This window comes from Canis lupus, chromosome 3, assembly GCF_011100685.1.
Source record: "Canis lupus familiaris isolate Mischka breed German Shepherd chromosome 3, alternate assembly UU_Cfam_GSD_1.0, whole genome shotgun sequence".
Taxonomy (NCBI): Eukaryota; Metazoa; Chordata; class Mammalia; order Carnivora; family Canidae; genus Canis; species Canis lupus.
Window position 1 is genome coordinate 31,624,373 of NC_049224.1, and position 72,089 is coordinate 31,696,461.

The window sequence follows — 72,089 nt, forward strand, 5'->3', positions numbered from 1 at the left end:
AAAAGGAGAGATCACAGTCAAGGAAATACAACCGATTTTAAAAACTTATTTTGAGCAGCTACACATTAATCACATAGGCAGTCTAGAAGAAATGGACACATTTCTGGAAAACCACAACCTAGCAAACGGGAACAGGAAGAAATAGAAAACCTGAACAGGCCAATAAGCAGGGTGGATATTGAAGCAGTCATCAAAAAGCTTCCGTGATATAAATTCCAGGGCCAGATGGCTCTCCAGGGAAATTCTATCAAACTTGTAAAGAAGAAACAACACCTATTCTACTAAATCTGTTCAGAAAGATAGAAAGAGACGGAGTACTTCAAAACCCGTTCTACAAGGGCAGAATCACCTTAATTCCAAAACCAGACAAAGACCCCACCAAATAGGAGAATTATAGAACAATATCCCCGATGAACATGGATGCAAAAAATCTCCACAAGATACTAGCCAATAGTATATAACAATATATTAAGAAGATTATTGACCATGACCAATTGGGATTTATCCCAGGGATGCAAGGCTGGTTCAACACTCGTAAAGCAATCAATATGATAGATCGTATCAACAAGAGAAAAAACAAGACCTGTATGATCCTCTCCATAGATGCAGAGAAAGCATTAGACAAAATACAGCATCCATTCCTGAATAAAACTCTTCAGAGTGTAGGGATAGAGGGAACATTCCTCAGCATCTGTAAAGCCATCTATGAAAAGCCCTCCTCAAATATCATCCTCACTGGGGAAACACTGGGAGCCTTTTCCCTAAGATCAGGAAAAAGACAGGGATGTCCACTCTCACCACTGCTATTCAACATAGTACTAGAAGTCCTAGCCTCAGCAATCAGACAACAAAAAGAAATAAAAGGCATTCAAACTGGCAAAGAAGTCAAACTCTCCCTCTTCGCAGATGACAGGATACCATACCTAGAAAACCCAAATGACTCCACCTCAAGATTACTATAACCCATACAGAAATTCGACAGTGTGGCAGGATAAAAAATCAATGCCCAGAAATCAGTGGCATTTCTGTACACTAATAATGAGACTGAAGAAATAGAATTTAAGGAGTCAATCTCATTTACAACTGCACCCAAAAGCATAAGACACCCAGGAATAAACCTAACCAAAGAGGTAAAGGATCTATACCCTCAAAACTATAGAACACTTCTGAAAGAAATTGAGGAAGACACAAAGAGATGGAAAAATATTCCGTGCTCATGGATTGGAAGAATTAATATTGTGAAAATGTCAATGCTACCCAGGGCAATTTACACATTTAACAGAATCCCTATCAAAATACCGTGGACCTTCTTCAGTGAGTTGGAAAATATCATCTTAGGATTTGTGTGGAATCATAAAAGAATGTGTATAGCCAGGGGAATAGTAAAAATGAAAACCATAGCTGGGGACATCACAATGCCAGATTTCGGGTTGTACTACAAAGCTGTAGTTATCAAGACAGTGTGCTACTGGCACAAAGCAGACACATAGATCAATGATACGAAATAGAGAATCCAGAATGGGCCCCCAACTCTATGGTCCAGTAATATTCGACAAAGCAGGAAAGACTCTCCACTGGAAAAAGCACAGTCTCTTCACTAAATGGTGCAGGGAAGATTGGACAGCCACGTGCAGACGAAGGAAGCTAGACCATTCTCTTATTCCAAACATAAAGATAAACCCAAATTGGATGAAAGATCTAAATGTGAGACAAGATTCCATCAAAATCCTAGAGGAGAACACAGGCAACACCCTTTCTGAACTTGACCACAGCAACTTCTTGCAAGATACATCCATGAAGACAAGGGAAACAAAAGCAAAAATTAACTATTAGGATTTACTAAAGATAAAAAGCTTCTTCACAGCAAAAGAAACAGTCAACATAACTAAAAGGCAACCTACAGAATGGGAGAAGATATTTGCAAATGACCTATCAGATAAAGGGCTAGTATCCAAGATCTATAAGGAACTCATGAAAACTAACAGGAAAGAAACAAACAATCCAATCATCAAATGGGCAAAAGACATGAACAGAAATCTCACAGAGGAAGAGATAGTCGTGGCCAACAAGCACATGAGAAAATGCACACCATCACTGGCCATCAGGGAAATGAAAATCAAAACCACAATGAAATACCTCCTGACACCAGTGAAAATGGGGAAAATTAACAAGAAAGGAAACAAAAAATGTTGGAGAGGATGTGGAGAAAGGGGAACCCTCTTGGACTGTTGGTCAGAATGTTGAACTCCTGCAGTCACTCTGGAAAACTGTGTGGAGGTTCCTCAAAGAGTTAAAAATATAACTGCCCTTCGACCCAGCAATTGCACTTCTGGGCATTGACCCCAAAGATACAGATGCAGTGAAACGCCGGAACACCTGCACCCCAATGTTTATAGCAGCAATGTCCACAATAGCCGAACTGTGGAAGGAGCCTTGGTGTCCATCGAATGATGAATGGATAAAGAAGATATGGTATATACCCAGAGGCAAGGAGCTATGTCTTATTGACCTTTTTTCCTGGTACCTTACCTAGTGACTGATACAAATCGAGGTGTTCAATACATGTATGAGCGAATCAATGTGAAAATACCCAGCACGCATTAGAAATAAGAGTCAACAATGACTAATATGTATACAATGGAATATTACTCAGCCATTAGAAATGACAAATACCCACCATTTGCTTCGACGTGGAGGGACCTGCAGAGTATTATGCTGAGTGAAGTAAGTCAATCAAAAATAGACAAACCTTATATGGTCTCATTCATTTGAAGAACATAAAAAATAGTGAAAGGGAAAAAGGGGGAAAGGAAAGAAAATGAGTGAAAATATCAGTGAGGGTGACAGAACATGAGAGACTCCTAACTCTGGGAAACGAACAAGGGGTATTGTAAAGGGAGGTGGGAGGGGGTTTGTGTGATTGGGTGATGGGCACTGAGGGGGGCACTTGGTGGGATGAGCAGTGGGTGTTATGTATGCTATGTGTTGGCAAGTGGAACTCCAATAAAAAAGAGAGAGAGAGAGAATTCATTCTCAAAGAGGAGTTTTTGGCTGGGGTCAAGATATTCAGAAACCTTTCCATAGTCTCAGGTTGAAAGTAAGTCCCTTTGTGTAAAAAAAAACACGTGAGAGGGAAGCAGCAGAGAAACTAAACCATCTTTTGTGTAAAGGAGACTGAACAGGACTGTGCTCACTAGCGGCACTCTGGCTCCGGGCTGTGTGGGTTGGAAGGAGAATTGAACACGGACTCTGGCTCAGGCTTGAGTCCTGTCTCGGCCGGACATTGCGGTCCTGAAGGTGAGGACCCTGAAGGGGACAGGCCCTGGAAGACCATGGTTCTATGAGACATCTCTGTGTAGTTGCCTGGAAAGTTTCTACAAACAGGGACTTTAGAGAAAGTATCAGGTACTAACTAAGCAGGTTTTCCAACCACACCAACAAGGCTGGTAACTCCAAAATTGTCAGAGAAGGGTCCTGTAGTAAAAGACAGTAACCTGGTAAAACATTCTTTAAAATTTGAGAAAAACTGTTAACTGGGATCCTTTTCCCCACACAAAGTTGAGGGGCCCCATGGTTTATGGCGCTTACCTTTAGGAGTCCGGTGTGCACAGAGTTCTCATCCATAACATATCCACATCGCACAGTGAGGAGCCCAGGTGCCTCCTGGACACTCACCCCACCACACACACAGGGACACACACTCCAGAGCTACTGCAGTCAGAACAGGTACTCCTGACTCCGCCGACACACCTCATCTTCCCTCCTTCCTTCCTCAAGAATGAGGCTGCTCTAGGGGTGATTCACCCTCACCCTGAGGCCTAGGGTTCCTCTCCTGCAGCCTCACAAGGTCTGAGTGATGACATCCATGGGTTCACAGAGACTAAAGCTTCTCTTCAAAAGGGGAAGCCTTGGGATTCCTGGGTGGCCCAGCAGTTTTGTGCCTGCTTTTGGCCCAGGGTGCGATCCTGGAGACCCGGGATCGAATCCCACGTCGGGCTCCTGATGCATGGAGCCTGCTTCTTCCTCTGTGTCTCTGCCTCTCTCTCTCTCTTTCTCTATCATAAATAAATAAAAATTTAAAAAAAGGGGTAGCCTTTCCCAGAACTAGTCCTGTACCCTACCTCAGTCACCAAATGGATGTAGGACTATCCTGGCCACTGTAGGATGCTCCAGCTATCCACAGGACTGGCGCCTGCTGGCACCTCCCTCATTTCATTTTCAACCCTGATAGCCCAGCCCCTTCCTGCACTGCCTCCATCCTGGCCCAAATGAGGCCAATCTTGATGTGCACCTGGCAGGTTCATAGGTGCTCTGAGTTTCAGTGGGATGGGAGTGGGTGCTTCCACCTGCTGTCTTGTCCCACCTTAACCCATCAACCAATCCTCAGATTAACCTGCCAGGTGACTTTAGCAAATGAGGTGCCCTTGGAACTGAAACTTGGGCCCTTACCCCTTAATAGTTTAACCAATTCCCTGCTGTTGCCAATACAACTAAATTGTAATTAATGTGATTATCCTTGGATCCAAACCTAGGTTCCTCCCATCATCATCTCCTTGGCCAAGATCACTATAAATGGATATCCAGTGATATGTAAGCTATAAGTATTAGGAGTCATTTTTTATTTATTTTTATTTTTTTATTTATTTTATTTTTTAGTCACTTAACCATTTTAAATAATAAATTTATTTTTTATTGGTGTTCAATTTATCAACATATAGAATAACACCCAGTGCTCATCCCTTCAAGTGCCCACCTCAGTGCCCATCACCCAGTCACCCCCACCCCCCGCCTGCCTCCCCTTCCACCACCCCTAGTTTGTTTCCCAGGGTTAGGAGTCTTTCATGTTCTGTCTCCCTTTCTGATATTTCCCACTCATTTTTTCTCCTTTCCCCTTTATTCCCTTTCACTATTTTTAGATGAATGGAAAAAGAAGATGTGGTTTATGTATACAAAGGAGTCATTTTTTAAAAATGATATTTATTGTCTGTATTTTCTGTTGATCGCTTCCAAGTTTCTGTCATTCTTTGAAATTTTTTAAATCATCAATTCGTTAGTTTTTATAATTGCATTTTGTGTATTTATATCTTTGATGCACACACTGGATACGCATTTCATTTTTAATTTTTTTTATTTTAATTCCAGTTAGTTAGCATACAGTGTTATAGTAGATTTCACTGGACACTCATTTTAATTAAGAAAGCTTTTCTTGAATAATCCTAAGCTTGCCTGCTGCTTTGAAGTCCTATCATAATTCTACAGAAAACTGTGTGCTCCCTTAGCCATAATTCCAAACTCAATTCTTCATTGTCTAGTGTGCCAACAACACAATGTTTTGTTTGCTCTATCTGGAAAATATTCTAAAGACTAGAAAAGCCAAATGAAAAAGCATGTGAAAATCCATGGCTATTTATTCAAGTGAATTTTAGAGTTATTGCATTAAGATCCACAATATAATAGATCCTATTGACCTGTTACTTTGAGGTTGGATTGAATTTAGACAATAATTTACTTCTTCTGAGTTGCAGAGCCCTCACTAAGATTTTCTTGTAAAACCCTTGTGCTCATAAGTGCTTCCAAGGATGATGTTTGTGTGTGTCCAGGTTGCTGTATAGATATCACAGTAGAAAATGGCCAAGGTGCCTGCTGGATAGTGGCCATAACTAGTGAGTATTCTGGTTTGTTTAAGATTTTGGTTTCCCTGGACACCTGGGTGGCTCAGCAGTTGAGTGCCAACCTTCTGCCCGGGGCGTGATTCTGGAGTCCTGGGATCAAGTCCCTCATCAGGGTCCCTGCATAGATTGTGTCAGGCTTAATCTGTTTGATAGTGAAATAAAATAGAGAGGCCAGGCAAAAGTTGGTCTAAACAGGCTTTTAATGGAATGCACTGTTTGTCAAGGTTCCATAACCTGCAAGGGAGGGAGAGAGCATGGACATCGCGGTCAGGGGACTGCAAGCGGGCTTTTTAAGAGAGGAGGGGGAAGGGGTTGTCTGTCTGTAGGGGATGATAGATATTAGTGTCTGTTACGGGTGGAATCAGTATCCTTATGCTTTTTTAAGGGGTCTGGGTAAGGTACAGTTTCGGTTGCTTGCATAGGTCCTGTCTCCCACTGATGACCTGTCCTCAGGTGATCTGCTGGTGATTGGAGAGTTCTGAGGTGGGGGCATCAAGGTCAGGAATCCAATGCCATTTTTCTGGTGGCTCCCAATCCCCCTTGATCCTGCCGGCCCAACAGATCCTGCTTCTCTCTCTGCCTGTATCTCTACCTCTTTCTGTGTGTTTCTCTCATGGATGGATAGATAAAGTCTTTAAGAAACAAGATTTAGGTTTGCTTGTTGGAGGGCAACCCAGATGAAAGGATGTAGGGAGAAGAGTAGGAGGTCAGAGGAGAAAATTCTGGAATACTAAATCAGATGAGTTGCTCCAAGAGATCACTTGTGAGCTTGTTGAATGTCCTGCCCTGAGGCTAACCCAGTATTCAGATATAGAAGGCTCTTCGTAAAGATTTCCTGAAGATGCATTAAGCAGACCTGGAATACATCTTTGGTAAGTACCTACCCCTTCATGGCACTTGGAACTCTTTCTGGTAGGTCTTTCATGTGTTGAAAAAAGTTGTACCACTTCCTGCTCACTGGTGTTCCAGGACACGCAATGGATTTGTTCCTGAGCAACATAAAGTCTACATCACTGTTTATGGTTGTTCTTCACCAGCAGAATGTAAGAGCTTAAGGAAAGGGACTTAGGTCTATTCTTTCCCTGATCCTTCTCCAGAAGATACGATAGTGTCTGGCCAAAACTATTGCTCAATTCACATGTCAAAAGAGAATAGATGGATGCAATGAATGGTTCAATTTGATGATGAATCCAATGGGAAATATGACTGATTTATAACTCTTATAAACACCCCAAAATGCCAGAGTGGATATGATTATCATGAGGTTCCTGATGACTAGCAGGAATATCCCAGTGTTCTCTCTGGGAAAAAAAAGGAAGGGGAGGCGCACCTACCTGGCTCAGTTGGTCAAACATTGGACTCTTGGTTTGGGAATTGGGACGGAGCTGTGCATCAGACTCTGAGCTCAGCATGGACTCCTTTGAGATTCCGTCTCCCTCTCACTTATCTTTTCGTTTGCCCCTCCCCCTGCACTCACTATTTCTCTCTCTCTCTCTCTCTCTCTCTCTCTCTCTCTCTCTTTAAAATAAATATATAGGGCACCCTGGGTGGCTCAGGTGCTTTAGCGCCGCCTTTAGCCCAGGGTGTGATCTTGGAGATTTCAGGCTACCTGCATTGAGCTTGCTTCTCACTCTGCCTGTGTCTCTGCCTCTCTCTCTCTGTCTCTCTCTCTCTCTCTGTCTTTCTCTCTGTGTGTGTGTCTCTCTTGTGAATAAATAAATGAAATGTTTTTTAAAAAGATAAATATTAAAAAAAAACGGAGGGGAGGACAGTGGGAGAGAAGGTGGTAACTTTTAGCTGTAAAATTGGGGATACACAGGCAAAACGCGGAGGATAACTAAATGTAATTTGGAAAATATTTTGTAAATATCTTGGATCTACACACACATTTATATGAATTTACGTATGTATGTATTTACACTTGCTTTGAGAAAACACAATCACGCGATAAATAAACCTAATGAAAGCCAGACGATGAAAGAGATCAATGAATCTGGAGGTGAAAAAAATACAGACTAAAAAAAGAGGTTTTTATTTTTTAAGAAAGCAAGGTACTTGTTTTCTTGCCAAACCACACTGCATCGTAATTAAGACAAAAGGAAAGTGCAGAGAACCTTTGAGAGAATGAAAAAATGATCAAAGAGAGGGAAAAGGGATGATGAGAACATAATTAGCATGCGTCTGCATATTAATGGCGAAACTTGGGTAAAAGGAATGGTATTCTACATCACCTTGCATAAAATCACCTTGACAACTAACTTTTTTTATTATAAATTTATTTTTAATGGTATTCACTTTGCCAACATATACAATAACACCCAGGGCTCATCTGCTCAAGTGCCCAACTCAGTGCCCATCACCCAGTCACCCCCACCCACTGCCCCTTCCACCACCCCTACTTCGTTTCCCAGAGATAGAAGTCTCTCATGTTCTGTATCCCTTTCTGATATTTCCCACTCATTTTTTCACCTTTCCCCTTTATTTCCTTTCACAATTTTTTATATTCCCCAAATGAATGAGATCATATAATGTTTGTCCTACTCCGATTAACTTATTTTATTCAGCAAAATACCTTACAATTCCATCCACGTAGAAGGAAATGGTGGGTATTTATCGTTTCTAATGGCTGAGTAATATTCCATTGTATACATAAACCACATCTTCTTCCAGTCATCATTCGATGGACACCGAGGCTCCTTCCACAGTTTGGCGATTGTGGACATTGCTGCTATGAACATCGGGGTGCAGGTGTCCCGACGTTTCATTACGTCTGTATCTTTGGAGTCAATCCCCAGCAGTGCAATTGCTGGCTCAGAGGGCAGATCTACTTTTAACTCTTTGAGGAACCTCCACACAGTTTTCCGGAGTGGCTACACCAGTTCACATTCCCACCAACAGTGCAAGACAGTTCCCCTTCCTGCATATCCTCTCCAACAGTTGTGGTTTCCTGCCTTGTTAATTTTTCCCATTCTCATTGGTTTGAGGTGGGATCTCATTGTGGTTTTGATTTGTATTTCCCTGATGGAAAGTGATGCAGAGCATTTTATCATGTGCTTGTTGACCACATCTATGTATTCCTCTGTGAGATTTCTGTTCATGTCATTTGCCCATTTCATGATTGGATTGTATGTTTCTTTCCTGTTGAGTTTCATGAGTTCCTTATAGATCTTGGATACTAGCCCTTTATCTCATAGGTCATTTGCAAATATCTTCTCCCATTCTGTAGGTTGCCTTTAGTTCTCTTGACTGTATCCTTTGCTGTGCAAAAGCTTCTTATCTTGATGAAGTCCCAATAGTTCATTTTTGCTTTTGTTTCTCTTGCCTTCATGGATGTATCTTGCAAGAAGTTACAGTGCCAAATTAAAAAAGGGTGTTGCCTGTGTTCTTCTCTAGGATTTTGATGGAATCTTGTCTCACATTTAGATCCTTCATCCAACTTGGGTTTATCTTTATGTTTGGTGTAAGAGAATGATCCAGCTTCCTTCTTCTACACGTGGCTGATCAATCTTCCCTGCACCATTTAGTGAAGAGACTGTGCTTTTTCCAGTGGAGAGTCTTTCCTGCTTTGTTGAATATTACTGGACCATAGAGTTGAGGGCCCATTTCTGGATTCTCTATTTCGTTTCATTGATCTATGTGTCTGTTTTGTGCCAGTAGCACACTGTCTTGATAAATACAGCTTTGCAGTACAGCCCGAAATCTGGCATTGTGATGCCCCCAGCTATGGTTTTCATTTTTACTATTCCCCTGGCTATACACATTGTTTTATGATTCCACACAAATCCTAAGATGAAATTTTCCAACTGACTGAAGAAGGTCCAGTGTACATTGATAGGGATTGCATTAAATGTGTAAATTGCCCTGGGTAGAATTGAAATTTTCACAATATTAATTCTTCCAATCCATGAGCACTGAATATTTTTCCATCTCTTTGTGTCTTCCTCAATTTCTTTCAGAAGTGTTCTATAGTTTTTAGGGTATAGATCCTTTACCTCTTTGGTTAGGTTTATTCCTAGGTATCTTATGCTTTTGGGTGCAGTTGTAAATGGGATTCACTCCTTAAATTCTATTTCTTCAGTCTCCTTATTGGTGTACAGAAATGCCACTGATTTCTGGGCATTGATTTTGTATTCTGCCACACTGTCGAATTTCTGTATGGGTTATAGTAATCTTGAGGTGGAGTCAAGGTTTTGGGTTTTCTAGGTATGGTATCCTGTCATCTGCGAAGAGGGAGAGTTTGACTTCTTCTTTGCCAGTTTGAATGCCTTTTATTTCTTTTTGTTGTCTGATTGCTGAGGCTAGGACTTCTAGTACTATGTTGAATAGCAGTGGTGAGAGTGGACATCCCTGTCTTGTTCCTGATCTTAGGGAAAGGCTCCCAGTGTTTCCCCAATGGGAATGATATTTGAGGAGGGTTTTTCATAGATGGCTTTACAGATGCTGAGAAATGCTCCCTCTATCACTACGCTCTGAAGAGTTTTACTCCGGAATGGATGCTGTATTTTGTCTAATGCTTTCTCTGCACCTATGGAGAGGATCATACAGGTCTTGTTTTTTCTCTTGTTGAAATGATCTATCATATTGATTGCTTCACGAGTGTAGAACCAGCCTTGCATCCTGGGGCTAAATCCCAACTCATCATGGTGAATAATCTTCTTAATATATGGTTATATACTATTGGCTAGTATGTTGAGAATTTTGCATCCATGTTCATCAGGAATATTATTCTATAATTCTGCTATTAGGTGGGGTCTTTGTCTGGTTTTAGAATTAATGTGATTCTGCCCTCATAGAACGACTTTTTTTATAATAAATTTATTTTTTATTGGTGTTCAATTTAACAACATACAGAATAACCCCCAGTGCTCATCTGGTCAAGTGCCCCTCAGTACCTGTCACCCATTCACCCCCACACCCCGCCCTCCTCACCTTCCACCACCCCTAGTTCATTTCCCAGAGTTAGGAGTCTTTATGTTCTGTCTCCCTTTCTAATATTTCCCACACATTTCTTCTCCCTTCCCTTATATTCCCTTTCACTATTATTTATATTCCCCAAATGAATGAGAACATACACTGTCCTTCTCCGATTGACTTACTTCACTCAGCATAATACCCTCCAGTTCCATCCACGTTGAAGTAAATGGTGGGTATTTGTCGTTTCTAATGGCTGAGTAATATTCCATTGTATACATAGACCACATCTTCTTTATCCATTCATCTTTCAATGCACACCGAGGCTCCTTCCACAGTTTGGCTATTGTGGACATCGCTGCTAGAAACATCGGGGTGCAGGAGTCCCGGCATTTCATTGCATCTGTATGTTTGGGGTAAATCCCCAACAGTGCAATTGCTGGGTCAACGGGCAAGTCTATTTTTAACTCTTTGAGGAACCTCCACACAGTTTTCCAGAGTGGCTGCACCAGTTCACATTCCCACCAACAGTGTAAGAGGGTTCCCTTTTCTCCGAATACTCTCCAACATTTCTGGTTTCCTCCTTGTTAATTTTCCCCAATCTCACTGGTGTGAGGTGGTATCTCATATGGTTTTGATTTGTATTTCCCTGATGGCCAGTGATGCGGAGCATTTTCTCATGTGCATGTTGGCCATGTCTATGTCTTTCTCTGTGAGATTTCTGTTCATGTCATTTGCCCATTTGATGATTGGATTTTTTGTTTCTTTGGTGTTGAGTTTAATAAGTTCTTTATAGATCTTGGAAACTAGCACTTTATCTGATACATAATTTGCAAATATCTTCTCCCATTCTGTAGGTTGTCTTTGAGTTTTGTTGACTGTATCCTTTGCTGTGCAAAAGCTTCTTATCTTGATGAAGTCCCAATAGTTCATTTTTGCTTTTGTTTCTTTTGCCTTCGTGGATGTATCTTGCAAGAAGTTACTATGGCCGAGTTCAAAGAGGGTGTTGCCTGTGTTCTCCTCTAGGATTTTGATGGAATCTTGTCTCACATTTAGATCTTTCATCCATTTTGAGTTTATCTTTGTGTATGGTGCAAGAGAGTGGTCTAGTTTCATTCTTCTGCATGTGGATGTCCAATTTTCCCAGCACCATCTATTGAAGAGACTGTCTTTCTTCCAATGGATAGTCTTTCCACCTTTATCGAATATTAGTTGACCATAAAGATCAGGGTCCACTTCTGGGTTCTATATTCTGTTCCATTGATCTATGTGTCTGTTTCTGTGCCAGTACCACACTGTCTGGATGACCACAGCTTTGTAGTACAACCAGAAATCTGGCATTGTGATGCCCCCAGATATGGTTTTCTTTTTTAAAATTCCCCTGGCTATTCAGGGTCTTTTTTTAATTTATTTTTTATTGGTGTTCAATTTACCAACATACAGAATAACCCCCAGTGCCCGTCACCCATTCACTCCCACCTCCTGCCCTCCTCCCCTTCTACCACCCCTAGTTCGTTTCCCTGAGTTAGCAGTCTTTACGTTCTGTCTCCTTTTCTGATATTTCCCACACATTTCTTCTCCCTTCCCTTATATTCCCTTTCACTATTATTTATATTCCCCATATGAATGAGAACATATAATGTTTGTCCTTCTCCGACTTACTGACTTCACTCAGCATAATACCCGGTGTCCATCAGGGTGTTTTCTGATTCCACACAAATCTTAAAATAATTTGTTCTAACTCCCTTAAGAAATTCTGTGGTATTTTGATAGGGATTGCATTAAACGTGTAAATTGCCCTGTGAAACATTGACATTTTCACAATATTAATTCTGTCAATCCATGAGCATGGAATATTTTTCCATCTCTTTGTGTCTTCCCCAATTTCTTTCAGAAGTCTTCTATAGTTTTTAGGGTATAGATCCTTTAGCTCTTTGGTGAGGTTTATTCCTAGGTATCTTTTGCTTTTGGGTGCAATTGTCAATGGGATTGACTCCTTAATTTCTCTTTCTTCAGTCTCATTGTTAGTGTATAGAAATGCCATTGATTTCTGGGCATCGATTTTGTATCCTGCCACACTACCAAATTGCTGTATGAGTTCTAGCAATCTTGGGGTGGAGGCTTTTGGGTTTTCTACGTAGAGTATCATGTCATCAGCGAAGAGGGAGAGTATGACTTCTTCTTTGCCAATTTGAATGCCTTTAATGTCTCTTTGTTGTCTGATTGCTGAGGCTAGGACTTCCAGTACTATGCTGAATTACAGTGGTAAGAGTAGACATCCCTGTCTTGTTCCTGATCTTAGGGGAAAGGCTCCCAGTGCTTCCCCATTGAGAATGATATTTGCTGTGGGCTTTTCGTAGATGGCTTTTAAGATGTTGAGGAATGTTCCCTCTATCCCTACACTCTGAAGAGTTTTGATCAGGAATGGATGCTGAATTTTGTCAAATGCTTTCTCTGCATCTAATGAGAGGATCATATGGTTCTTGGTTTTTCTCTTGCTGATATGATGAATCACATTGATTGTTTTACGAGTGTTGAACCAGCCTTGTGTCCCGGGAATAAATCCTACTTGGTCATGGTGAATAATTTTCTTAATGTGTTGTTGGATCCTATTGGCTAGTATCTTGTTGAGAATTTTTGCATCCATATTCATCAGGGATATTGGTCTGTAATTCTCCTTTTTGGTGAGGCATTTGTCTGGTTTTGGAATTAAAGTGATGCTGGCCTCATAGAACGAATTTGGAAGTGCTCCATCTCTTCCTATCTTTCCAAACAGCTTTAGTAGTATAGGTATGATTTCTTCTTTAAACGTTTGATAGAATTCCCTGTGAAGCCATCTGGCCCTGGACTCTTGTGTCTTGGGAGGTTTTTGATGACTGCTTCAATTTCCTCCCTGGTTATTGGCCTGTTCAGGTTTTCTATTTCTTCCTGTTCCAGTTTTGGTAGTTTGTGGCTTTCCAGCAATGCGTCCATTTCTTCTAGATTGCCTAATTTATTGGCGTATAGCTGTTCATAATATGTGTTTAAAATCGTTTGTATTTCCTTGGTGTTGGTAGTGATCTCTCCTTTCTCATTCATGATTTTATTAATTCGAGTCTCCTCTCTCTTCTTTTTAATAAGGTTGGCTAAGGTTTATTTATCTCATTAATTCTTTCAAAGAACCAACTCCTGGTTCTGTTGATCTGTTCCACAGTTCTTCTGGTCTCGATTTCGTTGAGTTCTGCTCGAATTTTAATTAACTCTCTTCTTCTGCTGGGCGTGGGGTCCATCTACTGTTTTTTCTCTAGCTACTTTATGTGTAGGGTTAGCTTTTGTATCTGAGTTCTTTCCAGTTTTTGAATGGATGATTGTATTGTGATGTATTTCCCCCTCAGGACTGCTTTTGCTGCATCCCAAAGATTTTGAACGGTTGTGTCTTCATTCTCATTAGTTTCCATGAATCTTTTTAATTTTTCCTTAATTTCCTGGTTGACCCTGTCATCTTTTATCAGGATGATCCTTAACCTCCACGTGTTTGAGGTCCTTCCAAACTTCTTGTTGTGATTTAGTTCTAATTTAAAGGCATTATGGTCTGAGAATATGCAGGGGACGATCCCAATCTTTTGGTAACTGTTCAGACCCGATTTGTGACCCAGTATGTGGTCTATTCTGGAGAAAGTTCCATGTGAACTTGAGAAGAATGTGTATTCAGTTGAGTCAGGATGAAAAGTTCTGTAGATATCTGTGAAATCCGTCTGGTCCAGTGCATCATGTAAAGCTCCTGTTTCTTTGGAGATGTTGTGCTATGAAGACCTATCGAGGGTAGAAAGAGCTAGATTGAAGTCACCAAGTATATGTGTAATATTATCTAAGTATTTCTTCACTTTGGTTATTAATTGGTTTAAATATTTGTCAGCTCCCACAGTCAAGGCATATATATTGAGGATTGTTAATCCTCTTGTTGGATAGATCCTTTAAGTATGAGATAGTGTCCCTCTTCATCTCTCACTACAGTCTTCGGGGTAAATTTTAGTTTATCTGATATAAGGATGGCTACCCCTGCTTTCTTTTGAGGACCATTTGAATGGTAAATTGTTCTCCAACCTTTTATTTTCAGGCTGTAGGTGTCCTTCTGTGTTAAATGAGTCTCTTGTAGACAGCAAATAGATGGGTCCTGCTTTTTTATCCAGTCTGAAACCCTGCACCTTTTGATGGGGTCATTAAGCCCATTCACGTTCAGAGTTACTATCGAAAGATATGAGTTTAGTGTCATCATGATATCTATTCAGTCCTTGTTTTTGTGGATTGTTGCACTGAACTTCTTCTTAAAGGGGAATTTTAAGAATCTCCCTTAAAATTTCTTGCAGATCTGGTTTGGTTGTCACATATTGTTTCAGTTCCTGCCTATCTTGGAAGCTCTTTTTCTCTCCTTCTATTCTGAATGAGAGCCTTGCTGGATAAAGAATTCTTGGCTGCATGTTCTTCTCATTTAGGATCCTGAATCTATCCTGCCAGCCCTTTCTGGCCTGCCAGGTCTCTGTGGAGGGGTCTGCTGTGAATCTAATAGTTCTCCCCATAAACGTTAGAGGTTTCTTGTCTCTGCTGCTTTAAGGACCTTCTCTTTATCTTTGGAATTTGCAACCTTCACTATTAAATATCGAGATGTTGAGCGGTTTTTATTGATTTTAGGTGGGGGGGATCTCTCTATTTCCTGGATCTGAATTCCTGGTTCCCTCTCCAGATTAGGAAAGTTTTCAGCTATGATTTGTTCAAATACATATTCTGGACCTCTGTCCCTTTCGGCGCCCTTGGGAACCCCAATGAAACGTAAATTTTTCTTTCTGAGGCTGTCATTAATTCCCTTAATCTATCCTCATGATGTTTTGTCTTTTTTTTCCTCAGTTTCCCTCTTTGCCATCAACTTGTCTCGTATGTCACTTAGTCATTCTTCCACCTTGTTAACCCTTGTCTTTAGGACGTCTAGTTTGGATTGCATTTCATTTAATTGATTTTTAATTTCTTCCTGGTTAGATTAAATTCTGCAGTCATGAAGTCTCTTGAGTCCTTTATGCTTTTTTCCAGAGCCACCAGTAGCTTTATAATATTGCTTCTGAATTGGCTTTCTGACCTTGACCTGTAATCCAAATTTTGTAACTCTGTGGGAGAGAGGACTGTCTCTGATTCTTTCTTTTGAGGTGAAGTTTTCCTTCTAGTCATTTTGCTCAGTGCACAGTGGCCAAAAACAAGTTGTATTCGGAAAAGAGAAAAAGAGAGAAAAGAAAGAAGAAAGGAACGTAAAAGAAAAGAAAAAAAAAAGAAGGAAAAAATGGTAGAAGAGAAGAAAAACTGGTGGGGGAAGCCAACAGAAATAATAAAAAAAAAAACAAGGGGAAGTATCCTCTGTATCTGTATACTATAAATCCCTCAACTACCCCTGGAACTTTCCAGTGCTTCTTGGTCAGTAATTTGTTTTTCCACTGTCTGTCTAGCTGGTCTTCTAGGGGAGGGGCTTGCTGTGCTGATTTTCAGGTGTTAGCACTTGGGGGAGCTGCTCAGCCCCCTGCTTGGTGTAGGGCCCAGTGAAAGTTGTTTTACCCTGTTTATCCTTTGAGGCCCCAGGAGGTACAGCAACAGTGGTAGCGGCCAGCTCTCCAGCCCTGAATTCAGGTCCCGCAGTAACTACCACAGCTTCCATTCTGCAGGGGCCTGGATGCTCCAGGGATGGGTGCCGCTGATCTGCTCAGCTTGGGGCCGCCTGGCGGCAGGAGTGTCCTTGCTTTCCTGTGCCCTCCTGGCTTCTGCCTGTCCCGGGGGGACTCCGGATCCTGGGCTGTGTCCCCGGCGCCCTGGGCTCCGGGGCTTGTGCTGTTGGATTTGCGCTCCCGGCTGCGCAGCCCCCTCTGCGCGGAGCTTCTGCAGGAGCCGCCCACGAGCTGCTCCCGGGCCGTCGTGTGTGCTGCAGCCCTTTAGGGAGCTCGGCCGCGGGGTGTGGCGCTCTCCCCCGCGGCGCAGGTGTCTGTTAGTGTCCCAGGGAGCCTGAGGGCATCCCTGCCCTGCTGGGGTCCTGCTCTAACTCCCTGCGAGTGCCTTTCTACCCGGGAAGATTGGTGAAGCTCCTGCTTCTCCAGGACGAGGCTTTCCTTTCCTGTGGACACTCGCCCCAGTTTTAGCCCAGCTCCTCGCGGGGCCCCTCTCCCTTGGATGCCTTTTGTTTCTTTATTTCTCCCCCCCATCCCCATCTTCCTACCTTGATAGAAGTGCGAACTCTTCTCTCTGTAGCATTCCCACTGTTCTTTATTTCTCAAGCCGAATTCTTAGGTTTTCAGGATGATTTGAAAGTTATCTAGGTAACTTGGTGGGGACAGGTGACTTGGGGACCCTGCTCTTCTGCCATCTTGCCCCGCCTCTAATTGGAAGATCTTCTTGACAATTAATGTCCTGCAAGCACATCTGTATAGAAGCTTTTAAGGCTCCAGATAGAAGGCAAAGGACCAGTAATATGACCAGTAATATGACTACTACTACTATGAAAGCAAACAAACAAACAAAGAAAGAACAAGTTAAGATTCCAGAAAAACTCCTCAAACTGAGGAACCCCATTTGTCCAACCCAGACCAAGAGAACAAATCTTGGAAGCCATGAGAATCAACCTGAAAGCCAGACAGGTTCTCCTCATGACACCTCACTTCCTGTTCTGCCCTATGTTTTTATTGGTCCAAGCATATAAGGTGCTAGCAATGACACACATGACACTACTCCCACCCGTTAAGAAATCTAGGGCAATGTGACTGTCCGTCACTTTTCATGCCAATAGGATTTGACAGAATTTTTATTCCATATAAGACATACATTGTATCATCAGTAACATGCGACCAGGTACCAAAATTGGAGATCTCTGTTATACAGGCTTTCTGATTTGTGCAATCTCCACCCATGGGAACATTTTTCTAAACTTTGGCATAATGAGTAATTCCTCTGAGTACCATGCCTGAACTAACAAAAGTGTTCCTATTTGGGAACTCACATAGGTTGGAAATTCCAGCCTTGGTGATTCACTTCATTGGATGAAATCCACATTTCCCCGAGGGATTTACCAGGAGCTTCAGTGATGGATGGCATATCCAGCAGTCAGAGAGATAGGGAGTCATGGCACCTGTTTGGCTATGTTCTGACCTAAGAATGATTATAATTTGTATAAAAAGTGTAATAAGAAGAAAAGGGGTGAAAGGGGTCATTCTGGATGAAGGGCCACAAGGGGTCTGTGGAAAGTGAGAAGAATTATTTTTACTGAGAGGATAGAAAATGAGAAAGATTCAGATGAGAATCTTGGCCCATTATCTTTGGTGGAAGTTGCCCACTATCTATCATTATTTGTCTGTTTTAAAAGTCTTGGATCAACTGCCTTTTCCTAAGACTAGCTGCTTCCAAAAGATCTCTGAGGAGGCTATTTGAGAACCTTCTTATTTTGTCCAATTATGAATTAAAAAATAACTTAAGGTTTAACTTCCTAGAGTTTCTTTTCTTTGCTTTTGTATCAGTCTTTTAAAGCTCTTTATTATTTCATATTTCTATTTCTTTATATTTTTATTGGAGTTTGGTTTGCCAACATATAGCATCACACCTAGTGCTCATCCCTCAAATGCTCCCCTCAGCGCCCATCACTCAGTCACCCCAACCCCTGCCCATCTCCCTTTCCACCACCCCTTGTTCGTTTACCAGAGTTAGGAGTCTCTCATGTTCTGTCATCCTCACTGATATTTCCCACTCATTTCTCTCCTTTCCCCTTTATTACGACCCAGCAATTGCACTCCAAAGATACAGTTGCATTCCTTTGTTTTTAAAAATACCCAATAAGTTCCCTTTCAGTGATGTGTCAGGGCAGTTTTTCACATTTGTCTCTTCCTTCAGAAACATCTCCTGTTGAAGAGCAGGAAGAAGCAGCCAGGACTATTTGTAGAACATTTGCCTTAATTTCTTGGTGAAAACATGGGTAATACCCTAAGAGTTCTTTAAGATGTTACCATCTGGGCAGCCCGGGTGGCTTAGTGGGTTAGCGCCACCTGCAGCCCAGGGCGTTATCCTGGAGACCCGGGATCGAGTCCCCTGTCAGGCTCCCTGCATGGAGCCTGCTTCTCCCTCTGCCTGTGTCTCTGCCTCTCTCTCTCTCTCTCTCTCTCTCTCTCTCTCTCTCTCTCTCTCTCTCCGTGTCTTTCATGAATAAATAAATTAAAAAATTAAAAGAAAAAGATGTTACTATCTCTGCATGTAGTAAGGTAGTGCCCTGTAGTCTGGGTGATGAAAGTCCTAGACTTACGGATCTTCCAGCTCCTAATTTACAGTGAAAGAACCAGCATGTACCAAAGGGAATGGACTGGATATTGATCCTTGCTAGTGTCTATTTGCACCAAGGGAACTCACAGGATTCTGAAAGTTTTACCTATTTTAATGGATGGATGAAAATAATTTCCCCTCTTTAAATAGGTTATATGGTAAATGATGAAATTACTTAGGAAAACAGTAATTTTCTTTGAATCTATATATTTATTTCTTCAATGTTTGGAAGCAAGTACTTGGATCCTTATTTACTTTTTTTTAATGTGGAAGAATTGGAAGATCGTGCACTTATTGTAAACAGAGGATTAACAGGGACACCTCGGTGGCTCAGTGGTTGAGCATCTGCCTTTGGCTCAGTTCACGATCATGGTGTCCCACATCAGGCTCCTTACAGGGACCCGGCACCCCTCCTTTGCCTATGTCTCTGCGTCTCTCTCTCTCTCACATATACATAAATAAAATCTTAAAAAATGAAAAGAACTGAATTACAAGGTAACTTTAAATTAAGTCTTGATTAGGCACAGAGGAAAACCAAAGTGGCCTTGGGTGAACTCCTAGGCAATGATCGCCCTGGAATACCATTGTACTGTCCTGGAGAGAGGGAAATGGATTAACCCTCTGATCTCGGCACACTGAGAAAGGAGACCAAAAATCCAGTATAGTACAGCAAGTACCTTTGGAAGAATTGATAACATTTCAGCATTTGGGCGAAGTCCTACCAGGAAGAAGAAAAAATAATTTTGTTGATGACCCTGAGGTCTTGAACAAATCAATATTTTCCTTTATTTGGTGACTTTTCTGGCAGTACAGGGATACTACTAGCACTAGTGGAGGGTATATGAAGTCATTTGAATAAAAGGCTTTTATTTATAAGTATGACCCTTTTTCCCACCTCAAAAGATATTGGGGAAGCTTAGGTAATTGTCTTGTTGGCTCCCACTTATCATTACTAGTTTGTGCTTTGTGCTCTGATTCTTTTACCTATGTCAATAGGATTTGTTGCCTGGGAATGTCAAGTGCACAATCAAAATCCTTGTGGAAGGTATGTGTTCCCTCCAATGGAGGAGGCAAAAATCATATCCAGAGCAGATATATCTGTTATGAATAGACACATGGGACCTCAAGGCATTGTCCTTGTGGTGTACATTCAATATTACAATTAAATTTGCAAAGTCTCTCCCAAGTAAAACTGCTAGGCTGGAATCACATAGAAGCAAAATAGTGTTTTCAGTTAAGGGGTCACAGGTTGAGGTTAAGGGTGGGGACTCATGGAAAATCTGTAGGCTATTTGATACCTACAGCACATAGGATATGTCTCCTCCAAGGATGAGCAGGAGCAACACGGATAGCATTTCAGTAACAACTAGGACCACCAGGTTGTACCAGGAATTGATGATAATGACCATGTCTAATTCATGATAATTCATCTTAAATCCATGATCCTACAGAGGAATCTTAGTGCTTCCTATTTCCTTGCAACACCTTCATTTCTTTAAACTGGAGGATTTTTCTAGGTCTTGATATTCTTTTGCCAAAAAGATTTACCTTTTCTGCAGTGTTGATTCTGTTTACACTGTTTACAGATGTCCTGGGTGCTTCAATTAGGGGGTGGTCCACCAAGGTGTGACACCTGCTGGCCCTCCCACTGCTCCTTTTGTCTCCTTTTAGTATTAAAGCCCTTTGCAGGGCATCCCAGCTGGCTCAGCGGTTTAGAACTGCCTCAGTCCAGGGCGTGATCCTGGGGACCCAGGATTGAGTCCCACGTCGGGCTCCCTGCATGGAGCCTGCTTCTCCCTTTGCTTCTATCTCTTCCTCTCTCTCTGTGTGTCTCATGAGTGAATAAATAAATAAATAATTTTTTTAAAAAGCCCTTTGGAAAAGATCTACCAGTTTGTTATGTTCCACGTAAGAGCTTCATTTCCATTTTTATATATGTTTATGAGTGAAGTCTCCAGTTTTGGGTTCAGCTTGGTTGACTGCAGGAGATGAAAGAATTACTATTCCAACAGCACTTCTTTCAACCTATGAATGAAATGGAAAGTCATATCCTAGTCTGCCTGGATCTTTTAATTGCCTGATTATTTAATTAGTTTGCTTTGTATTTATTTCTTTTTAATGACTGTATGATGGTACTGCCTTTCTTTACGGTAGTGCATTTTCAGGATATCTCCATGTGGAAATAAAAAAAGGTAGTTTTATATTCTAATGGTGGAGTTTATAACCCATTCTTACCCCTTCCTCTATGTCGTCTTCTTCCTTTATATAAGATTCTAATTTTGTTTTAGGAAAGCAATGTGGTCACCTAAAATACCGACCAACACATGAGTACATTTACTAAGTGCTGGGGTTAATTTAGTCTTTAGATGATGGCAAGAGTGAATAATTTGCTTGGATTTTCCCTCTGCTTAAAGATGTCCCAATATGAGTGGGCACATCTATTCCTAATTGTGTGTGGTTCCAATTCAGGACTGGATCCCAGAACCTGAGTTGACGTACTGAGATAGAGTCATATGCTTAATTTCCTGAGACACCCAAGCCTCCAGGAAGGGTCCTAAGCAAAGTAATTGGACTTAGTATCCTGCCACAGTAGGGTCTACAGAAGGATGAGAAGACTGTAGCGACTGGATCTGGGGGAGCAAGGATGGAGCAGGAAAGGGCCCACTCAGATCTAGTGCAGCCCATACTCACAGCCTGGCAGGCCTTATCCCCAGCTGCTCACACAGTCACTGAGACCCAGTCAGTGGAACCTTGTGTGGCTTAGATTTCATCCATTAAGCCACCCAATATATAGCCCAAGTGAGCACTTTTCTAGTTAATTCACAGTAAGTGCTCATCAAGAGTTGGTCAATTGAAGGAAATCAAACTGCAGGTAGAGCTGCCATTTGACAGTTGCTTTGGAATGTCATGGATTCTGAGTCAGGCTGGGAGATGGGCAGACCACTCACTGGTCACTGAGGGTGGTCAGCTGTTCCCTGGGAGAACTCTAAGTGAAACAGCTGGTAGTGTGAATCCTGGGTTAGAAGGCCACAGTTGGGCTTCTCAGGCTGTTCTAAGAGGCTTTACTTGGGGAAGTGCATTGTGGCTGGGTTCAGGGTGGGAGGTGGGAGGCTGAGTTAGGATTTTCACTTTTCTCCTTTGGCAGGGACCTCTTCGAGGGTATGGAATATCCCCTGTAGTGAACCTAGTGCAGGAGGATTTGAGGAAGATACTGACAGAGCTCCAGGTTCAGGTGTATTTGTCCTGAACTCGGGTGCCTTAGGGACATCTCAGATGTTATGAGAACCTTCTCCAAACCGAAACAACTCCATTCTTATTCTGGACCCAACACACTCATCAGTTTGGTAACTCTTGATAAGTCATCAACATCATGCTGTCAATGAATGTTTTGTTCCATCATTCTCTGTTGTGTCACATAAAGAAGGATTTGAGAGCTCGTCATCTTCATGACTTTAGGCCCCGTCTTTGGAAATATAATCCCAGTGACATTCAGAAATATAATACAACTTGTTTAATCAAGGGCTCTATTTTGTCAAAAGGACTTCCAGAGCACATTTAATGTCCTATCACCAACATTTCCTCATCTGTCCTTTCCCCTAGAGACTGTTTGGCATTTTCCTTCATTGTCTTTGGCTATTTAGGTTTCAAATGTACGTTTCATCATGCAGTATTTGTCTTACAGCTCCTAGCTCATTTTGCTTAACACAATGACTTGCAGGGCCATCCATGTTTTCAACAATGTTACCATTTCCTTCCTCTGAAGGTGAGAGAATATGCCATTTCCTGGGTAGACTCAATTTTCTTTATCCATCTGATCAGAGTAGACATGAATTTTTTTCTATAAACTTGCCTGTTGTGATTAGTGCAGAACATGCATAGATATCTCTCTGAAGTTCAGATTTCAATCTTTGAGATATGTTTCCCAAGGTAATGCTGCTGTATATTGTATTTTTAAAAATTTTTTGAGAGACTTCCGTATTGTTTGTTATACTGACTGCATCATTTTACATTCTCTCTTGAATCTTTTAAGTATACAGCAATTCCATGTCCTATTTAAAGTTCCAGTGAATCAGAACCCCTGAATCAGGTTGCTCTTCTAGACAAACGATTAGGAATGGAATCAAAATTTTGAACTCCGAAAAAGTTATCAGTCACTCTGTATGGTCTTCCGAGAGTAGGATATTAACATATCAGTGTATTTCATTGCATTTCGCAGTCTATGTTCAAGAGCCTCTAAGACTAATACATAGCAAGGGTTGTAAATCTGTGAGCCTCCTGAAGTGAGCCAGAAATTTCCATCTAGTGAAGGAAAAAATGACATCATATAAATGGCTCAATTGAAGGTACCATGGAAATTCATTCATGGATTTAAATATAACTATTCTAGGGACTCCTGGTTGACTCAGTCATGTAAGTATCAACTTATTTTTTTCTTGGAGTTCAATTTGGCAACATATAGCATAACACCAATTTCTCATCCCATCAGGTGCCTCCCTCAGTGCCCGTCACCCAGTCACGGCCCCGCCCACCTCCATTTCCACCACCCATTGTTCGTTTCCCCAAGTTAGGAGTCTCTCATGTTCTGTCTCTCTTTCTGATGTTTCCCACTCATTTTTCTCCTTTCCCCTTTATTCCCTTTCACTATTTTTTATATTCCCCAAATGAATGAGACCATATAATGTTTGTGCTTCTCTGATTGACTTGTTTCACTCAGCATATATACAGTATCATGTCATCTGCGAGGAGGGAGAATTTAACTTCTTCTTTGACAATTTGAATGCCTTTTATTTTGTTATGTTGTCTGATTGCTGAGGCTAGGACTTCTACTACTATATTGGACAGCACTTGTGAGCCTGGACATCCCTGTCTTCAGTTCCTGATCTTAGGGAAAAGGCTCCCAAGGTTTACACATTGAGAATGATATTTGCTGTGGCCTTTTTGTAGATAGCTTTTAAGATGCTGAGGAATGTTCCCTCTACCACTACAATCTGAAGAGTTTAGATCAGGAATGGATGCTGTATTTTGTCCAAAGCTTTCTCTGCATCTATTGAGAGGATCAATATGTTTATTGTTTGTTCTCTTGGTGATATGATTAATCTCATGGATTGCTTTACGAGTGTTGAACCATCCTTGCATTCTGGGGATAAATCCCACTTCGTCATGGTGAATAATCTTCTTAATGTATTGTTGGATCCTATTGGCTAGTATCTTGTTGAGAATTTTTGCATTCATGTTCATCAGGGATATTGGTCTATAATTCTCTTTTTTTTTGTGGGATCTTTGGTTTAGGAATTAAGGTGATGCTGGCCTCATAGAACAAGTTTGGAAGTATTCCATCTCTTTGTATCTTTCTGAACAGCTTTAGTAGAATAGGTATGGTTTCTTCTTTAAACGTTTGATAGAATTCCCCTGGGAAGCCATCTGGCCCTGGACTCTTGTGTCTTGGGAGGTTTATGATGACTGCTTCAATTTCCTCCCTGGTTATTGGCCTCTTCAGGTTTTCTATTTCTTCCTATTCCAGTTTTGGTAGTTTGTGTTTTCCAGAAATGCATCCATTTTCTCGAGATTACCTAATTTATTGGCATATAGCTTTTCATAATATGTTTTAAAATCGTTTGTATTTCCTTGGTGTTGGTAGTGATCTCTCCTTTCTCATTCATGATTTTATTAATTTGAGTCTTCTCTCTCTTCTTTTTAATAAGGCTGGCTAATGGTTGATCTATCTTATTAATTCTTTCAAAGAACCAACTCCTGGTTCTGTTGATCTGTTCCACAGTTCTTCTGGTCTCGATTTCGCTGAGTTCTGCTCAAATTTTAATTAACTCTCTTCTTCTGCTGGGTGTAGGGTCCATCTGCTGTTTTTTCTCTAGCTCCTTTATGTGTAGGGTTAGCTTTTGTATCTGAGTTCTTTCCAGTTTCTGAATGGATGCTTGTATTGCGATGTATTTCCCCCTTAGGACTGCTTTTTCTGCATCCCAAAGATTTTGAACGGTTGTGTCTTCATTCTCGTTAGTTTCCATGAATCTTTTAAATTCTTCCTTAATTTCCTGGTTGACCCTTTCATCTTTTAGCAGGATGGTCCTTAACCTCCACGTGTTTGAGGTCCTTCCAAACTTCTTGTTGTGATTTAGTTCTAATTTCAAGGCATTATGGTCTGAGAATATGCAGGGGACGATCCTAATCTTTTGGTATCTGTTCAGACCCGATTTGTGACCCAGTATGTGGTCTATTCTGGAGAAAGTTCCATGTGCACTTGAGAAGAATGTGTATTCAGTTGAGTTTGGATGAAAAGTTCTGTAGATATCTGTGAAAACCATCTGGTCCAGTGTATCATTTAAAGCTCTCATTTCTTTGGAGATGTTGTGCTTAGAAGACCTATTGAGGGTAGAAAGCGCTAGATTGAAGTCACCAAGATTAAGTGTATTACTATCTAAGTATGTCTTAACTTTGGTTATTAATTGGTTTAAATATTTGGCAGCTCCCATATTCGGGGCATATATATTGAGGATTGTTAATCCTCTTGTTGGATAGATCCTTTAAGTATGAGATAGTATCCCTCTTCATCTCTCACTACAGTCTTCGGGGTAAATTTTAGTTTATCTGATATAAGGATGGCCACCCCTGCTTTCTTTTGAGGGCCATTTGAATGGTAAATTGTTCTCCAACCTTTTATTTTCAGAATGTAGGTGTCCTTCTGTGTAAAATGAGTCTCTTGTAGACAGCAAATAGATGGGTCCTGCTTTTATATCCAGTCTGAAACCCTGCGCCTTTTGATGGGGTCATTAAGCCCGTTCACATTCAGAGTTACTATTGAGAGATATGAGTTTAGTGTCATCATGATATCTATTCAGTCCTTGTTTTTGTGGATTGTTCCACTGGACTTCTTCTTAAAGGGGAATTTTAAGAGTCCCGCTTAAAATTTCTTGCAGAGCTGGTTTGGAGGTCACATATTCTTTCAGTTCCTGCCTGTCTTGGAAGCTCTTTATCTCTCCTTCCATTCTGAATGAGAGCCTTGCTGGATAAAGTATTCTTGGTTGCATGTTCTTCTCATTTAGGACCCTGAATACATCCTGCCAGCCCTTTCTGGCCTGCCAGGTCTCTGTGGAGAGGTCTGCTGTTACCCTAATATTCCTCCCCATAAAAGTCAGGGATTTCTTGTCTCTTGCTGCTTTACGGATCTTCTCTTTATCTTTGGAATTTGCAAGCTTCACTATTAAATGTCGAGGTGTTGGACGGTTTTTGTTCATTTTAGGGGGCGATCTCTCTATTTCCTGGATCTGAATGCCTGTTTCCCTTCCCAGATTAGGAAAGTTTTCAGCTAGAATTTGTTCAAATACATATTCTGGCCCTCTGTCCCTTTCGGTGCCCTTGGGAACCCCAATTAAACGTAGGTTTTTCTTTCTCAGGCTGTCGTTTATTTCCCTTAATCTGTCTTCATGGTCTTTTAATTGTCTGTCTATTTTTTCCTCAGTTTCCCTCTTTGCCATGAACTTTTCTTCTATGTCACTCACTCGTTCTTCCACCTCGTTAACCCTCATCATTAGGACTTCTAGTTTGGATTGCATCTCATTCAATTGATTTCTAATTTCTGCCTGATTGGATCTAAATTCTGCAGTCATGAAGTCTATTGAGTCCTTTATGCTCTTTTCTAGAGCCACCAGTAGCTGTATAATAGTGCTTCTGAATTGGCTTTCTGACATTGAATTGTAATCCAAATTTTGGAACTGTATGGGAGAGAGGACTGTTTCTGATTCTTTCTTTTGAGGTGAGGTTTTCCTTCTAGTCATTTTGCTCAGTGCAGAGTGGCCAAAAACAAGTTGTATTGGGAAAAGGAGAAAAAGAGAGGAGAGAAAGATGGAAAGAAAAGAGAAAAAGAAAAAAGGAAGAAAAAAAGGAAAAAAGAGAAGAAAAAGAGAAAGAGAAAGAAAAAGAAAGAGAAAAAAAGGGTGGGGGAAGCAATCAGAAATAAAAACAAAAAACAAAAAACCACGGGGGAGTATCTTCTGTTTCTGTATACTTTAAGTCCCTTGACTTCCCCCTGGAACTTGTCCGTCCTGCTGGTCTTCTGGGGGAGGGGCCTGTTGTGCTGATTTTCAGGTGTTAGCACTTGGGGAGCTGCTCTGTCCCCTGCCTGGTGCAGGGCTCAGTGGGGGTTGTTTACCCCGTGAGGCCCCAGGAGGAACAACCCCAGTGGCTATGGCAGCTCTGGAAACCTGGATTCAGCCCCCGCAGTAACTCCGGAGCTCTCCGTCTGCAGGGCCTGGAGGCTCCGGGGTGGGGCCGCTGATCTGCTCAGCTGGGGCAGGAGCGTCCTTGCTGTCGTGGGCCCTCCCGGCCTCTGCCTGTCCCGGGGGGAGGCCGGATCATGGCCTGTGTCCCGGCGCCCTGTGCTCCCGGCCTGCACTGTTGGATTCACGCTCCCGGCCCTGCAGCCCCCTCTGCGGAGCCGCCGCCCGAGCCCCTCCAAGCTGCTCCGGGTCCGCCTTGCGCACTGCAGCCCTTCAGGGAGCTTGGTGCACTCTCCCCCGGGCGCAGGTGTCTGTTAGTGTCCCAGGGAGCCTGAGGGCATCCCTGCCCTCCTGGGTCCTGTTCTAACTCCCTGCGGGTGCCTTTCCACCCAGGAAGATTGGTGCAGCTCCTGCTTCTCCGGGATGGGGCTCTCCTGTCCTGGGGGCACTCGCCCCGGCCTTAGCCCAGCTCCTCGCGGGGCCCCTCCCCCTTGGAGGCCTTTTGTTTCTTTATTTCTTTTTTCCCCGTCTTCCTACCTTGATAGAAGCGCGAACTCTTCCCACTGTAGCATTCCAGCTGTTCTCTCTTTAAATCTCAGGCTGAATTCGTAGATTTTCAGGATGATTTGAAGGTTATCTAGGTAATTTGGTGGGGACAGGTGACTTGGGGACCCTTCTCTTCTGCCACCTTGCCCCTCCTCCCCGGAGAGAAAATCTTAAGCAGGCTCCAGGCACAGCACGTTGCTGTTGCTGGCTTGAACTAAGATCCTGAGGTCATGATCTGTGGAAAAATCCAGAGTCAGAAGCTTAACCGACTGAGACACAGAGGCTCCTTAAGAGCGCAATCACTCTGTTACAAAATAGTATTTCCATGTATGGGTTGAATTGAAGTTTCTCTTTCATTCGTTTATAGAGGGACAGCCTAGTTGTCTCTAGTTTGTATGATCCTAAATAAAGCTGAATTTATTTGAAAAACAAACTTGAATTTCTTGGGAAAAGACAGGTTTCATGGACTAATCATCTGAATCAGTTTGGATTAGACCCATTAGAAAACAAATTTCAAATGGATTTAAGATGGTGGGGTAGAGGTCCTCATGTCAGCTAGTCCCCTAAATTTAGCTACATAACTTTCAAGCCATCCTAAACACCAGTGAATTCAAGCTGAAATCTAAACAAGAATGGCTGACTCTATAAATAAAAAGTGAAAAAATTATGCACAGTGGAGTGTGGAGAAATAAAATGGAATGGATTTATCAGAGGATAATGGGCAGAGTGGGGGTGGGAGCACGTGTAAGCCAGCTTCAGGAAAGTGAAAGAGCCTTGAAATTCAAAATCTGGACCTTTAGAAATCTGCTCCTCAAGAGACTTTCCTCCCTAAAATGGGCTCATTGGTGAAATGGTGCAGAACCACAAGTAAGTTAGTGGGATCTCTATATTCCCGGAGGCCAGAAAGTACCCATGTGCCTGAGCCAGCAGAGTTCCCAAGTATTGGTTCAAGAAAATGAATTTAAATCAGCAAGCCTGGGAGAATGTTTAAGTTGTGGAGCCACCAACCAAGGTCACCGGCTGGGCCAGATGACCGTGGTCCATGTTGGGCCCATACAGGGGACTGGAATACATCCTCCCCATTCATCTGGGAGACGCAGAGTGGGTGACCATTGGAGAAGTTGAATCTTCTCCTTGCAGGGGGGCAGCAACCACAAAAAGGGACAAACCTCCACTTCCTCCAGGAAGAGGGGATGAAAGCAAAAGCAGCAAAGACTCTGCCTGAGGAAACCTAAACTTTGCATATTTCGGTGTCTCCCCCCCCCCCATGTCTACGAGGGGGTAATTGGAGTAGGCAGGCAATTTGGCATCTCCAGATTTGTCAATCATCGCATCACTCATCTCTGGGGCTGGAGATCGATGTGTGGTCTTTTTTCCTCTCACCCCCAAAAGAGGCATGAAAGGTTCTAGGGAACAAAATGCTCATAGAGCAAACAGCTTACAGTGAGACTGGCTCCCTGACAAGGTCGGTGAAGCTACCCAGGCAGAGACACCTGAGAATATGTGCAGCAGGCTATTCCAGGGACAATCACCTGGAAGAACAGGTGACCTGCACATTTCCTGACCAACAGAACTGGAACTTCCACAACTGGGGGAACATAGCATAGCTATTCAAGGTTTTTCTTTTATGATTCATTTTTCTTTCAAGATAAAATTGTACTCTATTTTTTCATATATTCCCAATTCACCTAATTTCTTATTTAATCAACTCTTCTTTTTGAAATCTTTCCTTTTTAACTTTTATATTTTAATGACATAATTTAATATCACTTGTGAAATGGAGAGCATAGGAAAAGACATTTCTCCAAAGAGGACCTACTTGTGGCCAAAAGGCACGTGATAGAATGCTCCACATCACTTGTGAACAGGAAAATACAAATCAAACCCACAATGAGATACCAAATTACAGTGGTGAGAATGGCTAAATTTAACAACTACTGTTGGCGAGGATTTGGAGAAAAGGGTACCCTCTGACACTGACGATGGGAATGAGACGTGGAACAGCCACTCTGGAAAACAGTGTGTAGGGTCCTCAGGAAGCTCAAAATAGAGATTCTGTTACAAAGTGTTTCCTCTCAAATACCACCCTTGTCTCCCCAGATATACTCCCGTCTAGACAGCAGAAGTTGGTTGCTGTGCAGCTGCATTCACTGTGAAAGGACTATGATGTCACACGTTCCCATGGTGATGAGAAATATACCTCTGCCTTTCTTCCCAACTCTACTCTTTGAGCTGAGCAGTTCAAAGTTGATATTGAGTGAGTTCTCAGCTCTCTATCTAGCATCTTTGATGATGGGCAATCTCAATTGTTGCTCCTGCGAAGGTATGTTTATAAGGATCTTCTGAAGATGTCTTTGTTACCAACTGGATAGTTAACTGTTTTTCAAACTATTTTTCTTATTGTTTAATGTTTCCTCTCCCCGAATTGTCATGCGGAGTCGTACCTATGTGTTTTCGTTAGTTCTAATCCTCCATTTCTATTTTTTGGTTATTCTACCAAACTAGCTGTCTTAATATTGTGCCTCCATTTCGAAAACATGTCTTACTTCCTATTATATCCTGCATCCCTCATGATCACTTGGAAGAACAGGTGACCCACACCCCTCACCTTTGTCACCACAAAGGTCCTCACAAGGGGAAATATGGCCACATCTATTTTCCAGGTTTTGGTACTGTCCCAAATTATATACTCAAATTATTCATTTCAGAAATTAAGTGTGAATCCAGAAAGGTTGATATGGAGGATATTTGACATTGTTTTATCAATGGTTTACAATGTCTTCCTTATTGTTTCTCCCAAAATGGGTATGTAGTTCTGTATTTGCGGGGACATGTTGCTACCTTCATCTAAATGGTTGCCCAAAGGTCACCCTGTGAATATGAGTGTCTATGTTTCAATTAATGTCACAAACACACATTACTTTTTACACTTTGGGCATTTTCCAAAGTTACACTTTTTATAGATACTAGCTTTATTCTAACCCTCATCCCATTTCTCCCCATGTAAGGTGTAAGCATGGTGAAAATATGATATTTTTCTCAACTATGTAACAAATAGCCAGTCTACTTGCATTGAAACATGTATATATAATTAGTTAATTATACCCGATCCCGGGTCTCTATGATCAGGTCCTGGGCTGAAGGCAGGCACTAAACCGCTGAGCCACCCAGGCTGCCCAAGATTTCCTTCCTCTTAACGTGGGATAGTATTTCATTGTAGAGATTAATTTTTTCCTTTTGTTAATCAATAAACATGAAGTCTTTTCCTTTATCTTGGGTGTTGTGAAAGGTGCTGTAGAATATGTGAAGATATCTCTGTGAAATTCAGAATTCAATTATTTTTTATCTATTTGCCAAAACTCAGATTGCTAAATTATATGACAGATCTTTTTAAATATGGGGGGGGGGAACTCCATGTTGTTTTTCGTCATGCTTTTTCAGTTTATATTCTCTGTTGGCTTCTTTAAGAATACGGCAACTCCAAGGCCTTTCTACAGCCCACTATGACTCAGGTTTCTCTGCAAGTCAATGATGTGTAATGGGGTCAAAAGTTTGAACTCTGATAATGTTATCACTCATTTGGGATGGTCTTCTAACATAAAGATGTCAACAGCTCTTTCTATGGTCATCCATTTCCCAGGATCTACAGTCAGAAACCCAAAACAAAAACTATTTTGAAACCAATTGTGTACACCTGGACTGAAAAGTGGGCGAAAATATTTCAAGTTTGCAGAAAAGAATAATTCATCCATCAAAGGAGTCAATGGAAGGTAACATGAAAATTCATTCATTAAATTGACTCAAGAAATATTGTTCTAGGGGCACCTGGCTGTTTCTGTCAGCTAAGTTTCTGCCTCCTAGTTTCAGCTCTGGTCATGACCTGAAAGTCATCAGATTCACCCATATTCAGCATGGAGCCTGCATAGTACCTTCTTTTCTTTTCCCTCTGCTCCTCTCCTCCTTACACTTTCCCTTTTGCTCTCTATACAATAAAAAAATCAAAGAATCATTATTCAATTTTGCTCAGGGTGCCATACTAAATACAAATATACTAAGCCATATTCTTTATTTTTCATGTGTGAAAATCTTAATTTAAATGGCCAGTCATTAGTTTATACCAAAATAGTAAAATCGCATTGAGAACTCTTATTTGGTCAGATTTAATGGTAGGTGTTGTTAAGCTAACATTTGGACATATTAGTCCATGTTAAATATTAGCAAATAAACCTCTTATGTTTTAATAAATAGAACATATACTGACTTTAGAGTTAGGGGGTGTCACAATGCAGCATATAATATAAAATATCCCTATCACCCTATTCTTTGGGGCACAATTTCGAGAATTATTCACAACTACATCAACGTGAAACATTTATCACAAAGTACAGAGCGACGTAGAGATATTATTATCATTGATGTAGACAACTTATATTAAGGACTGCTCTGCATTAGGGTGTGTTTTGCATATGCATAATATTAGTATCCCACGACCTAGGGATGATGACCTGAGCCAAAGGGAGACACTCAACCAAAGAAACCACTCTGGTGCCCACATTATTATGGCTTTTAAAATCAGGACAAGATAACCCACAAGGTTACATTAGTTTCAGGTGTACCACACTTGATTGAACTTATGGTTATTGAAACTGTGCTCACCCCAAGCATAGATACTATGTGTCCCGATAGAGCACTATTACCATTCCATTGATCATATTCCTTATGCTGTACCTTTCACCCTGTGACTTTTTTAATGAATATGTTGAAGCCTGTCCCCTCCGCTCTTTCTCATAACTATGGCTATTTGTAAATGGTATACATTCAGTATTTAAATCTCTCCCACAATGGATGATTTTAAAGATAACAGATTAGTGAAAAAATGCAGTAGAGTAATAGACTGAATAGAACAGAATATTATGATTGCCTAACATTGAAAACACCTACCAAAAGACGGTTGAAATCAAGTGCAAAACCGTACAAAAGAGATGACAGCATATGTGGATCTACAGAGGCAGAAATGGTTTTGGAAGACATCAAGAAGGTAGCAACATTTAGCTGGGCTTCAAAACAAGCTCTATAAGCGAAGGTAACCTATCTTTGGATTCGCTGTGCACATAAGTTGTATTTTACATTGATTATTTCATGTTACTTAAAGTTGTCATTGCTTTTTTTAAAAAAAGTTTTTATTTATTTGAAAGAGAGAGACAGTGAGACAGCAAGAGAGAGCATGTGCAAGGGTAGGGCAGAGGGAAATGTGGAATCACAACCCCACTGAACAGGGTGCCCAAAAAGGAGATGGATCCCAGGCCTTTGGATCTTGGCCTAAGCTGAAGGTTTTTCCTCATCCAGCAATGATGATGGCCTAGCAGTAGCTTCCTTTATGGTTATTATCCAGCCATTACCATCCAGTCTTCCCCTGTATCCATATAAACACTGATCTCACTAATACCTGAGCACCACAAACAAAGCACTGATAGTTATCCTGTGTACTCCTAGATGTTGCCTAGGCTGTGGTACCAGGTGTTGTCCACCAAAACTCAGTGAATAACTCTCCACCCACTTCTGTGCTAGGTCTGCCCCATTTTGCCTGAATTAGAAATGCTGCTCTCTTGGTTTTCCTCTTTTTGATGTGAATACACATATAATAAGGAATAGTGTATTTTTTGGTGTAAAGACTATTTTGGTGGTGTGTTGGAAGGGGAGGATGTTAACTCTGGGGTAGGGGACATTTACTCAGAAGCACTTTCTCCACCTTGAATTCTGAATTTGGAAATTCTTCTTCAGTCAACTTGAGGGATCAATCCCCCAGAAAAAGCTCATGCTTTCTCCATGGGTGTAATCTGTCTTCATTTGGGGGCCAATGGCCTTACTACTGTTGTTCATTTGGAGTTCAATACTCACCAGGAGTACCTATGACAAAGTACACACATGAACCGACCCCCACCTTATCCTCTTATGTGTAACTGCAGATCATCTCAGAAAACATCTAAATTGGTATGTATTCTGGGATCAATCTCTTTCTTGGAAAAATCTCAAATAGTAAGGCAGATAGGGCAACCTTGTTGTACTCAGTCTGGACAGACACCCAGATTCCATGTTCTGAAGCTTGGGGTGTGTGAGATAGGGAGCTTTTCTAGCTAAGAAAACAGGCCCATGTTTCTACAATCCTAGAGAGCCAAAGTATTATCTCTGTGTGGAGTGGGTATGAGTAAAATAGGATTGGGGAGGTGACTTGTTGACTCTATACAGTGTGTGAGAGTGCGAGTGTATGTGTGTATGAGAAAAAGAAGATCAGGACCGAGGAAAATAAAGACATAGAGACACAGAGAAATGCAGAGATAGGGAGAAGGAGAGTGAAAGAGTGAGGTAGATTCTGCAGCAGATATGTCCCACTGACACCACTCGATGGACTTAGTCAATATTCTCAAAAGAAAAAAAAAAAAACAAAAGAAAAAAACCTCATTACACAGCATATTTTAGAGTCATAAGACCATAGGTGGCCAAACTGTGCATATCAGCCCATTCTGGGTAACCAATTTCTTCATATTCTCCAGTCCTCCATTTATAATGAGCAAGAGTCCCCAAATCACTCTCTAATTTTCATCAAGCTTTAGTATTTGAGAGAAAGAGAGCAGAACAGGGTGAGAGGGGCAGAGAGAGAGAGAGAGAGAGAGAGAAACACACCCTTTGCTGAGCAGGGAGCCCCACAGTAGGCTTGATTTCAGGTGCCAGAAGGCTGACCTGAGCTGAAGGCAGACTCTTAAATGACTGAGCAACTCAGGCACCCCTCCCTGAGTTATTCTTGAGTGGCATGAAAATGTACTGATGGGTACTCTGTGTCCTTCTAGATGCATCCTATGATTCTTTGGTCATTACACTCTTCCAGAAGATCAGAGTGGAAGTGAAATTAATTTTGTCAAGGCGAGCTTGAGGATCTTTAACCGAGGAACGAATGTCACTTTCTTGGTTTCTTTCCACACAAATTCCAATGAAAATCAGACAGTGTCCATTTGGGATGATATACATAATCTTCCAGCTTGGAAGAGTGTGGAGTGGTTGCCTCTTGTCAAGCATTACCTTATTTGAGAAGATGTTTATGTTGGCGACACCAAAGCTGGAAATAAACAGCATGATGGGGTAAATTACCTCAGCAACAGTTTCTCATGATTGGTTCAGGTTTGTTCAGGAACCAGTCTCTTCCTGTCTTTAGTCAGGAGAACCAATGTGATTCTGGGTTCTCACTGGAATTAGGATCACAGATGTAGAGAAAAAAAAAACAAAAAAAAATGGTGTGAAAAATCACAGATGATGACAAAGCATGAGAGACTCCTACCATGGGAAACAAATAGGGGGTTGTGGAAGGGGAGTTGGGCGGGAGGATGGGGTGACTGGGTGATGCACAGAGAGGGGCACTTGGGATGAGTGCTGGGTGTTATATGTTGGCAAATCAAACTCCAATTAAAAAAATATACAAAAAAGAAACCACCGGAAAACCAATCGTCCAGGTGGAGACCCATGGTCAAGTTTTTAGAAGCAAACATGTGGCATTCAGGTAAGGAGTTTGTGTCCATGGAGATAGGAGGAAGGGCAGGGACATGGACTCCAGTGCTCAGTGAGTTCGGCAAAGGGATGGAGGCTGATTCCAGAGTCAAGGTGCTCTTTGCAGCTCCCTTTAAAAGGCCCACAGGACATCATTTTGAGGGTTACCCTGAAATGGTCTTCGATTTCTCAGGTCCAAACTCTATCTGTGTCCTCACACTCAAGGTAATAGGACCACTGCCCCTGATGGTCACTGCAAAGTCATCAACAAAACCTCCCTCATTCCTGTCTCCACAGAATTCAGCCCTGAGCAGCCCCTGTTCTAAGACCCCTGGCCTGGGATCCAGGTCCATTTTGGAAAGTTCCCTGCTCAATTTGTCTGGGATAAGGGAGCCCCACACTAAACTAGGCACCTACCCAGGCTCTAGCCTGCATCAGGAAGGAAAGGAGTATGCTCCTGAAGAGACTAAGGTGCCCCCCCTCTGCTTCGTTCATCTGAATACAACCAGAACATATGTGTGGAGTCAGAGTCTTCTCCTCTGCTTACAAGCAGCGCCTGCTGGGATTCCTCTAGGACCTGAATGTGGAGCTTCCTGTCTGAGTGATGCCAGGACCTCACCGAGTGCCTGCCACATGATAGGAGCCCACAGACCAATGGAAATGAACAGTCCTATCAGGCCAGCAAATTCCACTGCAGGAATCCCCAGGGCAGGGAGGTCACAGCTTCCTCATTTTTGGATCCTAGACCTGAGCTATCCAAGGAGACGGCCAATAGACAGACCGTGGATGCTGACACAGGCCCAATCCTAGGATCCGCTCCCAGGGCCGCGCAGCCCCCTGTGCAGGGAGCCGCCGCGGAGCTGCTCCCGGGGGCCCCCCCTGCGCACGCTGCAGCCTTTACCGCGCTTGGCCCACGGGGTGCGGCGCGCTCTCCCCCGGGCGCACCTCCTCTGTGAGTGCCCCTGGGAACCGGGGGCTCCACTGCCCCTCCTGGCATCCTGCCCAAGTTGCCTGCGAGAGCCTTTCCTTCTTGTAAGATTGGTAAGGTTCTCGCTTCTCCAGACTGGGCTTTCCTGTCCTGGAGGCTCTTGCCGCCTGGCCTCCCGGACTTAGCCCGGCTCCTCACGGGCCCCTCCCCCACTGGATTCTTTTTTATTTTTTTTTTCTGTCCTACCTTGATAGAAGCGCGAACTCTTCTCATGTAACATTCCAGCTGATCTCTCTTTAAATCTCAGGCCGAATTCGTAGGTTTTGGGGATGATTTGAAAACTATCTAGGTAAATTGGTGGGGACAGGTGACTTGGGGACCCTACTCTTCTGCCATCTTGCCATACCCCCCCCAGTTTTTTATAAATTAAATGAGATTCTAAATAAGTATTTATAGAGTTCTAACCATGGATGAAGCACTTTGCCTGTGGTTTCTCTTAACTTTACAACAAAGAAAATAGAGCATATTATTAACATATTCTCAGTATAAAACTGAGCATTACAAAATTTAATGAAATTGCCACAAGAATTTTAAGTATTATACTGAGAATCGTAGCCTCCCTCTAACTTCAAAATCTATAGTTTTATAATAGACTGATTTTCTATCTAAATTTTAATAACGTTCGTAAATTTGTTTCCCACCCCTTCCTGTATATGTTCTCAATAAATAACTCTTTTCATGAAGAGGATAAAACAATTACCCATTTATTTGAAGGCCAAAGTTGTCAGCCATATCAGTCACCTTTTCTTCTGATTTAAAAGAAGACTTTATCAAGCCAACTGAAAAGACTGATCCCAATTATCAAGGTGTACAAGCATTAGAGTAACTCAAGAGGGTAGGGAACTTATGTATGAGACTCAAATGATTCTCTGTGGTGCCTTGCAATATTTGTTTACCAAGTAATAAACGTAAATGAAAATGTTTTCCACAGTGACTGCATCCATTTACCTTCCCAAGAGCAGTGCACGAAGATAATATTGTGCGGTGACTAGGGGTGGCTACGTATATTGTGATGAACACTAAGTAATGTATAGTTCTGCTGGATCAATATGTTGTACACCAGAAAATAATATAACATTGTTTATTATAGTTCAATAAAAAGGTAAATGATAAGAGCATGAGCCAATAAAATTTTAAATTTAATTCACTCCATCAAGAAACATCATCATTGGAGATAATAGATGAAGACAAAAGAAGAAAGCAACTGGTAGTAAAGAAAACCACCATAGACAACTGAGTCTCATGACTTATTAATACGAAAATGATGATTATAGTAACTAAGAATGTTTTCCTCCTGAGTTGTGTGTTATGGCAATTTTGTGTTTATGATATCTATTAAGAAAATTCAAATTCCTTTTTTTCTTTTATTTTTTCCTCACCAAGGAGATGTGGTTACCATTTAGTCTTGAGGTTACATAATATTCCTGAGGGATTATGACTAAAGTAGAGGAAATCCCAACGCTACACTGAGATGGATACGGTAATCTATGAGAATGTTTAGCCTTCTGCTTGGACAAAAAGGGTAGAATGTCTTAATTAGCATGCAGGATAAATGAATCTTTAGATTGAAGTAACAGTCATTGATTTGAAGTTTAAATAAAAGGGACTCCTGGGTGGCTCAGTGATTAAGCGTCTGCCTTTGACTCAGGGCGTAATACCAGAGTCCCAGGATCGAGTCCCACATGGGCACCCTGCATGTAGCCTGCTTCTCCCTCTGCCTGTGTCTCTGACTCTCTTTCTCCCTCTGTCTCTCATGAAGAAATAAAATCTTAAATAAACAAATAAATAAATAAATTGATAAATAAATAAATAAAAATTTAAAAAAGGAAGTTTAAATAAAGGTGGAGTGTTATGCATGGATGCTGAGTAACCAAATGGAAAAATGATTCTGAATGTTTCTCTTATGACTCTCAGCCCCATATTAGCTCTCCTACAGTCCTCTCTCTAAAGGATGGACTCCCTTGCAAACTTACTCCTATTAGGTTCTATCAGTGGCAGGCTCTAAGATGATATTGGACAACAGGAAAAAAGGAGAAACTTTACATTCCTCTGATTCAGGCTCAGGCAGCAGCGGTATTGAAAACATGTACTCCAGAAATGCATTGGGAAGCTCAGGAGCATCAGTAAGTTTAAAAGGTCCAAGGCTCCTAAAGTGTCACCAAGTGCATGAGCTCTTATCTTCTTACCTGGTAATAGGATAGAGGTTTCAACATCAGTGATGGTGACACTGACCTGGTAACATTGATGGGTTCTGGGTAATCTCTTCCTCTTGCTCACCCAGCCTTCAAGGTAGTAGTTGTTTCTACATACAGTAAGCAGAATTATTTTCTCCTTTCTCCTCTTCATTTCTAAGCTGGAAATTTTTATTTTTAACTTTCTATTGAGCCATTCCTTGAGTATCTCGAAGTCATCTTAAGCCCAAAATGTAAAAACTAAATTAGTTACCTACCTTCCCAAACCTGTTATTTTTCCTCATTTCCTACTTGAATTAATAAGATCTTGATCAGATTAATGTTCTAATCCAGAAGCCAAAAAGTACATCCTTTTACATATATAGGTGCACTTAATGGTGTCATTCTTCTGATGCTCTGTTCACTTTTACTCATTTCCTGTTTTACATCTCTTGAGATTGCAGAATTGCTACAGATGTATGTTCAAGTTCACTGGTTCTTGCTTCGGAATGTTCCCATCAATGGGTGAGCTCCTCTAATGACTTCCACATTTGAGTTACTATACTTTACAACTCTGGAATCTCCATTTTTAGAAACTATTTCTATCTTTTTTGATACCTTCTTCTTGATAAGATAGTGTCATATCTTCCTCTATTTCTTTTGGCATGCTTTCATTTAATTCTCAGAATATATTTATAATAGCTACTTTGAAGGTTTTTTATCCTGCCAAGTGCAACATTGGAGTCCCCACAAAAGCAGTTTCTACTAACCTTTAATTTCATATGTGAGATATAACTTTGTATTTCTTCATGTCTCATCAGTTTTGGTTCAAAATGGACATTTTTTAAAGTTTTATTTTTTAAAGATTTATTTATTTATGATAGAGAGAGAGAGAGGCAGAGGGAGAAGCAGGCTCCATGCTGGGAGCCTGACACGGGACTCGATCCCAGGACTCCAGGATCATGCTCTGAGCCAAAGGCAGGCGCCAAACCGCTGACCCACCCAGGGATCCCCTCAAAATGGACATTTTTAGAAGATTTCATTTATTTATTTTTGAGAGAGAAATAAAGAAAGTGCACGAGAATAGGGGAGCAGCAGAGGGAGATGGAGCTCCCCACTGAGCAGGGAGCCCTACACAGGGCTCAATCTCAGGACCCTGGGATTATGATCTGAGCTGAAGGCAGACAATTAACTGACTGAACCACCAAGGCACTCCAAAACTGGACATTTTAAATAATATATTATAGCACTTCTGGTTACTGATCCCTCTTCTTATATTGATGTTAGTGGAATTTTTTGATTGATTGATTGATTGATTGATTGATGATTGATTGATTGATTGATTAGTTCTTTGGCTGAATGAACTCAAGTCTATTGCCCCTCCTGTGTGTAGCCTATCATGTTCCTGCTCAGATTTTTTTTCTTGTTTACAATCAACTTGGTTACTGTTGGGATATCGTAAGCCACTTACTGATCAGTGGTTTTGCTTAACTCTCCTAGGCCAAGTAGAATTTTATCCAAAACTAGTAGACATATGTGTGGCTTAGAGGCTGATAACACAGTTCAGAGTTTACAATTTTTGCCCCATATTTATTCAGGGACTAATAGCTGGATGCTCTCTCTCTAATGTTTCCTGAGAGGTGCACAGACTTCGGCATTCACAGTGTCTTCCAGACTAAGAAGATTTTATATAACTTTTTTTTTTTAAGTTGGCTTCCTAGAAATTGCCCGTGGTTTGGTGTTGCTTATTTTTTAGACAATATTTGGCTAGAAGTTGTCCTTAATATTTTTGTGTCATCAAGGCTTCCACCCTTTGTTGATAAAACTATGTGTGGCTTGAAGAATCTTTTCATTTCTGCTCCATGACTCTCTGATTTCTCCTAAGTGGGTGCAGCCACTGCATGCACACAGCCTGACTTATGGGGATAAGGTTGTCTGTGATCCCAGTAGTATTTCTCTTGAGCCCATCACTGTTTCTATCTTTTAAACTTCTGTTTGCTACGCAGTGTGGTTTGTTGATACCTGCATAACACTGCTATGAGTGTTTTCTTAACTGCCCTTCACCAAGAGCTCCACTGTTTCTGAAATACATTGTTACATGGAACTCTCAAAGCTCTGTTCTAAAAAAAGACATCCTCCATCAGATAGAGCTATGGAGTTCTTCATCCTTAAATTGTGCCTGTTCTTCTATGTGGGGCCTGTGTACCTCTACACAGGAGCTGAGGGCAGGGGAAGCAGCCCATTTCTCCCTAAGTGACACCCCCCTGTCTGAGTGGGCACTAAAGAAAGTAAAGGTCCTGGTCATCTCAACTCACTCCTTCTGGCATGAACTTCCAGTCTAAGTAAGCTGGATGATGGGGGTGCTGAGAGAGGCCATTGCATTCTCAGCCTGCCATGTCTAGCATAGAGGTGCCATCATCATTATTATTTATTGCTGTGCTAAGTACATTTAACATTAGAACCACCCTCTCAATAAATTTTTAAACACTGGCAGCCTGGGTGGCTCAGCGGTTTAGCACTGTCTTCAGCCCAGGGCATGATCAGGGAGACCTGGGATCGAGTCCCACATTAGGTTCCCTGCATGGGACCCTGCATGGGACCCTGCATGGGACCTCTGCCTGTGTCTTTGCCTCTGTGTGTGTGTGTGTGTGTGTGTGTGTGTCTCATGAATAAATAAATTTAAAAATCTAAAAATAGGGGATCCCTGGGTGGCTCAGCGGTTTGGTGCCTGTCTTTGGCCAAGGGCACGATCCTGGAGTCCCTGGATCGAGTCCCACGTCAGGCTCCCGGCATGGAGCCTGCTTCTCCCTCCTCCTGTGTCTCTGCCTCTCTCTCTCTCTCTCTCTCTTTCTCTCTCTCTCTCTCTCTTTCTCTCTCTCTCTCTCTATGTCTATCATGGATAAATAAATCAATCTTTTAAAAATCTAAAAATAAATTTAAACACAAAATATAGTATTTTTACCTATAGGGACACTGTTGTAAAGCAGAAAATCCAGAGATAATTATTCTTGCATAGATGAAATTATATACCCATTGAGCAGCCACTCCCCATTTACTCCTCTGCCCTGCCTTTGGCCACCACCATTCTATTTTCTGTTTCCATTAGTTTGGCTGATTTAAATACCTTATATAAGTGAAATCTCTGTCCTATAAGTAGTTGTGAAATAGGTAAAGATAGGCTCATTATTTGCTATGTACACCTAGAATAGAACATCTTCAACACTTACCGTTCCAGGGTAAAACCTAAGAGCACATGCTAAACTGGATCATGAAGAGGAGGAATCCTTATTTTCTTCACCACACTTGCCTAGAGCAGAGAACCCTGAGTAGAGCAGAAAAGGGCTTCTACAATATGGAACTGGGAAAGGAGACATGGGGTGGGGTGGGGGGCTTAATGCCAGACTCACTGTTTTTAAGATTTAGATTTTCTTAAATGATTGTTTCTATATTTTCTGTATGACTTGGAAAATTTCTGGAGACTCTACATTATTATTTTCTGTAAGTTTCCTTAGTGAAGTGTTTGTTTTGTTGGAGAGAGAGTTCACCAGGCTCCTCACTCTGCCAGTATAGAAATTCTTACCTCATTTAATTCTAATGTAGAGAATCTACATACAGTATTATGGAACTCACCGCTTACTCTGTTCAACGTGTCATTATTCGTGCAAACTCTGTTACCAAATTTTTACATTTCTACCTGAAAATTTAATCAGAACCTCTTCTCCATTACCCTCCATGACCTTAGGTTAGACTTTCAACATTTTTCACCTAGATTATTAAAATAGCACAGTAATTACTTTACAGTGCTACTTTGAATACTTGATTATTTTCAGTCTCTATTTTATCATTTTGAAATCTCCTCATTAACTACAGAATATGTTCAAACTACTTTGATATTTAAGACCCTTCAAAGTTCTTATTCTAACCTTTCTCTCCTCATCGAAAACTCTCCTTTTTCATCACCCAAGTTATCACATACTTCAAATGTATTAATTATTTTCTGTTCACTATGTCAGAATACTCTATGCTTCCATACCTCCCTGCATATAATTATATCTGCCTAGAATTTTCTTCTTGTTTCTCTGTACAGCTAATCAATGCCTATCATTAAAGACACAGTTGCTTCTTTGAGGAAAGGTAGCCTCTTTTAGGAGATAGTTGCAAACTCTATAAAACAAGGTTTGCCTTATGTCATACCTGTATCATCACGCTTAGAAATGGGTTATTTGGGGTCAATATTGAAAAACTAGATTCTAATATCCTTCAAGACAGGTTCCTGACATACAAGTCACAAGAAAGTTTGAGACTTGCTGAGTTCAATACCTATTTCAAGGCCTCACTTTAGCCACTTGTGATCTAGTTGTAAAGAGATTCCTTATATCTTAGAGCAATATCTGCACTATAAGAATTTATGCTGCTAGAAAACAAATTTAAATTTAGAACACCAAAATTTTGTCTCCAGAATTTTCTTTAGAGGAAATCAAAGGATGGTATATTCAACACTAGTGAGTTGAAATACTTTAGAGAATAGGAGGCAAACTCACTCAATAAATTAGCCAAAAGTAAGAAATTAAATAAAGAGTGAATGCTAAATACAAATCCTACCACTAAGGAATATACAGTAATGTAATAGAAATTGGGAATATTAAGCATGTGAGGACAGGAGAGGAATGCTTGAGACATCACAGAATTTTACTTTGGACAATAATAGAGGGTGCATATTCATTCAAGGGAAGAACTATCACTGTGGAGAGTACAGGACCTGGAGGAGTATTAATTGGGTCAATATTTATTGTTGAACCAAAAGAGAAAACTGAATTAAACAGTCATTACAATTTATTTTAACCCATTGCCCCAGAGGAGGATGAATACATTTTAAGCTGAATGTAACCAATTCATGAGGTTGAGGAGGGAAATGTGAATGAGTAGATATTTATGTGTCTTTATTTGAAAAGATAAGTAAGCTTCATTAATATTTAATAATCAGCCTATTTTTAGCACTCTAAATTAATCTGTATAATACCTGCTCATATTACATATGATATTTAAATTTGTCTGAAAAAGTATGAGTTAACCAAAAGACAGAGGGATTTAGAAGACTTCTCTTTGCAGTTATTTGCTTTGAACATATTTCTATGTATCATAGCTTATGTGTGCCAAAATTGGGAGAACTGTATGCTGAAGGACTATGTTAGCTTATTTTAACCTGATTTATTCTCCAGAAATTTATAAGGAGCTTAAATAGATTTGTGTTAATAAGCATTGCACTGAATATAATATAGTTATTAAAACTCATATGTGATTATAAAATGATAGAGCTGACAATTTTACCATAACATGAACTCCTTGTCAGCTAAATCACAAAGTAAAAGTACAAGTTACCAGACTGACAATAAGCTGGCTGAAAATATTCGAAATTATTAAGAAACGTTATTTTACAATATGGATTTTTTCCACTATTATTAACATTGAACATAACAATTTATACTGTACCTTGATATATTAGCTGGTCATTATGAAAAGCAAACCATTCAAAGGGTAAATATAAAAATATAAAATAAAACTATAAATCTTTTGCAGTATTAAAACCCACCAGTGAATAAATGAAGGGTTTAAATTTTTCACTAAATGTAATAAAATGTTCTCAGATGTTTCTTAATAGCAAAAGCACAAGAACCACATTCTATTGGCAAGAATACTTCTGTTCTCAGCCACTATAAAAATGGCTTACATAAGCGATGTGGCAATATATAAAATGCACCTCTTATAGCAAACAATATCAAAAAGTACACAGAAAATTATTTCTTTTTTTAAAAGATTTTATTTATTTATGAGACACAGAGAGAGAAAGAGACAGAGAGAGAGAGGCACAGAGACACAGGCAGAGGGAGAAGCAGGCTCCATGCAGGGACCCCGATGTGGGACTCAATCCCGGGTCTCCAGGATCAGGCCCTGGGGTGAAGGTGGCGCTGAACCACTGAGCCACCTGGGCCGCCCAGAAAATTATTTCTAATGATTTGCAAATTTAAGGTAGAATCATATTTGTCTTATGGGAAGGAATTTTGCATTATACAAAAGTATGGAATGATTTTAACATCTATATATAATAATTTTTCACCCATTGTATTGACTGCAGTAATAAATGTGATGTCTATGACTAAAACCACATTAAGCCCTGGGTTAAGTAGTGAATTTGACTGGAATTAAATAAGAACTTCATATAAGTGACAGCAATATAAGCCAATGTGAAATTCATTCATGACATTCTTTATTGGCAAGTTATTCAAACAAACTTTGAAGTCAATGGTGAAAAGTACACCAAGATCCTCAATTATGATTAAGTTTTTAAAAGCAATATCTCATAGAACAACAGGTGATGATAACTGATAGTAAAAGGGGCAATGTTTATGAAACCATTTTGTGCCTTATAGATATTTGAAAATTACATAAATAAAAGCAGTTATTAAGTATTACTGAGCATAAAACAGTTGTACTATCAATGTATAATTTGAAATTTTAAATAAAAAAAAGAAATTTTAAATCATTTATCATAATTTATTTTAACTTTGTCTTTTAACATTTCTACTCCTGAATATATTAATATTGTACATAATTCATGCTGTCAGTAGTAAATTTATTACATATGGATATCTGTGTTTATGTTGAGGATGTTATGTTCAGAGAAGTCTGGAGATAATGTATCTACAAAATTACTCAAAGCTGTTCAAAGTAAGGTAAAAGGATAGTTTGGAGTAATAAGAGGGAAAAGAAGTGTCCATTAATTCAAATATCTCTACAATTCCTATAGCACAACCAACCAACCAACCAACACTCTCATGTCTATTGTAATCAAGACAATGCTCAGAGAGAACCACAGCATGTCCAGGGTCAGAAATAAAGTGTAAACACCTCTCCTGGTCATGCTTGGGCAGCAGCCTCTGTGCTCTAACAACTCCCACTGCAATTTGGATTCCCAGAGCTCCAACTCATCTGCCACCAAAGTGACTCACATTTTTATATAAAAAATCAGAAGATGGTATATATATTCATATACAGAGAATCACAGAGAGTGAAAAGCAGATTTTCAATTTTGATTAACCACTTGAACATATCTCTCTTCATACTGTGCCTTTAGAACAGGTAAGTGGAAACATCATCAAGAGCTCATTCATTAGAGGTTTAACAAACTGAAGACACTATTTGAATTAATTTTGTGTTGGCTGGAAGGAAAAGGCTGTTGCTTTCGAAACATCAAGTCCTCTCTCATTGGGAGATCACATTATTATTTCACAATGACCCAGATCCAAGAATTTTTATACAAATTTAAAGGATATATGCTCTCAAAATGATATTGAAGAGTAAAACTTGGCAGTAGATAATCAGTGATTAAAATTGATGAATAAAATTAGGAAAAGCAAATTATGGGCATTCAGTTAACTCATACTAGCATTGAAAACAATGTAATCACTATAAACTCAATTCTTTCTTTTCATCATTTCAGGTGCTGACAGCACATGTTATTAAACACATCATAATGAGAGCTCAAGGAGGAGCAGGAAAGGGAAAATTAATGACCAGAACTAGATAAAAAATCTCTGTATAAAACTATTACACCATAAATATAAATGAGATCTTAAATAAATAAAAAAGAGAAGTCCTGGGGCAACTGGGTGGCACAATTAGTCAAGTATTCATCTCCTGATTTGGCTCAGGTCATTATCTCCAGGTCGTAAGATTGAGCCTTGCACAGAGCCCCACATGGGGCTCCATGCTAGAGGCACGGTCTGCTTGGGACTCTCCTTCTGCCCCTCCTGCTGCCCTCCCTCCCTCTCTCTCTCTCTCTCTTAAATAAAGAAAGAAACCAATCTTTTGTAAACAAATGGAGAAGTTCCTACAAGATGCTCATATGCAAAGGAATGAATGAAAATGTGAATAATTCAGAAGACCCAAAGATGAGTATTTAAAATAGTACAGAGGAGGAGGAGGGGCAAGATTGCAGAAGAGTCGGTCCTTGGAGAAGGTAGGACGACGGAAAAATAAATAAATAAAAAGCATCCAAAGGGGAGGGGCCACATGAGGAGCAGGCTAAGGCCACACGGCGAGAGCCCCCAGGACAGGAAAGCCCCGTCTAGGAGAAGCAGAAGCTTGACCAATCTTTCCGGACGGAAAGGCGCTCACAGGGAGTTGGAGCAGGACCCCAAAAGGGGCGGGGATGCCCTCAGGCTCCCAGGGGCACTAACAGACACCTGCACCCGGGAAAGAGCACCACACCCCACAGGCGAGCTCCCTAAAGGGCTGCAGCACTGGGGCGGGACCTGGGAGCAGCTCAGAGGGGCTCGGGCGGAGGCTCCGTGGAGGTGACTCTGGCCCTGGCAGCGGGATTCCAGCGGTGCAGGCCCTGGAGCCAAGGGCGCTGGGGACACAGACGAGGATCCGGCGCTCCCCCCAGGAAAGGCGGAGGCCAGGAGGGCCCAGGACAGCCAGGATGCTCCTGCGGCTGGGCAGTCCCAAGCTGTGCAGATTGGCAGCCCCCGCCCCCGGAGCATCCAGGCCCCTGCAGACTGAGAGCTCTGTAATTACTGCAGGAGCTGACTCCAGGGCGAGAGCTGGCTGCCGCCACTGTGGTTGTTCCTCCTGGGGCCTCACAGGGTAAACAACCCCCACTGAGCCCTGCACCATGCAGGGGGCTGAGCAGCTCCCGCAAGTGCTCACACCTGAGACTCAGCACAGCTGGCCCCTCCCCTAGAAGACCAGCCAGACGGACAGGGGACAAATAAGTTATTGACCAAGCACTGCTGCAAGGGAATTACAGTATATAGAATCAGAGGATACTACCCCTTGTTTTCTGTTTCTGTTTGTTTCCCTCCCCCTTTTCTTCTCTTCTTCTTTTTTTTCTTCTTTTTTTTCTGTTCTTTTTTCCCTCCTCTCGTTTTCTCCTTTTCCTACTGCAACTTGTTTTTGGCAACACTGCACTGAGCAAAATGACTAGAAGGAAAAATTCACCTCAAAAGAAAGAATCAGAAACAGCCCTCTTTCCCACAGAGTTACAAAATTTGGATAAAATCAATTAAATGAGATGCAATCCAAACTAGAGGTTTTAACGACGAGGGTTAACGAGGTAGAAGAGCCCCGAAAAGGTGACATAGAAGACAAGTTAATGGCAAGGGGTAAAACTGAGGAAAAAACAGAAAAACAATGAAAAGATTATGAGGTTATGTTAATGGAAATAAATGACAGCCTCAGAAGGAAAAATCTACGTTTACTTTTGGTTCCCAAGGGCGCCAAAAGGGATAGAGGTCCAGAATATGTATTTGAACAAATCATAGCTGACAACTTCCCTATTTTGGAGAAGGGAACAGGCATTCAGATCCAGGAAATAAAGAGATAGATCCCCCCTAAAATCAATAAAAACCACTCACAACCTCGAGATTTCATAGTGAAACTTGCGAATTCCAAAGATAAAGCGAAGATCCTTAAAACAACAAGAGAGATGAAACCTCTAACGTTTATGGGGAGAAATATTAGATTAACAGCAGAACTCTCCAAAGAGACCTGGCAGGCCAGACAGGGCTGGCAGGATATATTCAGCGTCCTAAACGAAAAGAACCTGCAGCCAAGAATACTTTATCCAGCAAGACTCTCATTCAGAATAGAAGAGATAAAGGGCTTCCAAGATAGGCAGACACTGAAAGAATATATGACCACGAAGCCAGCTCTGCAAGAAATAGTAAGGGGTACTCTGTAATAGACGAAGTCCAAGGGAACAATCCACAAAAACAGGGACTGAATAGGTATCATGATGACACTAAACTCATATCTTTCAATAGTAACTGTGAATGTGAATGGGCTTAATGACCCCATCAAAAGGCACAGAGTGTCAGACTGGATATAAAACCAAGACCCATCTATTTGCTGTCTACAAGAGACTCATTTTAGACATAAGGACAACTACAGCCTGAAAATAAAAAGTCAGAGAACCATTTAACATGCAAATGGTCCTCAAAAGAAAGCAGGGGGGATCCCTGGGTCCCGCAGTGGTTTGGCGCCTGCCTTTGGCCCAGGACGCGATCCCGGAGACCCGGGATCAAATCCCACGTCGGGCTCCCGGTGCATGGAGCCTGTTTCTCCCTCTGCCTGTGTCTTTGCCTCAATCTCTCTCTCTCTGTGACTATCATAAATAAATAAAAATTAAAAAAAAAAGAAAGCAGGGGTAGCCATCCTTTCTTTATAATACATTTATTTTTTATTGGTGTTCAATTTACCAACATACAGAATAACACCCAGTGCTCATCCCGTCAGGTGCCCCCCTCAGTGCCCGTCACCCATTAACCCCCACCCCCCGCACTCCTCCCCTTCCACCACCCCTAGTTCTTTTCCAAGAGTAAGGAGTTTTTATGTTCTGTCTCCCTTTCTGATATTTCCCACACATTTCTTCTCCCTTCCCTTATATTCCCTTTCACTATTATTTATATTCCCCAAACGAATGAGAACGTACACTGTTTGTCCTTCTCCGATTGACTTACTTCACTCAGCATAATACCCTCCAGTTCCATCCACGTTGAAGCAAATGGTGGGTATTTGTCGTTTCTAACGGCTGAGTAATATTCCATTGTATACATAAACCACATCTTCTTTATCCATTCATCTATCGATGGACACCGAGGCTCCTTCCACAGTTTGGCTATTGTGGACATTGCTGCTAGAAACATCGGGGTGTAGGTGTCCCAGCATTTCATTGCATCTGTATCTTTGGGATAAATCCCCAACAGTGCAATTGCTCGGTCATAGGGCAGGTCTATTTTTAACTCTTTGAGGAACCTCCACACAGTTTTCCAGAGTGGCTGCATCATTTCACATTCCCACCAACAGTGTAAGAGGGTTCCCTTTTCTCCGCATCCTCTCCAACATTTGTGGTTTCATGCCTTGTTAATTTTCCCCATTCTCACTGGTGTGAGGTGGTATCTCATTGTGGTTTTGATTTGTATTTCCCTGATGGCAAGTGATGTGGAGCATTTTCTCATGTGCGTGTTGGCCATGTCTATGTCTTCCTCTGTGAGATTTCTCTTCATGTCTTTTGCCCATTTCATGATTGGATTGTTTATTTGTTTGCTGTTGAGTTTAATAACTTGTTTATAGATCTTGGAAACTAGCCCTTTATCTGATATGTCATTTGCAAATATCTTCTCCCATTCTGTAGGTTGTCTTTGAGTTTTGTTGACTGTATCCTTTGCTGTGCAAAAGCTTCTTATCTTGATGAAGTCCCAATAGTTCATTTTTGCTTTTGTTTCTTTTGCCTTCATGGATGTATCTTGCAATAAATTACTGTGGCTGAGTTCAGAAAGGGTGTGGCCTGTGTTCTCCTCTACGATTTTGATGCAATCTTGTCTCACATTTAGATCTTTCATCCATTTTGAGTTTATCTTTGTGTATGGTGAAAGAGAGTGGTCTAGTTTCATTTTTCTGCATGTGGATGTCCAATTTTCCCAGCAACATTTATTGAAGAGACTATCTTTTGTCCAGTGGATAGTCTTTCCTGCTTTGTTGAAGATTAGTTGACCATAAAGTTGAGGGTCCACTTCTGGGTTCTCTATTCTGTTCCATTGATCTATGTGTCTGTTTTTGTGCCAGTACCGCACTGTCTTGATGACCACAGCTTTGTAGTACAACCTGAAATCTGGCATTGTGATGCCCCCAGATATGGTTTTCTTTTTTAAAATTCCCCTGGCTTTTCGGGGTCTTTTCTGATTCCACACAAATCTTAAAATAATTTATTCTAATTCTCTGAAGAAAGTCCATGGTATTTTGATAGGGATTGCATTAAACGTGTAATTTTCCCTGGGTAACATTGACATTTTCACAATATTAATTCTGCCAATCCATGAGCATGGAATATTTTTCCATCTCTTTGTGTCTTCCTCAATTTCTTTCAGAAGTGTTCTATAGTTCTTAGGGTATAGATCCTTTACCTCTTTTGTTAGCTTTATACCTAGGTATCTTATGCTTTTGGGTGCAATTGTAAATGGGACTGACTCCTTAATTCTCTTTCTTCAATCTCATTGTTAGTGTATAGAAATGCCATTGATTTCTGGGCATTGATTTTGTATCCTGCCACGCTACCAAATTGCTATATGAGTTCTAGCAATCTTGGGGTGGAGGCTTTTGGGTTTTCTATGTAGAGTATCATGTCATCGGCGAAGAGGGAGAGTTTGACTTCTTCTTTGCCAATTTGAATGCCTTTAATGTCTCTTTGTTGTCTGATTGCTGAGGCTAGGACTTCCAGTACTATGTTGAATAGCAGTGGTGAGAGTGGACATCCCTGTCTTGTTCCTGATCTTAGGGGAAAGGCTCCCAGTGCTTCCCCATTGAGAATGATATTTGCTGTGGGCTTTTCATAGATGGCTTTTAAGAGGTTGAGGAATGTTCCCTCTATCCCTACACTCTGAAGAGTTTTGATCAGGAATGGATGCTGTATTTTGTCAAATGCCTTCTCTGCATCTAATGAGAGGATCATATGGTTCTTGGTTTTTCTCTTGCTGATATGATGAATCACGTTGATTGTGTTATGAGTGTTGAACCAGCCTTGTGTCCCGGGGATAAATCCTACTTGGTCATGGTGAATAATTTTCTTAATATACTGTTGGATCCTATTGGCTAGTATCTTGTTGAGAATTTTTGCATCCATGTTCATCAGGGATATTGGCTGTAATTCTCCTTTTTGGTGGGGTCTTTGTCTGGTTTTGGAATTAAGATGATGCTGGCCTCATAGAACGAATTTGGAAGTACTCCATTTCTCTCTCTCTCTTTCCAAAAAGCTTTAGGAGAATAGGTATGGTTTCTTCTTTACGTTTGATAGAATTCCCCTGGGAAGCCATCTGGCCCTGGACTTTTGTGTCTTGGGAGGTTTTTGATGACTGCTTCAATTTTCTCCCTGGTTATTGGCCTCTTCAGGTTTTCTATTTCTTCCTGTTCCAGTTTTGGTAGTTTGTGGCTCTCCAGAAATTCACCCATTTCTTCTAGATTGCCTAATTTATTGGTGTATAGCTTTCATAATATGTTTTTAATCTTTTGCATTTCCGTGGTGTTCGTAGTGATCTCTCCTTTCTCATTCATGATTTTATTAATTTGAGTCTTCTCTCTCTTCTTTTTAATAAGGCTGGCTAATGGTTTATCTATGTTATTAATTCTTTCAAAGAACCAACTCCTGGTTTTGTTGATCTGTTCCACAGTTCTTCTGGTCTCGATTTCATTGAGTTCTGCTTTAATCTTTAACTCTCTTCTTCTCCTGGGTGATGGATCTATTTGCTGCTTTTTCTCTAGCTCCTTTAGGTGAAAGGTTAGCTTTTGTATTTGAGTTTTTTCCATTTTTTGGATGGATGCTTGTATTGCAATGTATTTCCCCCTCAGGACTGCTTTTGCTGTATCCCAAAGATTTCGAATGGTTGTATCTTCATTCTCAGTAGTTTCCATGAATCTTTTTAATTCCTCTTTCATTTCCTGGTTGACCCTTTCATCTTTTAGCAAGATGGTCCTTAACCTCCACGTGTTTGAAGTCCTTCCAAACTTTCTGTAGTGAAGCCCCATGTAGGGTTCTCTGTTCAAAAGGGAGTCTGCTTCTCTCTATCTCTCTCTGTCTCTCTCTCTCAAGTAAATAAGTAATATATTTCAAAAAAGAATTAAGCAAATACCTTAGGCAGACTAACCTACTTTACATTGGCACTAAATGGTTGATATATTTTAATGGCAATATTTAAAATGTGACTGGCCTTGGGGAAATGATCCCAGGGACATTAGAAGGAACTACTGTTAATTAAACAATCCTTTTATCTCATAGAGGAGAATACAGAATTTTCATGGAACTCTTTATATTTTCTTTACGTTATAATGACTGCAATTCAATATGTATTTCTCAATAATAGAAAATTTGCGGTGGGTCTATTGGGCACACTGGTCTCTCTCCCTCTCTGATTTTGTCTTATTTTATTGTTCTTTCCATTCCCCTATGTTCATTTTTTTTTTGTTTCTTAAATTCCACATATGACTGAAATCATATGATATTTGTCTTGTATTTGATCTATCTTAATTCATACCTGTACCAAATAAATAACTATGCATCACATAAAGGAGATAGCTATAAGTTGGTTAAGGTAATCAGTGGAAAAGGTGCATTGCTACATTCATGCATCAGGCTTTTGTTGTTTTTTTAAAATGCTATTTATTTATTTAGTTTTAAATTTAATATTATTTAAATTCAATTTGCCAAATATAGTATAACACCCAGTGCTCATCTCATCACATGCCCTCCTTAATGCCCACCACTCAGTTACCCTATCCTCCCACCTATCTCCCCTTCTGCAACCCTTTGTTTCCCAGAGTTAGGAATCTCTCATGCTTTTCTTCCTCTCTAATTTTTCCCACTTAGTTTCCCCCCTTCTTTTATCATCCCTTTCACTATTTCTTAATTCCACATATGAGTGAAACCATATATGATAGTTGTCTTTCTTTGATTGACTTACTTCACTCAGCATAATACCCTCCAGTTCCATCCACGTCAATGTAAATGGTAGGTATTCATTCTTTCTGATGGGTGAATAATATTCCATTGTATAAATATATCACATCTTATTATATGTTAATGATTTATTTATTTCTTTGAGAGACAGAGAGCGAGAGAAAAAGGGAGGGGCACCATGCTGAGCATGACCTTAAGATCATGACCTGAGCCAAGTCAAGAATTGGATGCTTAACCCACTGAGCCGCCCAGGAGCCCATCTTTAAAAAATATAAATAAATAAATAAATAAATAAATAAATAAATAAATAAATAAATATAAATAAATGAATAAATAAATAAATAAATAAAAGATCTCAATTAGAAAACTGAAAATCAGTTTGCCCAACCATATGGTGAATTTCAATGGAATTATTTCTAAATTATCTGTTCCTAAATGAGTAACACTGTCTCAACGCAAACAAAATTCAGGTAAAATACACTATGTAAGCTCATTGTATGTGTCCAAATGCCACTTTACAATAGTTTAACTTCTTACCAATTTCTAAAGTCACATTGTACAATGCATTCCCTGAGTATATATTACTGCCATCTTGTGGATAGTTCATCATACTATTTTGACCAAAATTTTTCCAGTAACTTGTCTGAAAACAAATCAATGATTTTTGGATTTGCCTGAAAACAAATCAATGATTTTTTCCTATATATATTTTTTTGTTCACCTATGAAGCAGCAGACACTGTGCTAAGTAGCAGTTTGAAAGTTAGACACAGATTCCCATTTCAAAGAGATTACATAGTAATTCTCATTTGATGAAATTAATTTTGAAAGTGTGAAGAATGAAGATATGTGAGAAAGAGTGTCTAGTACCTCTTGAATAAAGTTAAAATATGACCTTACTTTTGTCTAAGATTTGATACATAGATTTCAATTTCAGGGATGCATGGGTGGCTCAAGCAGTTGACCATCTGCCTTCAGCCCAGGGCTGATCCTGGAGTCCCGGGATCAAGTCCCATGTCGGGCTCCCTGCAAGGAGCCTGCTTCTCCCTCTGCCTGTGTCTCTGCCTCTCTATGTATGTGTCTCTCATGAATAAATAAATAAATAAAAACTTTTAAAAAGATTTCATTTTCAGATTTTAATGTATGACTTAATTCAGAGAATATCAAGCTCTTAGAGGATGACAAACACAAATTAAACTCATTTGAAAGTGCTGTGTAAATGTGAAAATTATGTAAACACCAAAGGTGTGTAAAATACTATTCATGTGCTTTAAAGTGAGGGATATAGCTTTTACTTTTTTTTAAATTTGAGTATAGTTGACATACATGTTTTATTTTTTTCCAAGAGTCATTTCTAAGGATTTACATGATTAGATTGAGCTAACTCAGATTGCTCATAATAATCTCTCCATCTTAAAGTCTCTAGCATTTTTATACCTACAAGACTACTTTTTTCCATATAAGATAACATATTCACAGATTTTGAGTATTAGAGTATGGACATCTTTGGGGAGCCATTATTCTTCCTGACTATTGATTTGTCAAAAAGTAATCCGGAATTCATAAAATTTCTAATTAAAGTGCTATTGAGTATTATTTTTAATAACATCAAAAAATAATGAATTAACTATTCATCCCTAGAATTAAAAAGAAAACTAGCAAATTAAACCAAATGAAAACGGAAGGAAATAACCTACAAAGAAAACATCAGAGATTAATGAAATGCACAGAGGAGCGTATTAGTGGAGCCAACAGCGATTCTTTGAAAAGAATTAAAATTTGGCAGTACTCCGTCAAGATATACTCAGAAAATTAACTGAATAATATTCTAAAAAGCATGATGAATAATACATTACAAAAATAAATAATAGGGATCTCTGGGTGGCGCAGCGGTTTGGCGCCTGCCTTTGGCCCAGGGCACGATCCTGGAGACCCGGGATCGAATCCCACGTCGGGCTCCTGGTGCATGGAGCCTGCTTCTCCCTCTGCCTCTCTCTCTCTGTGACTATCATAAATAAATAAAAAAAAATTAAAAAAAGTAAATAAATAATAAATAAGAGGTATCTCCCCTCAGGTAATCCAGTAAAAGAATAATAAACATCAAATAAACATAATAATGTAGATGAATAAAATTTTAAAAACCTGAGGGAAAAAATATAATTTTCTGAGGCTGATTCCAGAAGAAATAGATAACCGTATCAGACAAACAATTTTTAAATAATGAATAAGGTGGTTTAGTCAGTTAAGCATCTGCCTTTGGCTTGAGTCATGACCCCAGGGTCCTGGAATCAAGCCCGGTGCTGGGCTCTCTGCTTGGCGGGGAGGTGTTTCTCCCTCTCCTTCTGCCCCTTCCTTTTTTTTCAATTTTTATTTATTTATTATAGTCACAGAGAGAGAGAGAGAGGCAGAGACACAAGCAGAGGGAGAAGCAGGCTCCATGCACCGGGAGCCTGATGTAGGACTCGATCCCGCGGCTCCAGGATCACGCCCTGGGCCAAACACAGGCGCCAAACCGCTGCGCCACCCAGGGATCCCTGCCCCTTCCTTCCTGTGCTCTCTCTCTCTCATAAATAAATAAATAAATAAATAAATAAATAAATAAATAAGTCTTTAAGGAAAAAAAAAAACAATGAATCAGTAGTCTAAAGACTTCCCCTTCAAATTCTAGAACCAGATGTCTTCACCAGAAAATTCTACCAAATAATTGAAAACAAATACATACACACAATCAAGTCTTTCACAAACTGTTTTTGTGTGTAAATAATAGAAGAGATGCTAATATTCCAAAATTATTGTATAATTGAATCACTATTGACACCTAATTGCAATAAATTCTCTAGTAGGAAGGGATATTACCAATTTTATTATTGAGTATCAGTGTAAAAACCTCAAATTCGGTATTAGGAGAAATAATTCAGTAATGCATGAAAATGATGACATATAATGATCAAATTTGACATTAGAAAACCAGTCAATGTAATTTACTATTTGAAGAGATTAAAACATGGAAAATCATGTGATCTTTTCATTAGGTGAATACAAAGAGTTTGTATTTCAAGTCATTCTTTATAAAAACTCTCAGCAATCTATTGATTATAATTCTTTATTACCATGTCACAAATTAACTCAAAACTTACAACAATAATAAACATTGATTACTTCACAATTCCCATGTTTTTTGAATTTCAGTTTATCTGAGAGGTTTTGGCTCAAAGCCATTCATTAGGTTGCACTCAGACATGCCCTCACTTGTATGTGGGATCTGAGGAAACTGAGCTAATGGAAACAGAGTAGCCTGGTGGTTGCCAGGGGCAGAGGCAGGGCTGGGTGGGGAGGGAAGGCACTGCAAAAGTATCTTGAGACCAGTGGGGTCCCATCTTCTCATTAAACTTCTTAAAGGCATCAATCTTCCTCTTGTAGGTATCCCTCTAACTGGTACGCTTAACTGTGAAAATGGAGTATTATTTTAGACATCCAGTGGGAATTATGCTATTCAGAAACCATCAGAGCTGGCTTCAAACATGCTATCCTGAGGATGACTTCATCTTGAATTAAAAATATTCACGTAAATATTCACCAAGGACAAAGATGATTAATGGCAACAATAGAGGAGTGCTATATGAGTTTCTGATTGATCTCTGGGGTTTGCTGCTCCAAAGATGTAAATTTCTTTTGACTATAAACCCCAGAAGGTACATTAAACACTTCAGGTGAAAACGGTATCTTAAAGGGATTTTGTCCTCTCTCATAATTAAGATGAGACAATAAATAAACAAGAAAACAAACAGGAAATTTCCCCATAAATTCCCCAATTTCCCGAGGAAATTCCCGCCTCAGGGAGGTGGGAATCTAGTTATCCAGAATTATTTTTCTCTTATCTAATAGCTAATCTAAATGTAGATAAAGTATTGTGGAAAAATTAGGAATCTGGAATAAATAGAGTTGGATTCTAGTAATAATTGGGACAAAAAAGAAGTGTGCACATGGGCTTATCATTTTACATTGCAGATATTTCTTATTGAAAATCCATAAGAATTCCATCCTTATGTCACTGACTCTTTTATTTTCATTTTATTTTATTTTATTTTATTTTATTATTTTATTTTATTTTTTTGTCACAGACTCTTTTAAAGACTGATTTAAAAACTCCAGGCAAACAATGCATACACCATTTACTGTTCCCAGGATGAGCTATATTGAACTTAAAACATCAGATACCTATCATATTTTAGAGGAAATAAAACAAACATTTAAAATAAGAGATTCATTAATTCTTTTAAATTATTCATTTTAATTTCACAATCCTACTTTCTAAGTTAGCATTACTGCATAATGCTAAGGCATATTATACATATTCCACTTTAGAATGTGTGTTCATTCAGTTTTTATAACTATAATTTGACAGATTGATGAAGTTTTCTGATTTCACTGTTTTTAAAATCATAGAGTAAAAACAATCAAATATTCTTTTATCTATGAGACAATATTGTTTTTATATTTAATCAACAATAAAAAGTTATCATCTAAATAAGTCAAGTATATTGGAATAAGAAAAATCATCTAAAGAATCCTTAACATTAAAGTAAACAGAAAAATTATTTTTATAATACTGAAAACAAATACAAATCACATGGAAAACTGTGTAAAAGTTTTAAATATGTCATTAAAGTAAAAACAAAAAATTATTTAATCAAACATTCAACATATAAGTTCAGAAACAAAAATGTAATAGAACAAGAAGATCTTAAGTAAATGAGTTAAAATAATTATGTATATATGCAAATGTATATACAGATGTTACATTAATGAATCTAATTAACGAGTATGTATCAAATTTACGAGTTGCAATTTTAGATACATCTAAGCAAAACAAAACTAAAAAAATAAACCTATGCAACAATTAGATATCACACTATAAACTATCTTAAAAATAATGACCAGAAATTCAAAATTCTAATGGCATGAAGTCAAACCCATGGCGAATTTAATTAAAGAATATAAATAAGATAAAGTTCTAAAGATTATTACAAATCATAGCTAACCACAGATATTGAAAGAATTAAATTATTGTAAGATGCGATTTATGTCACTCTATGGCAATAAATTTTCAAATCTAGAGAAGAATAAGGATTTTTCAATCAGTATACAGGTTGGGAAAAATGATCCCAGAATATAAATAGACAGTAATGAGACCAACAAGCAAATAAGCATGAGTGATACTGGAAAGATTATCAAACATTTGTAACTAAGACCCCCATGACAAGATAGTTTTATAGCAACCACATCACTTTTATTTATTTTTTATTTGAAAATCATTAGTTTTTGGATGATAGAAGGATATTATTAAGGATATTATTGGTGTAATACTTTGTATCAATTTGTATAATTTAGACAAGCCAATCATTTACATTGCCATATCACCGTGAGTATGCATTTGCGACAGATTGGACAACGGCAAGCTTGGTTATGATTTGGAGAAAACAAAGAGCATAAAACATTCAGTAATGTCTCTCTCACGTGTCTCCCTATATGTGGGGAGACATATAGATGGATATGTAAATATTTACATATATCTATATTTGTAAATATAAACAATTTATAGATATAATAAACTACAGGTGTATATTAATTTAGTATACTGTATTTGTAAATTGTAACTTTGCATACACCTAAGAAAAATAAAACATAAACAGCAAACTTACATGGTAACTAGATATCACACCTTGGAATAATTAGGTAGGATTATGAAAAATCTATGTTGATTTTTAAATTCATTCCTAAAGAATCTATTGATGTTATAAAGATAAAATAACCTTTGATCTTCCAAACTTTTAGATGGCTTTACTTGAAACTATTCTATAACACATTATTTAAAATATTGCTTTTAGTCTAACATACAGTTTTATACATGGCTGGCATCAATGAAAAGATACTTTTCTCAACAATACTCTTTTCACAGCATTTTTCACCTCCTTATTCCTTAGACTATAAATCAGTGGATTCAACATAAGGATTATAAGAGTGTAGAACACAGCTATAATCTTGCTCTGGAGAGGAGATGGCCCCGGGCTGGGCGTATATGAAGAACACAGTCCCATAGAACAAACTCACCAGAGTGATGTGAGGGCTACAAGTGGAGGTCTCACCCCTGCCATGGGTGGAGGGGATCTTCAGGACAGTGGAGAGTATGTAAGCATAGGAAACCAGGATGACACCGGTGGTGGTGACAATGATGAGGGAGGAGAGAATGAACAGCACCATCTCGTTCACAGACCTGTCTACACATGAGATCTTGATCAGGGCTGGGACATCACAGAAGAAGTGGTCCAGTCAGTTTTCTCCACAGAAATTCAAGCTGAAGGTGAACCCTGTCTGGACCATGGAGTTGATGCCTCCACATATGTAGGAGCCAATTACTAAGTGAACACAAACCTGTTGAGACATACGGACAGGATAGAGGAATGGCGAGCAAAAGGCTGAGAAGTGATCATATGCCATCACAGCCAGAAGAAAGCCTTCAGTCCCAACACAGCAAAGGAAAAGAACTATGCTGCATGGCCATTGTATGAAATTTTCTTGTCCTTGGACAAGAAAATAGCCAGAGCTTTAGGAGCAATGACTGTGGAGTAGCAGAGATCTAAATAGGACAAGTTTCTAAGGAAGAAATACATAGGCGTATGAAGTCTGGAGTCCATCCTGATGACAATTATCATGCTGATATTTCTCACTATGATGACCATGTAGACCAGCAAGAGGAATAAGAATGAGAGGATCTGTATGTCTGAAGCTGTTCTGAAGCCCAGTAGAATGAACTCAGTCACTTCTGAGGAATTCCTGTTCAGCTCTTTCCTCATAGCTGAGATCTATCTGAGAAGATGAGGGGATGATCATGAAGCCTGTGGAATGCCTTTTGACTCCTGAAGTTCTCAGTGAGAGAAAAAGTGCTAAGAGGTGTCCTTGGCAACGTATCTGACAGAAGAGCCTTATTTTTCTAATATATTTCTTGTCCTCATGCTGTGGGGAATGTAGATGGGCAGGGATGTCTGGGACAGTGATGACATCAGCCATCCTATGCCCTTTGCTCCAAGCTATGGAATCAGGTCCACTGAGTCTAAATTATACCTCTTTCAATCTAATAGATCTAAGATAACTACCTGAACTTCCAAAGCCTTGAAATCTTTTCTCAGATGGAAGATACTAATAATACCTACATTAGAGGACCACTGTGAAGGTAACATGAGAGAGTAGGAAAAGAAACATTTCAGTTACTAGCACACCTTAAAAGCATAATAAATATTAGCCAAATAAATAAATCAGCAAATAGGCACCTAAAAATATTCTGTATGTTAGTAAATTGAACACCAATAAAAAATTAAAAAAAAATAAAGATGAAATAAAAACAAACAACAAAAAAAAAAGGAATGGAAAAATGGGTGAAACACAGATCATTTCCTTCCCCACCACAAAGGCAGCTAATTTGGTTCTCAAAACATTCCACTATTTAAAAGACATTAAGAGGGATGCCTGCGTGGCTCCATGGTTGAGCATCTGCCTTTGGCTTGGGTCATGATCCCAGGATCTGGGATCCAGTCCCACATCGGACTCCCGGTAAGGAGCCTGCTTCTCCCTCTGTGTCTCTGCCTCTCTCTGTGTGTCTCTCATGAATAAATAAAATATTTAAAACATAAAAAATAAAAATAATAATAAAAGGCATTAAGAAACATGAGATCACTGCTTCATGAAGGCGAATGAAGCATCAGTCTCAAAGTCACGTGAAATGATCAATCAGACTCCTACATGAACATGCTCTGTTCAAACTCTACTTCCTACTTCATCTACTTTGAATCTCTGCTCTCTGATTCTGGTACCTCCACTCCCATGCTGCAGCCAAACTCCAGCAAGTTTTTTTTCTTTTCCTGTCAAATGCTAACATTTTAGTTATGGAAATTATTCTGTTTACATAGAGAGACATAAAATGGTTGAAGTACAGGATTAACTTCTCTAACAAGAAGTGGTTTCTCTCCCTACATATATTGCTAATTTAATTGAAGACATTATAAATAGAGAAAAAAATATCAATATTACATAGGTTTTGTTTTTTTGCTTTCTTAAATGACTATCCATCCTAATAACAATAAAAAGACTAAGGAGCACATGGATAAAATATTAATAATTCTAAGTGTAAATAATATTTATTATCAGAAAAAATTAAATCCATAAAAGAAATTTCATGTTAGAATTGTGTAGTTCCATTACTTTACTTAATTTCTGAACTGACAAAATTTTGTTTTCCTTTCAAGGAACTTATTGAAGTCACATTTTTATTTAGAAATTTTCATAAAATTAGAGTCAGAGGTGAAACTGATTCAGCTTCTGTTACTCTTTTTTGTGTATGTGAAGTCAAAATGTATTTTTAGTTAAAAGTACGGCATTTCAACTCATATAAATCTGAATTTTATTCTTGTCCTGCCATTCACTGATTGACTAATCTTGGGTAAATTGCTCAAATTCCACAATCCTCAGTTTTTTCATTAGCAAACTGTGTCTTAGGACATTTACCCCACTGGATTGTTGTTATAAGGATTAAATTAAATGATGTGCATAAATTAAATGAAATATGTAACATCTGAGAAGAAAAAAGTGCTCAATAACTAATGGATCTATGAAAGATTGAACAGAAAAAAGAATGTTTGCTAAATTGAGAAAAATGGTCTTCAAAAAGAGTTGACTTTCAAAAACCATGTACCTTACTTGGGATCCAGCAGATTCCAAAACATCACTGAAAAATGTTAATAGCCTTTAAAGAAAGCTTTGAGGAAAGTGTAGTAAATTATAAAAACACTTCATAGTGTATATAGACTTATTCTACTGAGTACACTCAATCAGTAGATTTTTTTATTTCTAAGTTTCATGTACATCATTTTTACTTATTTGAACCAAAAGAGAATCTTAGTTTGGGTCTTCAGTTGGAAACTCAAGAAATATCTTACTCTTTATATTCTGCAAAGACTGAATACAAAAACAAAACAAAACAAAAAACAAAAAATCTTATCTGCCATAAGTTTCATCCAGCCACATAGTTTATTCTTAAACCCAAGATGGGAGATTAGAAATACATATATGTAAATGCATAATGTTTATGAAAAGTAAGAAGGCCCAGGAGGTCAATTAGGTCAGATTTTGCCAAACTTCCCCCTACCTCAGAGTCAGCTGGGGAGGCTTTGTTTTGCTCTGCTTTAATACTGACTCTTGGACCACATCTCATTCTTAATTCACCTGAATATTGAAAATTATCTATTAGTGAGATGAGTGTAGAGAAACATTTGTTTATATTTTAAGATTTCCATCTGACTAAAAACAAATCAGTCCCTATGTAGAAGTTTGAGGATCAGTGAATTTGGTCTTCTTCTTACTTCCTGGAAGAATAGTGATTTTCTCCATCAAAGTCAATCAAAATTATGATTAATTATAATGTTTCTTCTAAAAGTACACTTTTGACCCTTCATTGCATTGTTTTACAAATACTACCCCCAAGAATTTCTATCTTTATCTAAAACAAATATGTAATAAATACAACCCATTTCTTGCTTTTCTGTTGCAATGGATATTTATTTATTTTTTTTTATGTATGATAGTCACACAGAGAGAGAGAGAGAGAGGCAGAGACATAGGCAGAAGGAGAAGCAGGCTCCATGCACCGGTAGAGGGAGAAGCAGGCTCCATGCACCGGGAGCCTGACGTGGGATTCGATCCCAGGTCTCCAGGATCAGGCCCTGGGCCAAAGGCAGGCGCTAAACCGCTGCGCCACCCAGGGATCCCTGCAATGGATATTTAAAGTAGATCACTACAGGTTTATTTAAACCAAGTTCACTTTCACTTCCAAGGTATTCCTTTACTTTCTTGACATTTCCACTCTCTACATCTACTTTTATCGTGGGTTCTAAAAGATCATATAAATAATGCCATAAAAGTAGAAAGTATATTTTATATAAAGCAAAATGTCTTGGTCTGGAATATTTGAAGAAGCTCTGAGATTTTATGAAACCTCAATAATTTTAAATAAAATTCTGCAATTTAAATGACATGTTTAATGATTTATATCAAATTCTAAAAACAACTCCTAATCTAAAATTATTAGCAATAAAAGTTACAAGTGAAGGGCACCTGGGTGGCTCAGTGGTTTTGAGTGCCTGCCTTTGGCTCAGGTCCTGATCCTGGATTCCTGGGATCGAGTCCCACATCAGGCTCTCCACAGGAAGCCTGCTTCTCCCTCTGCCTGTGTCTCTGCCTCTCTCTGTGTCTCTCATGAATAAATAAAGTGAAAGAAAGAAAGAAAGAAAGAAAGAAAGAAAGAAAGAAAGATTACAACTAGTACACCTACAGGTCAAGAATAATTGGACATTGAAAGCAAAGAACACATGTGATGTTTTTTACCCTACATAGTTGCAAATTAACTTTTAATATGCATTATTCAGTTAATTAATATCAACACAATGCATGGTAAATGTCATATTAAATTTATTTTTCTTTTTTATACATTTGTTGTGTATATAAAATCATATTTTATAAAATACCTTATAATAGCTACCAACTATTTTAAAATTCTATAACACTCCTACTATACTGATGTAATTATACTTGTGTATTCTTGCATAATATATTCATTATCTCAAACTGTTCCCATTTTGACTTTTTACTTAAATCCATTAATTTGGGGGGTACTTGTTTATTAAACTCTACTAGTACTCATAATCTCTCCTCAATGCCAGGTATCAAACATATTTAAATTTCTTATATTTGCATATACTGTTCACAATCTCCACGTTTAAAAATTTTTTCCAATCACATATGTTCCTCATTTGGAAACTAGAGATAACAATAGTATCTTCTCATAGAGTTGCTGTGTGGAAGATGACAGAAGAGTAGGGTCCCCAAGTCACCTATCCCCACCAAATTACCTAGATAACCTTCAAATCATCCTGAAAATCTATGAATTCGGCCTGAGATTTAAAGAGAGAACACCTGGAATGCTACAGTGAGAAGAGTTCACGCTTCTAACAAGGTAGGAAGACGGGGAAAAAGAAATAAAGAAACAAAAGTCATCCAAGGAGGAGGCGCCCCGCAAGGAGCCAGGCTAAGGCCTGGGCGAGTGTCCCCAGGACAGGAGAGCCCCAACCCGGAGAAGCAGGAGCTTCACCAATCTTCCAGGATGGAAAGGCGCTAGCAGGGAGTTGGAGCAGGACCCAGGAGGGCGGGGATGCCCTCAGGCTCCCTGGGACACTAACAAACACCTGTGCCCCAGGGAGAGCACCACACCCCGCGGGGGAGCTCCCTAAAGGGCTGCAGCACATGCACAGCTGGACCCGGGAGCAGCTCGGAGAGGCTCGGGCAGTGGCCCCGCACAGTGGGGCATGCATGGCCCCAGAGGAGCTCAAAGGGGCTCTGGCAGAGGCTCCGCGCCGAAGGGGCTGTGGAGCCAGGAGCACGAATCTAAGAGTGCAGGCCTGGGAGCACAGGGCACCAGGGACACAGCATAGAATCTGGCGCTCCCCCCCGGGACAGGCAGAAGCCAGGAGGGCACAGGACAGCAAGGACACACCTACCCCAAGCTGAGGAGGTCAGCGGCCCCCGTCCCCTGAGCATCCAAGCCCCTGCAGACTGAGAGCTCCGTAGTTACTGCGGGAGCTGAATCCAGGGCTCAAGAGCTGGCCACGCCACTGTTGCTGTTCCTCCTGGGGACTCACCAGATAAACAGCTTAAACATCTTTCACTGAGCCCTGCACCAGGCAGGAGGCAGAGCAGCTCCCCCAAGTGCTAACACCTGAAAATCAGCACAGCAGGCCCCTCCCCCAGAAGACCAGCTAGATGGACAGGGAAAAAACAAATTATTGACCAAGCGGCACTGGAAAGTTCCAGGGGAAGACGAGGGACTTACAGTACACAGAATCAGAGGATACTCCCCCTTGTGTTTCTGTTTGTTTGTTTGTTTGTTTGTTTTTTATTTCTGTCTGCTTCCCTCCCTTTTTTTCTTTTTTTCTTCTCTCTTTTTCTTTTTTTCTCTTGTTTTCCTGTTTTCTTTTTCGTTTTTCCTTTTCTTTCCTTCTTTCTCTTCTCTCTTTTTCTAATTTTTCCAATGCAACTTGTTTTTGGCCACTCTGCACTGACTAAAATGACTAGAAGGAAAACCTAACCTCAAAAGAAAAAATCAGAAACAGTCCTCTCTCCCACAGAGTTACAAAATTTGGATTAAAATTCAATGTCAGAAAGCCAATTCAGAAGCACTATTATAAAGGTACTGGTGGTGCTGGAAAGAAGCATAAAGAACTCAAGAGACTTCATGACTGAAGAATTTAGATCTAATCAGGCAGAAATTAAAAATCAATTGAATGAGATGCAATCCAAACTAGAAGTCCTAATGACGATTGTTAACGAGGTGGAAGAACGAATGAGTGACATAGAAGACAAGACAAGACATTATGTGGAGAAATATTAGATTAACAGCAGACCTCTCCACAGAGAACTGGCAGGCCAGAAAGGGCTGCCAGGATATATTCAGGGTCCTAAATGAGAGAAACATGCAGCCAAGAATACTTTATCCAGCAAGGCTCTCATTCAAAATGGAAGGAGAGATAAAGAGCTTCCAATACAGGCAGGAACTAAAAGAATATGTGATCTCCAAACCAGCTCTGCAAGAAATTTTAAGGGGGACTCTGAAAATTCTCCTTTAAGAAGAAGTCCAATGGAATAATCCACAAAAACAGGGACTGAATAAATATCATGATGACACTAAACTCCTATCTTTCAATATTAACTCTGAATGTGAATGAGCTTAATGACTCCATCAAGAGGCGCAGGGTGTCAGACTGGATAAAAAAGCAGGACCCATCTATTTGCTGTCTACAAGAGACTCATTTTAGACAGAAGGATACGTACAGCCTGAAAATAAAAGGTTGGAGAACAATTTACCATTCAAATGGTCCTCAAAAGAAAGCAGGGGTAGCCATCCATACATCAGATAAACTAAAATTTACCCCGAAGACTGCAGTGAGAGATGAAGAGGGACACTATATCATTCTTAAGGGATCTATCCAATAAGAGGACTTAACAATCATCAATATATATGCCCCGAATGTGGGAGCTGCCAAATATTTAAACCAATTAATGACCAAAGTGAAGACATACTTAGATCATAATACACTTCTACTTGGTGACTTCAATCTAGCGCTTTCTACCCTCGATAGGTCTTCTAAGCACAACATCCCCAAAGAAACAAGCGCTTTAAATGATACACTGGACCAGATGGATTTCACAGATATCTACAGAACTTTACATCCAAACGTAACTGAATACACATTCTTCTCAAGTGCACATGGAACTTTCTCCAGAATAGACCACATACTGGGTCACAATTCAGGTCTGAACCGATACCAAAAGATGGGGATCGTCCCCTGCATATTCTCAGACCATAATGCCTTGAAATTAGAACTAAATCACAACAAGAAGTTTGGAAAGACTTCAAACACGTGGAGGTTAAGGACCATCCTGCTAAAAGATGAAAGGGTCAACCAGGAAATTAAGGAAGAATTTAAAAGATTCATGGAAATTAATGAGAATGAAGATACAACCATTCAAAATCTTTGGGATGCAGCAAAAGCAGTCCTGAGGGGGAAATACATCGCAATGCAAGCATCCATCCAAAAAATGGAAAAAACTTAAATACAAAAGCTAACCTTACACCTAAAGGAGCTAGAGAAAAAAACAGCAAATAGATCCTACACCCAAGAGAAGAAGAGACTTAATAAGATTCGAGCAGAACTCAATGAAATCGAGACCAGAAGAACTGTGGAACAGATCAACAAAACCAGGAGTTGGTTCTTTGAAAGACTTAATAAGATAGATAAACCATTAGCCAGCCTTATTAAAAAGAAGAGAGAGAAGACTCAAATTAATAAAATCATGAATGAGAAAGCAGAGATCATTATGAATACCACGGAAATACAAACGATTTTAAAAACATATTATGAACAGCTATACGCCAAAAAATTAGGCAATCTAGAAGAAATGGACGCATTTTTGGAAAACCACAAACTATCAAAAGTGGAAATGAAAGAAATTGAAAACCAGAAGAGGCCAATAACTGGGGAGGAAATTGAAGCAGTCATCAAAAAACTCCCAAGACACAGAAGTCCAGGACCAGATGACTTCCCTGGGGAATTCTATCAAAAGTTTAAAGAAAACATACCTATTCTAATACAGCTGTTTGGAAAGATAGAGAGAGATGGAGTACTTCGAAATTCATTCTATGAGGCCAGCATCACCTTAATTCCAAAACCGGACAAAGACGCCACCATAAAGGAGAATTACAGACCAATATCCCTGATGAACATGGATGCAAAAATTCTCAACAAGATATTGGCCAATAGGATCCAACAGTATATTAAGAAAATTATTCACCATGACCAAGTAGGATTTATTCCTGGGACGCAAGGCTGGTTCAACACTCGTAAAACAATCAATGTGATTCATCATATCAGCAAGAGAAAAACCAAGAACCATATGATCCTCTCATTAGATGCAGAGAAAGCATTTGACAAAATACAGCATCCATTCCTGATCAAAACTCTTCAGAGTGTAGGGATAGAGGAACCATTCCTCGACATCTTAAAAGCCATCTATGAAAAGCCCACAGCAAATATCATTCTCAATGGGGAAGCACTGAGAGCCTTTCCCCTAAGATCAGGAACAAGACAGGGATGTCCACTCTCACCACTGTAATTCAGCATAGTACTGGCAGTCCTAGCCTCAGCAATCAGACAACAAAAAGAAAGAAAAAGCATTCAAATTGGCAAAGAAGAAGTCAAACTCTCCCTCTTCGTCGATGACATGATACTCTACATAGAAAACCCTAAAGTCTCCACTCCAAGATTGCTAGAACTCATACAGCATTTTGGTAGCATGGCAGGATAAAAAATCAATGCCCAGAAATCATCGGCATTTCTATACACTAACAATGAGACTGAAGAGAGAGAAATTAAGGAGTCAATCCCATTTACAACTGCACCCAAAAGCATAAGATACCTAGGAATAAACCTAACCAAGGAGGTGAAGGATATATACCCTAAAAACTATAGAACACTTCTGAAAGAATTTGAGGAAGACACAAAGAGATGGAAAAATATTTCATGCTCATAGATTGGCAGAATTAATATTGTGAAAATGTCAATGTTACCCAGGGCAATTTACATGTTTAATGCAATCCCTATCAAAATACCATGGAATTTCTTCAGAGAGTTAGAACAAATTATTTTAAGAATTGTTTGGAATCATAAAAGACCCTGAATAGCCAGGGAATTTTAAAAAAGAAAATCATATCTGGGGGCATCACAATGCCAGATTTCAGGTTGTATACAAAGCTGTGGTCATCAAGACAGTGTGGTACTGGCACAAAAACAGACACATAGATCAATGAAACAGAATACAGAACCCAGAAGTGTACCCTGAACTTTATGGTCAACTAATATTTGATAAAGGAGTAAGGACTATCCATTGGAAGAAAGACAGTCTCTTCAATAAATGGTGCTGGGAAAATTGGACATCCACATGCAGAAGAATGAAACTAGACCACTCTCTTGCACCATACACAAAAATAAACTAAAAAATGGATGAAAGATCTAACTGTGAGACAAGATTCCATCAAAATCCTAGAGAAGAACACAGGCAACACCCTTTTTGAACTCGGCCACAGTAGCTTCTTACAAGATACATCCACGAAGGCAAAAGAAACAAAAGCAAAAATGAACTATTGGGACTTCATCAAGATAAGAAGCTTTTGCACAGCAAAGGATACAGTCAACAAAACTAAAAGACAACATACAGAATGGGAGAAGATACTTGCAAATGACGTATCAGATAAAGGGCTAGTTTCCAAGATCCATAAAGAACTTAATAAACTCAACAGCAAAGAAACAAACAATCCAATCATGAATTGGGCAAAAGACATGAACAGAAATCTCACATAGGAAGACATAGACATGGCCAACACTCACATGAGAAAATGCTCTGCATCACTTGCCATCAGGGAAATACAAATCAAAACCACAATGAGATCCCACCTCCCACCAGTGAGAATGGGGAAAATTAACAAGGCAGGAAACCACAAATGTTGGAGAGGATGTGGAGAAAGGGGAACCCTCTTGCACTGTTGGTGGGAATGTGACCTGGTGCAGCCACTCTGGAAAACTGTGTGGAGGTTCCTCAAAGAGTTACAAATAGAGCTACCCTAGGACCAGCAATTTCACTGCTGGGGATTTACCCCAAAGATACAGATGCAGTGAAATGCCAGGACACCTGCACCCCGATGTTTATAGCAGCAATATCCAGAGGAGCCAAAGTGTGGAAGGAGCCTTGATGTCCAACAAAAGATGCTGGATAAAGAACATGTGTTCTATGTATACAATGGAATATTACTCAGCCATTGGAAACCACAAAGACCCGCCATTTGCTTCAACGTGGATGGAACTGGAGGGTATTATGCTGAGTGAAGTAAGTCAATTGTAGAAGTACTATAATTATATGGTCTCACTCATACAGGGAATATAAAAATAGTGAAAGGGATTTTAAGGTAAAGGAGGGGAACAAGTGGGAAAAATTAGAAATGGAGACAAACATGAAAGACTCCTCTATCTGGGAAATGAACAAGGGATAATGGAAGGGGAGGTGGGCAGGGGGTGGGGTCACTTGGTGCCAGGCACTGTGGGGAGCATTTAATGGGATGAGCACTGGGTGTTATACTATATGTTGGCAAACTGAACTTAATAAAAACAAATGAAAAGAAAAAAAAAAGACTATTCACCTGCAAAGACTGCACTCTTTTCATATATTCTATAAATGTCTCTTTTTACTGGGTTTCCCTGTAGCATTTTTAGTTCTCTAGCCTGCTACTGTCTCCTTATCTGATTTTGAGCTTAACTACAGGAATTAATTATACCTAGGGATCTTCATAAAGCAAAATGTACATCAAAATTCAATAAATATCAATTTGATGAATTAATCTTAAGACATAAACAATATAAATGAATTATCCTTATTTTTGTTTCATTTTCATTACAGTTTTCTTTTCAAAAAGAATTTTCAAGAATTATTTAAGTCATGGAAAACTGTGAAATATGTGTTTCATTCATTGAGTCTCTAGACCATTAAGAGTGACTCGACTGTCACCCTTAGGACTGTGTGCACTGCCAAGTATCTGATTCTTTCACACAGCACTCAGAGATTATTTCAGTAAATCTGATATTTTATTCTTTCTTCTTATCATATTAGACTTTGTTACTTCTACCAATTATATACATATTGTATAACACTGATCACTGGCTCAAGATAAACAATACAAACCAAACATCATCCTCAGAGTACCAGCAACAAAGCTGGAATATATTTTCCCTAAACTTGAAATACACAGAAACCATGATCATTACCCAATAAAGATGAAGTACAGAGAAAGCCATTCCACTTCAAAATCAACAGGCAGGCGAATATTATCCAAATGTATTCTTCAGCTGTAAGGCTATGGAATTCTTTTTTTTTTTTAATTTATTTTTTTATTGGTGTTCAATTTACTAACATACAGAATAAATAAATAAACTTTTTGAAATTAAGTATTTCAAAATCATTGGATGCATTCTTTGCATTGCTGCCTTCCCAAATTGTCATAATATCCAGATCTTTCAGTTATATCACTGTTAAGATAGAATTAAATAAAAATATTTTTCCCCAGGATCTTTCTCAGAGCCTCTTTGACATCTTTGTTTCTCAGGGAGTAAATCAAAGGATTCAACATGAGTGACTAATGTATAACATAAGGAGCTACTTTACTCAGCTCAGGGAATCTGTCAGGGATGAAATACATTAAAATGATGGCACCGTACAGGACGCTCATGACTCCTAGGTGAGAGCTGCAAGTGGAGAAGGCTTTCTTACATCCCTCAGTGGATCTTATCTTTAGAACTGTGGACACAATATACATATAGGACACGAGAATGACAATGATGGTAGGCAAAATAATAATGCTGCATAAGGGAAAGGAAACTATCCTATGAAAGTAGAGATCAGAGCAAGTAATCCTTTGAAGTGGACGGTCATCACAGTAAAAGTGGTCGATGGCTCGGGAAGCACAAAAGGACAAAGTAAATGTCATACTCGTTTGAAGAACCGAGCTGATGCAGCCACAAAAATGGGAACCAGCCACCAACTGAATGCAGAGGCGCGTTGACATCTGGACAGAGTAGAGGAGTGAGTTGCAGATGGCAATGAAGCGGTCATAAGCCATGGCAGCCAGGAGAAACCCCTCAGCCACAATGAAGAGGGCAAAGAGAAAGAGCTGAGTCACATGCCTGCAAAGGAGATGGACTTGCTCTCAGACCAGAAGTTGATCATAGCCTTGGGCGCTATTACAGAGGAATAGAAGAGGTCAATGAAGGAGAGGTTGCCCAGGAGGAAATACATCAGTGTGTTCAGCCTGGGATCACTCAGGATAATAGCCACCATCCCAACACTCCCCAGCAGGATCATGGCATACACAGGCAGGAAGAGCAGGAAGAGGAGAATGTAGAGTTCGGGGGAGACCCTGAAGCCTACAAGAATAAAGTCAGTCACGTCAGAGTGATTGCCGGTTCCCCTGTCACCCATGGCAGAAACTGGAGAGAGGCACAGGGAAAAATACACAAATGAACCTGGGCTTTGAACCTACCTACAAATAATTTCTTACAGTATTAGGATTTATAAAGTTTTTCTATAGTCATTATTTATTAACCTTGTAAATCACTGTGATTTGAATTTAAGCCAATTGCAACTCATGATGAAAACAAAGGCTCGTTTTATGTCTGTGTTTTCTATAAGCAGTGGAATTAGATCTTTTTCTTCTGTGTCTAATGCATTGCAGTTCCACTCAAATGCCTTACACATTTGCAAATGTCTCTTCTGTGTATGTTTCTGACTCATGATTTCTGCAATAAATTCAATGTCATGAAACAAAGTTTGCAAGAGAGCACAAATAATAAATGACATTTGAGAAATAATTCTGGAGTCTGAGTTTGGAGATTTTAGGAGATTCAGTAACCCATGTTAGGAAAACTTAACTTTGAAACTGATTTGTATGACATACTGGCAGATGTAAAGAAAGTCATTAAATTTAAGGGGGGTCCTGGGTGGTTCAGTCAGTTAAGTA

At 39.8% G+C, this 72,089-nt stretch overlaps 1 long non-coding RNA gene and 2 pseudogenes across 1 annotated transcript; 1 reads left to right on the plus strand and 2 right to left on the minus strand.

Moving 5' to 3' along the window:
* Positions 1 to 29,833: 29,833 nt before the first annotated feature.
* Positions 29,834 to 34,823, plus strand: LOC102151991. The gene is made up of 3 exons (XR_005356886.1): positions 29,834 to 29,990; positions 31,308 to 31,437; positions 34,513 to 34,823. It is a non-coding gene; the product is annotated as an uncharacterized LOC102151991 (long non-coding RNA).
* A 24,522-nt stretch (positions 34,824 to 59,345) lies between these two features.
* On the minus strand, positions 59,346 to 59,721 carry OR9R2P (olfactory receptor family 9 subfamily R member 2, pseudogene; annotated as a pseudogene).
* On the minus strand, positions 70,617 to 71,551 carry OR9K2EP (olfactory receptor family 9 subfamily K member 2E, pseudogene; annotated as a pseudogene).